This window comes from Sminthopsis crassicaudata, chromosome 6, assembly GCF_048593235.1.
Source record: "Sminthopsis crassicaudata isolate SCR6 chromosome 6, ASM4859323v1, whole genome shotgun sequence".
NCBI classification, from domain to species: domain Eukaryota; kingdom Metazoa; phylum Chordata; class Mammalia; order Dasyuromorphia; family Dasyuridae; genus Sminthopsis; species Sminthopsis crassicaudata.
Window position 1 is genome coordinate 163,909,288 of NC_133622.1, and position 72,089 is coordinate 163,981,376.

The 72,089-nt window shown below is 34.9% G+C and overlaps 1 protein-coding gene across 1 annotated transcript; it reads left to right on the top strand.

Moving 5' to 3' along the window:
- Positions 1-2,535: 2,535 nt before the first annotated feature.
- On the top strand, positions 2,536-59,952 carry RASSF6 (Ras association domain family member 6). Its single transcript, XM_074276170.1, has 11 exons — positions 2,536-2,731; positions 15,174-15,258; positions 32,179-32,257; positions 36,294-36,436; positions 44,698-44,795; positions 48,659-48,843; positions 51,584-51,685; positions 54,215-54,266; positions 58,384-58,502; positions 58,605-58,702; positions 58,799-59,952. Exons 1-11 carry the CDS (start codon positions 2,671-2,673, stop codon positions 58,872-58,874), a joined length of 1,098 nt encoding a protein of 365 aa, XP_074132271.1. The 5' UTR covers positions 2,536-2,670; the 3' UTR covers positions 58,875-59,952.
- The last annotated feature ends 12,137 nt before the right edge of the window (positions 59,953-72,089 follow it).

The window sequence follows — 72,089 nt, forward strand, 5'->3', positions numbered from 1 at the left end:
CTGCTCCCTCCTTTTGGTCATTTCTTGCAAATAGCCAGGACCAATTAGAAATAAACCATATAAGGAAGCCATTAGTATTAAGAGGCATTGAGAAATACTGTCCAGTCCAATATATTCTAGGAGGTTCCCTCTCTTTCCCTATTCAGGAAATCTGTGATTATATGGAAACAAGGCATACTTGTTACCTTTCTAAATGACGAAACTCTCTCATGTTAGAACCCCATCATGGATCTAAGATCAAGATTCATTCTTTTTCTTTTTTTTTTTTTTTTTTTTTTTTTTTTTTTTGCTTATAAATCTAAGGTCAGAGAACAATCTTGCTATCACTGTCACTGACTCCAAGTCAATTATTCCTATTGGGAGGAAATGCCAGGTCATGGAATTTGAATATGGAGCTGCAAATAGCCAAAAATATATTCTGTGCAGGAAGCTAACAAAAGCCACCTGGAAAGTAACTGATCAGAAGACATGTTCCAAGGATATCTGAAGGAGTATATTTCAAAGCAGTATTGCCTAACTCCTGATAATGGAGAAATGATAACAATAGGCTACAGAAGATGAAGGGTCTGGTTTGAACAAAGACATCCTGTTGACTTAGAGTCTGCAAACATTGCATTCAAAAGTCATATATTCAGGCCAAAGGAGACTGAGTAACATATCAACCCTTTTAATTATAGTCACATGTCTGTGAATTATACCACTGTTTGAATATGGCCATACAAAGGTCTTAAAGGCTTCAGTTCAATAAGATATAACTCATTGAGTCCATCAAAATATTTCAGCTTTAAATCATTTCTACTGAGGCTAGTATGTACAGACCTACAATCAGATAAGTAGCGAGGTAAAGCTACTTAGGGTCAGAAAACTAAACCTGGAGTAAAAAAAAGACCTGAGTTCAAATCCAGCCTTAGATAGCTTAGATAGTTCACTAATTTGTGAACTGAGTAAATCACTTCACCTTTCTGGCTCAGCTTCCATATTTGTAAAAGGGGGACATAGCACTTATCTCATAAAGTTGTTAGGATAAAATAAGATATATACAAAGTGCTTTGTAGACTTTAAAATGCTATGCAAATGCTACTTTAAATAAAAAATGGACAGAAGCCAGTTGAAAGTTCCATTCACTAGTAATCATGCTGTGATCACAGTGAAAAAGAATATTGAATTTAGAGTTGATAGACATGAGTTCAAATTCTCATTCTGAAACTTACTAGCTATGTGAATTGTTGCTGTTTCACTACAATGTTCTCAAGTTACTTCATTTTTAAAATATATGTAACAATATTTGTTTCATTCATCTCTGAAGGTTGTTGGGGGTTTTGTTGATGTTAAAATGTATATAAAGGTTGATAAACTATAATAATAATTATTACATAGTCACAAAGCTAAAGTCTCAACCATTCTTGTCCTATGACATGTGAAGCATCCCCTCCTTTTGGTCATTTCTTGCAAATATCCAGGACCAATTAGGCATAAATCACAGAAGAAAGCCATTAGTATTTAGAGGGATTGGGACCAGACCAATACATTCTTGGAGCTACCCTTTCTTTCCCTATTCCGGGAAATCTGGGATCATATGAAAACAAGGCACACTCCAAGCATCACGATTTTGGTTAATTGATAATGAGAAGAAATCAGACTCTTTGCAAGAGTAACAGGTCTACTTTTGTAAGATAGCTTGTTGTAGAAAATATGTTATCTACAATGTTTTATGGAGGAAGTTGCTAAAGTGATAAAATTCACATTTATTTCAAAGAAAGATTAGGGGGAAAGGATGGAGTTTTTGATACCAAGAATTCCCCATCTCTTCAGTCAGTCAATTTATCACACAGCCTACTATGTGCCAATCACTGAGAGGAGCCTGGAAAATGAAATCAAAGATGCAGGGGGAAAAAAATGAATACTGCATTGAGTAGCATTTCCCATTTCTGGATCTCCTTTTCTGATGTTCCTTTTGTGGTTGATGGAACTGTGCCAGTTAAAAGAAGCTGTTTCTCTCAATCCAATACTCAAATCAATTGAATCACATGCTGTGGCCCTATTTTCCTATCTGCTGGGGAGCAAAAAGGGATTCAAATTAAGCTCATTCAAATGAGGGAGGAAATGAAAGGCATGGTGAAGAATGATTTTCAGCTCCAATCATTGTCACTTATTAGTAGATATTAGAGTGGAAAGGGCACCGGGCTTGGACTCAGCAACCCAGCTTTGGAATTCCATGCCCTACAGGCAGAATGACTATAAGGAAATCACTTCACCTTCCAGTCGGTTTCAATCCATGCAAAGTAGAGCCAAAAATGCTTGCATTTCCTCTGCCATAGGATTATGAGAAGAAATCTTAAAACGTTTCCTAATGTGGGCTCTTGTCACTCATAGGGGGCATGGTATGGAGCCCAGAAAATAGCAGTCTAGGTCTGAGAATCGGCTGGCAGGTAGTCGCTAAAGCGTTAACCGGAGTGTCAATTTACCTCTCCTACAGGTGTGTAGTTGGGAGTGTTCCTATCAGCTGCTCCTCTCAAGGAAAATAAACACTCCCAACATGCACTGAGCCATGGGGAGTGTCTCAGGTTTCCAACACGCCTCAGCTAGTTAAGAGTAAAAGTAATAATTAACAGCTTCTAGGACTTTATTAGACTTGTGGAGGGACATCTGTCAGGAAGAGAGCACCCTGCCATGCTCATAGGAAAACCAGGCAAATCCTCTCCTTTCCTCCGTAGTTCTGACCTCCTCCCAGGTAAGTCAACTTTTATACATTTCGTGGGCATCCATTGCCGGTGTCTGCTACAATTCCCTTATGCTCAGAATGACTTTGTTCCATGACTGGGAAAAGGGGAAAGGCCAATGTTAGAATGCACGGAACGAGGGGAGAGGAAGGAAGGCTCCTGACCAGCTTGAATTCAACTCCTTCCGGTCTAGTTATCAGCGATCAAAATTGGGGGCATGGGCTCTGACATCATCGCGACTGCACCTGTCCTAGAAATAAAGAAATCCAGATGCCCACGTGGCTCAGACCAACCTCACACTGAACAGCTTCCATTTTTTACATTTTTCATTCTTTTTTTCCAGGGTCAAAACAATAGTTCTTTGGAAGTCTCCTTGAATTTTAGGAGATCCCCTATTAAGTTCTTTTTTTTTTTTTTTTTTTTTTTTTTTATAATTTTTCGGAGGCTGGGGTTAAGTGACTTGCCCAGGGTCACACAGCTAAGAAGTGTTAAGTGTCTGAGACCAGATTTGAACTCCGGTCTTCCTGAATTCAGGGCTGGTGCTCTATCCACTGCACCACCTAGCTGCCCCCCCCCCCATGAAGTTCTTAAAGATATTTTTGATCTAAATATTGTAAATATCACATTTGCCCAAGATAACATTAATAATTAGCATTTTATATAGCCAGCCTCTAGGAATTTAAAACTATTATCTCATTTGATGTTCATAACAACCATTTGAGGTGGGTCCTATCATTCCCATTTCAGAGCTTGAAGAAGTATCACAGATCTAATAGTTTCTAAGGAAATTTTGAACTTAAAGCTTCAGGTCCATGGATAATCCAGGCTGGACCTTCTTAAATGTTTTCCACCCGGAAACATTTTCATCTGAGAAATTGTTATGAGAGCCTGATATGAAGATATATAAAATTAGTATACAAATCAAACATTTACTGATAATAAATCATAAAGAAGTTCATTTTAAAACAATTCTTTGGTATACATATAATTTTACCATTTATGAAAGACAAAAGCAAATTTGCATACTAATGACATGGATGTTCCTATTTATTTTTATATAAAGAATTAAATCTTGGTGAAATATTTGATACCTTTTACTGCTGTCAAATTTTTCAGGACCCCCACATTCAATTACATGACCCCACTTTAAGTGGCTTTGTTCTATGCAACCTAGTTGCCTAGAATTATGCTTCTGATGTCTCTTTCCCTAAATATTGGAAAGGTTAAATTATACATAATATTTGAAAAAATAATTAAAGAGTAATGGGGAGCGCCCCTGGACTTGGACTGAGTTCCAATCCTAATTCTGACACATTATCTATATGTGACTTCTGGTAAATGTCTGAATACAAGGCCTCAGTTTTATCACTTACAAAATGGAGTGATAACAATGTCACTGCATGCCTCCTCAGAGCTGATATAAGGAAAAAGACTTGGCAAAAAGTGCTTTACATAAGATAATTTTTACTGCATTTTAGAATGGCTTTTTTAAAAAGTTTGCTTTAAATCATCCTTTCTTAAAAAGCGAGACAAGAAGGAAAAACCTTAAAAATAGATAGATGACTTTAAGGAAGATTGAGAAACTGCAATAATTATCAGCCCTAGATTTAAAATTCAATTCTCCCACAATTTATGCCTCATATTTACAGATAATCCAAAGTAGCAGATTCATTTTGTATTGGTTTGTTTAAAGCATAAGTCAAATGCTTGCCATGAACCTTCAAGAAAAATATTCATTAATAGAATACTAAGACAATTGCCTGGAGAGAAAAGTAATTAGTTTAAGTAAATACATGATAATTTGAGAAGAGAGAAAGAAATAACATATAGGGGAATAGGAAAATCCTGGATCTTACCTGAGATTTGAAAAAAATGAAGGGTTTAAGAGATGAGGAGAAATAGTATTTAAGGTCTGGGAGGGAGCAGAGAGCCTTTTGAGTCAAGGCACCAAAATGGGGGGTAAAAAAACAGAGTGCTGGAGACAGGAACAGATTAGTTTGGCTGGGATAGAGCTTATATGAAGGAGAATAATAAAAACAAGTCCAGAAATATTAACTAGACTGTGGTGAACCTTAGATATCAAATGGAAGGGTTTTATTTTACTCCTAGAGGTAATAGAAAGCCAATGGATGTTTTTGAGCAAAAGAATGACATGATCAAAACAAATGCTTTAGGAACATTTTGGAGGAGTTATGTAGAGGATAAACTGGAGATGAGAAAAACTAGAAGTTGATGAGAATCCGGACTAGGGGAGAAAAAAAGATGGAAACAGGAAATGGGAAAGAAAACAAAAAATGCCAGAGAAATGAGTTGTGAGGGAGAATAAAGAATCAAATTGACTAAAGTCATGAATCATTTGACTAGAAGGTTAATGGTACCCTTGTTATAAATGATATAGTTTGAATAAGAGATGATTTTGGAGAGAGTGTAATGAGATTCATTTGGGATAATAACAATTTTAATTAACATTAATAACATTGATATTGTGATTTATCCAGATCTGACATAATCAATATTGAAATTCTAAACATAAAGCTATCCTTTCAGAGAACCAACAAAGAAGTTTTACTTTATCCTCTAAGTAAAGCATAGTCATTGAAGAAGGAGATTGCTATAATCAGCAATGGTAATTATAAATTTGAATATGAATAGGATGAACTCATCTATAAAACAGAAATAGATAGCAGAGCTATCAGGAGCCTTAAAGGCCATAGGATCATAGACTTGGGAACTGAAAGGGAACCAGAGACCCTCTAGTTTAACTTCCCCATTTTACACATGAGGAAACTAAGGATTTGGGAGATTAAGTAACTGGATGGACATCACATGGGTGGTAAGAAGGCAAAGTCATGATATAAACTCAATTCCTCTGACTCCAAATCCAATTTTATTCTTTTTACTATGCCAAATTATTTCCTTCTTTAGAACTATTGGGCATAAATACCTCTACTAGTTCCAGTTCATTTATAGCTGTCAGAAGTTTAGAAGTGGAATAAAATTAATAAATCATCTAACCATTCTTTCATTGTGTAGAGAAGGAAACTGAGACCCAGAGAATAGAGTCATAGAGTTGATTAATTCTCTGAGCTGAAACCATGTTTATCTAGAATTACCAACTTCATTTCTTTTTGTGAGAGGATTACAAGACTAGTAAATTGGGAAAATATCAATACGATAGATCTTGATTTCTGTAATGCATTTGATAATCTTATAACTCTGGACGATGTGAAAAAAAATGTGAGCTAGATGATAGTACGATTAAATAATTCCATAACTAGCTGAAAATCATGTAAGAAACACTGATTAATGGATTCAGTCAACTTCAGAGTGAGATTTCTAATAGAATACTTCTGGACTATGCCTTTGGCCCTGTTAGGCTCAGAATTTTTTAGCAAATAATTGAATGAATTAAGTAATTCAATCCAACAATAATTGCACTGGGCACTGTGGTACGCACTGGAAATGCAAATACAAAAATGGAACAATCTCTTTCCTCACAGAGCTTATACTCTACTAAAAGGGAAATAAGTTCTCAAGAAGGTACAACATGTTTACAAAATTTTAAAAAAAGAAATTTTTGTTAGGATCCCTAATGACAAAGACTTCCTGTTAGGAGAAGATACTTGAACTAAAAAGAACCAACATCCCAAACCTGGAGACAACTTTATCACACACAAGAAACAAATTTAGCAAAATTAAACAAAGGAGATTAATGTGGAATAAATACTTAGGGATAGGTTTAGAGCCAGATTATATAAAAAAAAGTTTTCCTTTATCCTATTGGCAAAGAGAAATTATTGGAGAAGGAGATTGATATGGTCAGTAATACTAACTATGCTTTTGAGTATGAATGAGATGAACTCACTCATAAAACAGATATGGACAGCAGAATGGATTAAAAATTAGAATCCAACAATATGTTGTTTACAAGAAATACAGTTAAGAATGAGAGATACACACTGACCTGTATTTTAGGCATATCACTATGTCAGCTGTTTAGAGGATGGATTGTAAAGAGGCTAAAGACCAGGAGTCCATTTAGGAAACTATTATAACAGGGGGCAAAGTGGATAGAGTACTGGGCCTGGATATAAGAAGACATCTTTGTGAGTTAAAAATCTGACCTCAGACACTTTCTAGCTATGTGACCCTGGACAAGTAACTTAATTCTGTTTGCCTTAATTCCTCCTCTATAAAATAAACTGGAGAAGGAAATGGTAAACTATTCTAAGCATCTTTGCCAAGAAAATCCCAATGAGATTACAAAGAGTTGGGCATTCCTGAAAAAGAATGTAATAGTCCAGATAAGAGGTGATGAGAGCCTATATTAGAATAATGAATAAAGAGGAAGAATGATAGGAATATCTTGGAAGTAGAACAAGAAAGATTTGTTAACCATTACCACATGTGAGATCAAAGAGATAGAAGATGCAAGAATGAGTCTAAAGTTAAAAATCTGATTGTCTGAATGAATTGTGGTCATTCAATAGAAATATGTATAATAGGAGGAGGAATGGATTTGTTGGGGGGGGGGAGAATAGAATGAGTTCTAATACTTTTAAGGAGAGAAGAACTATTAAGTAGATGTGGGTCTGGAATTCAGGAGAAAGATAAGGATTCAGTTTGTACAGCTGAGAATCTGTATGTAGAGCTGAGAGTCATTTGCTTTAAAACTATGACTGAATCCTTTGGATCTGATGACCTAAAGATTAGGTAAAGAAAGAAGATAAAAGGACCCAAGTCAGAGCCCTGGGCTATGCTCAAGCACTTGGGGAGACTAGATAGTGAACCGAGATATAGAAAGAGAACTACAATTGAGCAATATCTTAAAAACTCCGGGAAGAGAAAATAGCCCAAAGATAGGGATAGCCCACAGTGTCAAAAGTTGTGGTGAAGATGGGGAATGAGTAAAGAAACATCTAACAAATAAGAGAGCTTCTTTGCATCCTACATACAAAAGTCACAACACAAAAGGTCATCATATGTCTTCCTTAGGATTCTGATCAACAAATCGTCACAAGAAACTGAGGTAAGGAAGTTGACTCACCTGAATGAATTCTGCATTCTTGCTGTATATCCTTCCCCCTCCATTTTTGTTATTATTTGCTTTTTTTTTTCTAAATTGATCATCAGATGAAATGGAATACTTGTCTCATTTCATTCTAATATTTAATCTAAGTTCTAAGCATTCTACAGCACCTGCTACATCTGTCTTCGTGACAGTTGGAGCAAATTCTTCTTATCTGCCCATTTTACCAAGAGAAGTCTTCACATGTTTGGAAGAAGCACACTCCCCCAACTCATGATAGAGTTTGAGACCCTTGTCTACCCTCAACCTGATTTAGGCCATCCACTGAAGTGGTTTGCTCCATCTGCTCAGTTTATCAAGGTGTGGCCATTTGTGTGCTACAGATTTTTGGAGACATAGGTGAGAATTAGATGAATCAGATGGACACCAAAGGTGGAAAACAGCCTTGCAAAGAGCTCAGCAGCCCTCACCCCAGAGGTACTAGTCTTGCCTGAACACCTCAGCTTTTCTGCAGAGAGTACAACTCTGTTGGGCTGGTCACATTATTCAAATGCCAAATGTTGCTTCCCAGAACTCACGTAGGGCAAACACTCACAAGGTAGTCAGAAAAAAGTAATACAAGGACACTCTCAGGATCTCTCTTTAGAATTTTAGAATTGATTGTATGAATGACATGGGAGACATTGGCACAAGGCTGATGGGGTGCCCTCATCAGAGAAGGTGCTGTGCTCTATGAGCAAATTGAATTAGCTCAGAAGAAATACAGGATGATCAAAATTAGAGAAACCCCTGAATGTTGATAGGGACTAATTGTGTCCAACTTGTAGCAGAGTGTTCCAAGTTCACATTGGTAGAATCAGTCACAGTCAGACACAGTGTATACTTAAGCCTAAGTTACTAAGCCAGCAGATAGACATCAAGGCTGCTCTATTATTCCACAGAAGCCCAAGAAATTAAGAACAAAGCAAAACTAACTTTAGTCTTGTGTGGCTTTTTTAAATCCTGCAATGATAGTGTAAAGTAAAGGGGGTGGGGGGAAAGGCCATAGGTAATTAGAATTATACAATGTTTTTTGTTATTGTTCAGTCATTTCAATTGTATATGACTGTGATCCCATTTAGCATCCCATTTTTTTTGTGATCTTGTTTTCTTGGCACAGATACTAGTGTGCAATGGTTTGCCATTTCCCTGTTCAGCTCATTTTTATAGATGAGGAAGTAAGGCAAATGGGATTATGTGACTTACCCAGGGTCACACAGCTATAAATGTTTAAGGCCAGTTTTGAACTAAGGAAGAGGAGTCTTTCTGACGCAAGGCCAGGCACTTTGGCAGTCTATCATCTGTGACACTTAGCAATGTTTAGATCCTCTCTAAACATTAATTTAGCTTTTGGTACTTCATTAAACACAATCCATGTCAAATGGTCAATTAATAGAGGAACTCAGTTCTATCAGTCCACCATTCTCCCCAGGCTGGGGTTGGTGCTTTACACCTATAATTCCAGATTTCTGAGCTACATGAAATAAGCAGGTATCTGCACTAAGTCCAATATTTTGAGCTCCCAAGAATGGGGAACCACCAGAATGACTAGAGAAGGTGAATTAGCTCAGGTTAGAAATGGAATATGTCAACGTTCCCTTAGCAATCAGTAGTGGAATTATGCCATGAGAGCTGCCAAGTGAGTTAGAGAGACCAAGTCTGAAACAATTAATCAATAAATGTAACATGACTCATAAATTTTCCTTGGAAATTTAAACAAAGAAGTTGGCAGGTTTCATTTTATAATACATATAAAGCAACTGAAATTGTCATTTGTCACCTGGTTAAGATGGTGACATTAGAAGTTACAAAAACAAAAGTCTAGCTCTCTCACATAAATCCTAGGAAAGATCTAAAAGGTCCTGAGATGGAGCAATGACTAAAAACAAAGAGAAACACTAGTACTTTCTTCCATTTAACTCAGGACTCCACAAGATGATGAACAGAAGCCAACAAGCAGTGGGAGAGGACTCACATCAGGGAAGAATGAAGACAAAGTGAGCTCTACTTAATGGTCTAAAGCCCATGGGTTAATCTAGAGCACTAGTGGGACCTGAAACTAGATCAATCCCACAGGTCCTAAAATATATAGGGGCTCTTAATAGGAATAGACCAACAACATAAGGTCTAGTAATCAAATGCCTTTATTCGAATAAATCATAAAGGAAAATAATCCATATCAATTAAAATACAAAGGTAAAGTGAAAATAGAATCTCATTGCTCTTTTTTCTACATTAAAAGCATGTAGAAATATTATAGCTGAAATGTAGAGTTTCTAGGTCTAAGAAAAATACTATAAACAGCTAGAAAGAATTCAGGTACCAAAGAGCTTCAATCAGGATCACACAAGACTAAATTACAACTATGATCAAGGAAAGAAAATCTTAAAAACAATATTCCACAAGGAAAAATACAAAGTCTTACAATCAAAAATAACTTACCCAGAAAAATTGAATATAATCCTACAAGGAATAAAAAAAACAATTTAATAAAAGGGAGAATTTTGAACCATTCCTGAAAATGGAAAATGGTTGTTTAGGATCTTTGGAATGCAAACACTTGAGATAAGAGAAACCTAGAAAGGTAAATTCTTTAGAACAATTGGAAGAGAATAGATAATGTGTTCATTTTCTAAAATAAGAGAAAAGAGAATGTTTCCCCTCAGAATACCATTGACCAATCTCTTCTCTTGGATACTTTCTTTTCTGGATTTTTTAAGACTACTCTCACTTATCTTTCCTCCATGTTCTGACTATTCTTTCTCCATATAACAATAATTATTATGGGTAGCATTTATATAGTATCTACTATATGCCAGACACTAAACTAAGCACTTTGCATATATCTCATTGATTCTTACTCCTCAGAGGTAGGTACCATTATTTCCATTTTACAGTTGAAGAAACTGAAATAAATAGAGGATAAGTGACCTCCTGATTCTAGGCCTGCCATCTCTGTTGCAGGTTATCCATATTGTGTCCTCTTCCAATGGGTATGGGGCAGCTAAGTGGCACAGTGGATAGAGAGCTGGGTTTGGAGTCAGAAAAACTCATTTTCCTGAGTTCAAATTCATCCTCAGGCACTTTCGAGCTGTGTAACCCTGGGCAAGTCACTTTACCCTGTTTGCCTTAGTTTCCTCATCTGAAAAATGAACTAGAGAAGGAAATGGTATATGATTCCAGTATCTTTGCCAAGAAAACCACAAATTGGGTCAGTCACAAAGAGTTGGATAAGACTGGAAAATGATTTATCAGAAGAATGGATATATCCCAGGATCCTTCTGGGTGCTTTCTCATCTCATCTCATCTCTATCTCTATCTCTCTCTATGTATATATCTATCATCTATCAGAAATATTTATGTATATACTTACATCCAGCCCCAGTCTCTCTTCTGAGTCCCTGTTCTTCATTTCTCACTACCTATTGAATATTTTGTGCTAGATATCTCAAAAGCTTCTCCAACAGAACATGTCAAAAACTCGGTTCATCATCTTTCCTCCCAAATTCACTTTTCCAAACCTCCCTGTTTCTTTGGAAGGCACCATTGCCATTTTTCTTGCAACCTGGTTTCACAAACTTGGAATCATCTTCAACCTCCACTCTTCCTCATTTCAATATCCACTCAATTACCAAATGTAGTCAGCATCATCTCTCACATTCTCTCTTCTTGAAAGTCCACATCCCTATTTCATCACTTCATCACCTCTAGTCTAGACTAATATAATAGTCTGTTAATTGATCTACCCTTTCAAGATAACCTCCAAATAGCTGCAAAACCTATTATCCAAAAGCAATAGTCTGACTACCTCACTCAGTGACATCTAGTGATCCCTTCTAAGAATACTAAGATTTAATATAAATCCTCCACTTGGCATTTAAATCTTTACTTCATCTTTATTATATATCATTACCCTATAAACACTCTGGAGTCTAGCCAGTTGCCTGGTTGCTATTTTTCACTCACATCTCTGACACACACTATCCCCACACCCAAAATACTTAGCCTCCTCCCTTGTGGCTCTCCGATTACCCACTTCCTTCAAAACCCAACTCAATTGCTATCTTCAATATGAATATTCCCTGGTGCCCCCAGGTGCATGTGCCTCCCCTCACCATTTGCCTTATATTATTTTGTATATATCATGCAGATAATTATATTTGTATATTTTTTATTCCTCTCTACTTCCACCCCAAAAAAAGTAAGCTTTTTAAGGGTAGTTTGGTTTAGCCAAAAGACTTGTTGACTTTGAATTAAAGGTTGGGACTTTTATTTTTTTATTTTTTTTAAAATTTTATTTATTTATAATTTTTTGACAGTATATATGCATGAGTAATTTTTTAAAATAAAATTATCCCTTGTATTCATTTTTCCAAATTATCCCCTCCCGCCTTCTACTCTCTCCCCTAGATGACAGGCAATCCCATACATTTTACATGTGTTACAGTATAATCTAGATACAATATATGTGTGTAAATACCATTTTCTTGTTGCACATTAAGTATTAGATTCCGAAGGTATAAGTAACCTGGGTAGATAGACAGTAGTGCTAACAATTTACATTCACTTCCCAGTGTTCCTTCTCTGAGTTTAGTTGTTTCTGTCCATCATTGATCAACTGGAAGTAAGCTGGATCTTCTTTATGTTGAAGATATCCACTTCCATCAGAATACATCTTCATACAACATTGAAGTGTACAGCGATCTTCTGGTTCTATTCATTTCACTCAGCATCAGTTGATGTAGGGACTTTTATTTTTGTTTTTTGTATCTCCAGCCCTTAAAAGAATACTCAGCACACAAAAGAAACTTAATAAATGATTAACATTAATTGATTAAATTACCAATTTCATATGACTGAATTTATCAGGACTGAAATTTATGCCTGTAAATACTGATATTCTTTAAATCTATTGTTGTTGATTTGTTCTGAAATAAATCAAAAACAAATATTTGTTAAATATGTCAAAATATAAAATACATGCACTGCTTGCCTTTACTGTTTGATGGCCTTTGAATGCTATATAAATGTAAACTAGCATCAGCATGACTTGTAGCTTTCATGTGTCATCTCTCCATTAGAATTTGAGCTCCTGGAGAGCAGGGATTGACTTTTCTATTTGTATGGAAAAATATAAATTCATGATGCTAAGCACTGGCTTTGTGAATGGTGAACTCTTAATAATAAATACTTTTTTCATTCATCCATTCATGATTATGATTTTGACTCTAAGAATGTGAAGTAGTCTTTTAACTGACCAAGAGCATCCCACATATATTAGTTTTCCTGGCTATATTCTGTAATAATTGAGGACTAAAGACAAAATCTATTTGTAACCATGAGCCCTGAAGGTCAGAATACTTACAAAGGTTTTCTGTGTCCATATGTCCTGCATTAATCTTAATTCAGAGAATGTTGGGTTTTTTCCTCTACAAGGGAAAATAAGCATTAAAGGGGAAATAACATTGTTGGAAACATCTCTTTTGGTACAGATGTTAGACCTGAACAACAACCATAGGTCAACAGGACTATAATCAGGTGAGAAGATTAGAGAATACTTACTTCTCTGGGGTCAGCAATTGTAAGAGAATTCTACATCATCATATGTTTGAACTGTAATATGTAATTTTGAAATTAATTAAGAGATGCTAGGAAAAGGAAGGGATGAAAGAGTTAGTGTTCATCTGAGAAGATTTCCTAGAGGAAGAAGACTATGAAGAGTACATGGGTTTATTACAAAAGAAATATAAAGCAGACTGGAAATGAAAAGATAAAGATAAGTAAAAAGCACTATTTCATGTTTGCTATTACATTTTTAAAAAATTTTAATCTTATTTTTATTAGTAACTTTAAAAATAAAACCTTCATTTAAAAAAATATACATTCCTTCACCTTGCCCTACAGAAAGATTCATCCCTAGTAACAAAGATTTAACAAGAAAAAGGAAGGGGGAAAAAGCAGTTAAAAATGTTCAGCATATCAATCATGTTTGACAGCAAATACAATATTCTGTACCCATAATTCCCCACCTCTGCAAAAAGGGAAGAGCCATATTTTCTCAACTCTTCTCTGGAGCCAAATTTGGTCAGTATAATTACATAGGAGAGCGCTCTATTGTTTAAGTAGGTAAAATGTATCTCCCAAACTTTATAACTCTAACTACAGCATCTTGCTCTGCTCTCTTCAAATCTAATTCTGTTTGTGGGTTTAGAGGTCCAAGCAATAAGGCATTCCATTATTGAAAAAGATGGAGTGAAAGGGACATTTTCCACTTAAGTCCTCTAGTTAAACCCTGGTACCACTGAACTTAAAGCATTAAAAAGAAGATTGCTAGTCAAAGCTTCCTATTAGCAAAAGGAAATTAGGCAAAACTTAGCAGGCTGGTCAAGTCAGAGCATGATTTCAGCCTGCCTGAGTACTTGCATTTCTATTTGCTTTATGGGAACAGGGTTGTCCATTTGGGTCGAATTGCTTTTTTTTGTATATAAAAAAATAGGAATACTCCCATGTATAGACTACACATGAGAATACTGCTCAAAGATAAAATACAAGAACCATTTAATTAAACTGACCAGTTAGCTCCATAACATGGTTGAAAATGCCATAAATTCTCTAATTATCTCAGCTCCAGTCCCTGTTTTCCCAAAGCATATTCCTTTTTAAAGAAACTACTTCTTGGATTAGTTAGATAGAGCAATGGATAGAGTACCAGCTCTGGAGTCAGGAAGATCTGACTTCAAATCCAACCTCAGACACTTAACAATTCCTAACTATGTGAAGGAAGAAAGGGAGGGAGGAAGGAAGAGAGGAAACTCCCTCATCTCAAACCAAATGGGTGAGAAGAAGAGGGAAAGAGAGGGGCTCTATGGAAGCTTTCTCCAATTTGTTGGTATTTTTATCTAAGTTTCTTATTATTCAATCATGTTCAACTCTTTGTGACCCTATGGACCACAGTACATCAATATTGTCCATAGAGTTTTCTCACAAAGATGCCAGAATAGTTTGCAGTTTTCATCTCCAGTAAATTACAGCAAACAGATAAACAGATGCTAAAGGACTTGCTGAGGGTCACATAGCCAGTAAGTATCAAGACCAGATTTAGGGTTGTCCCTAAGTAAACCTAAAAATATACCTATATATGCACCTATATCTCCTATTACTATACAAAATTTCTCTCACAACAATAGCAACAAAATATTTGGAACAAAAGTTTGATGAAACACTTTCATTGAATTGGAAAACCAGCCTCTATTTGAATATAATAATCCCCATTCACTGAAAGTAACCCAATACTATCTTTTCTAATTTTTGCCATTCAATCGACATAGTCAAGAATCATCTGAAATAAACATTCATGTTGATTTCTTTTTTATATGTCATTTCAGCCAGTTTGAATGAGTGGAGAAAAATGACCACCAATCCTCACCAATCTCCTCTGTTTTTCATCAATGAGAAGAAATCCATTACCAGGTAATTGCAATTTCATATAAACTCCACTTAAGTGTGATTTGTATGATCTGCTATTTGTAGGTAGTATAATAGAACATTGGTTTAGAGGCAGCAGTGATGGTGAAGTGCTGCTTTTATCTGTTGTGTTGATGAACAAGATTGTCATTCCCTTTTATAGACATGTTGTACCCCTCCTTATGTTAATGGACATTAGTTATTATATTGATATTATTAGGATATTAGTATACCCCTTAGCCAATTCTCCAGCTCTTGTTCTCTGGAAAAGGATTTTCCTTTCAAGCCAAACTAAGAAAAAAAATCGAAAAATTTGTAAAACCCCTGCCTCCAGTACCAGGTCAACTGGTCACAATCTCCCTACCTCACTCCCACCTCTAAGCAGACTAGTCTGCTGATTCATTGTCTAGAATGGATCTTAGCAAATGTTTTTCTCTCTCTGCCCTAGAAAGTTATAAAAATGAATCAATAATTCTCTTTTATGAGCTCTGAGCTTCAAGACAGAAAAGAGTGCTCTGGAAAGATACTGTGATTTAATATCTGTCTTTCTTCTCCAGAATTGCCTTCTTGCTGACCTTTGCTACATCTGGGTAGTTATCCACATAAATTAAATGAGTCAATTTAAAAAGCTGAAGTGAACAGAAAGTTAATAAATTTTAAAAAGTGGAAAAAAGTCTTTCTAGGAATTAGCATATTTCATGGAAAGTATAAGATTCTTTTCTTCTCCAAAGTGAAAGTCAGTCACTCAACAAGCATTTATTAAGCTCCTACTAAGTGCCAGGTACATTTAAATGGTGCAGTGAATAGAGACTAAACCCTGAGTCAGGAAGACTTGAATTCAAATCCAGCTTTAACCACTTACTAGTTGGGTGACCCTAGATGAGTCAATTTACTGTTTGTCTATTTTCCTCATCTATTAAATGAGTTGGAGAAGGAAATGACAAACTACTCCAGTATCTGCTAAGAAAACCCCCAAATGGAGAGTTGATCATGACTGAAATAATTGAAAAATAAACAAAAAATGCTGGGCACCCTACTGAGGGCTAATGAAACATAAAAGGACAAAAACAAAGTCTCTGCTCTTAAGAAGTTCACAATCTTAGGGGAGAAAGAGTTGGGGCAATAGGAAGATGAGAGGAGGAAGGGTCAACAAATCCATATTAGGAGTAGTAAGAGTGCCTGTCCTATTTCACTCCTACATAATTTTATCATACAGCCTTTGTTGAAGTTTTAGTGCCCATTAACTGCTTTCATCAGTTACTTCTTAGACCTAGCTTTGGCTGTTTTCTCTGGTTTTCCTCACTTACTCTTAATGCTTCCTCTGCTCTTCTACTATGGCTTCAGCTCTCAGGCAATCCCTTAGGATGAGATAGACTAGCTCATCTTTCAAAGTTCAGCATCTATCAGGGACAAGATTGGAAAAGATCCCTCAGAGATTGAATAAGGGGACCCTGAAATCATTTCTGCCAGAACTAGTGAGAGCCCAAGATATGAGTCAAGCTCAGTTCCAGACATAGCTGGAATTAGCTGCTGCCAATTCAGGGATTAGTAATCTTAGATTTAGATCTAACATTAATAGTAACCCTAATTTCTAACCTGACCTTTGTGAGTCTAAGATTTCTCATCTATAAAGAAGAAGTTCCTTTCCTCTTCAAAGACAAAATTAGTCACTCAAAATATCTAAGTTCCTACTCTGTGCTAGTAAGTTCTGAGGATACATAGAAGGGGATGAAAAATCCCTGCTTTTAAAGAGTTCACAATCTAATGAGCGATTTATAAGATTCTATGATTCTGTCATTTCTAGTATTTTTAACTTTTAAAAGCAGCATTAAATAAAATGTAAAGGAAATGAAGACTCTCAGACCACTATAAATACATCTTTCTTTCCCCCAAGTCTGTTTTCCAGATGTTGAATACAGACTTTCATTTCTTGTTTTTGTCTTGAGACTTGTTATCAAATGTGACTGCTTCATTCACATAATATAATGTAACATGCCCTCCTGGCAGTTACAATTACTAGTCTGCCCTAAGCCCAACAGAGTACCTTTGACCACTGACCTTTGCAGTGTCAACTCTACCCGGCTCACCTCCTCTGAGGCCTTCAAAGGTCTCTGGCCACAATCTCTTGAATCTATAGTTTAATAATCAGTAGCACACTCAAAAACAGTCACGTGTAATCTTAAAAGCTTTTATTATACCTACTCACATAATGCCCTGACTTGATGCCCTGACTTGTTAGTTCCCTAATGAACACCTGGTCTGAAGACCCACGTGTTCACTACTAAACTCCTTACCTCTCCACTATCCATCCGCTTGGCTTGGCTTGGCTACCCCAGGCTAGGGAGCCAGGTTAAAGAGCTACTGCTGTCTGCAGTGGGCTTATAAAGGGCCTGTGAGGTCACACACAGCCAATCAGCAAGAGAGCCATCACCCATTACGAAGCTATCTCAATATGGACAGGATCCTACCCACAGGGCAGTGCTATATCCACAGAGAATACTTCTGGGACACTCAAATCTCCCTTTGCACGGTGGTGCCGCCCATTTAAAGGGCCCTTACAATTCCCTTCTCTTGTTTTGCTGGAACCACATCCTTACAATATAATCCATTGATGTTTTCTTGAAAATTGTAGTATTACATGTATAATCTATTTCAAATTGTTTACTGTTATAGCAAGGGGAATGGGGAAGGACAAAAAGTTTCTAACTCAATTTTTTATAAATGTATATTAAAAATTGTCTTTACATGTAATTGAAAAAAAAAAGACTAAGAAAAAAGAACATTATAACATCCCTTCTAAGACTACCATAAGAGCAGATGAAATAATAACTCAGAAGGTATTTTCAATACCTGTCTGTCATCAGACATCCCTGACCTTCAGTCCTATTCAATAAATATTTTTTATGCTAGCTCCTATTTTCTTTTATTATTATTATTATTTAAAAGATAGATGCATAGGTAATTTTTCAGTATTGACAATTGCAAAACCATTTGTTCCAACTTTTCTCCTTCTTCCCCCCACCCATTCCCCCAGATGGCAGGTTGACCAATACATGTTAAATAAGTTAAAGTATAAGTTTAATACATTATATGTATACATGTCCAAACAGTTATTTTGCTGTATAAAAAGAATCAGACTTTGAATTAGCCTGTGAAGAAAATCAAAAATGCAAGTGGACAAAAATAGAATTCTATGTAATGGTCATCTCCCAGAGTTCTTTCACTGGATGTAGCTGGTTCAGTTCATTACTGCTCTATTGGAACTGATTTGGTTCATCTCATTGTTGGAGAGGGCCACGTCCATCAGAATTGATCATCATACAGTATTGTTGTTGAAGTATATAATGATCCTCTCGTCCTGCTCATTTCACTCAGCATCAGTTCATGTAAGTCTCTCCAGACCTTTCTGAAATCATCCTGGCCAGCTCCTATTTTCAAAGAATTATGGTAGGTGTAGGATATACAAAGACAAAAAAAATTGTCTCTTTCCTCAAATAATTTACTTTCCACAGATAAATAAAATAGCTAAATAGCTAAGTAAATTTGATAGCTAAGTAAGTTAATTTGAAAAGGGAGATCTTGGGCATTAGGCTATTCTTTTAGGGAGTAGAGATATTAGGAGGTGACAGCTTTGAAGATTACTAAAAAATCTGAACAATCTTTTTCCTCCTCCTGAGGCATTTGGGGTTAAGTAACTTGCCCAGGATCATACAACTGGGAAATATAAAGTATCTGAGGCCAGAACTCAGGTTCTCCTAACTTCAGGGCTGATGCTCTATTTATTACACCAATTAATTGCTCTGGACCTGAAAGATCTTAAGAGCTAAAGATGAGAAGGGATTATAATCCTAGCATAGGACATTGAGCCTATATCAGAATGAAGGTTTAGGAGATTGAATATTGAGTATGGAGAAGAGCAACTATGCTTCAGGAGTAAGATAAACATGATGGTCATTGTATTGCTAAAAATAGCAAAGTCATTCACAGCTGATCATCTTATAATATTGCTGTTCCTTTGTACATAATACAGTTCACTTTGCATAAGCTCATAGAGGATTTTCCAGATCTTTCTGAGAGCAACTTTGTCATTATCTCTTATTGCACAATATTATTCCATCATAATAATCAGCCATTCTAGAATTGATGGATATCCCCTCAATTTTCCAATTCTTTGCCTTGAGAAAAGAGCTACTATCAGCATTTTTGTACATAAAAAATAAAATCATTTTTATTAAAGTTTTTTTATTTTCAAAACATATGCATGGATAATTTTTCAACATTAATTCTTGCAAAACCTTGTCTTCCAATTTTCCCTCTCTCTCCTCTCTCCCCTATTCTAGATGGCAAGTAATCCAATATATGTTAAACATGGTAAAAATATATGTTAAATCTATATACAATTATCTTGCTGTACAAGAAAAATCAAATCAAAAAGGGAAAAAATTAGAAAGAAAATGTAATGCAAGCAAACAACAGCAAAAATACTGAAAATGCTATGTTGTGATCCACACTTAGTTCCCACAGGCCTCTCTCTGGGTGTAGATAACTCTGTTCATCACAAGATCATCGGAACTGGCCTAAGTAATCTCCTTGTTGAAAAGAGCCACATCTATCAGTATTGATCATCATACAATCCTGTTGTTGCCTTGTATAATGATCTCCTGGTTCTGCTCATTTCACTTAGCATCAGTTCATGTAAGTCTCTTCAGGCCTCTCTGAAATCGTCCTGCTGGTCATTTCTTACCAAACAATAATATTCCATAATATTCATATACCACAATTTATTCAGCCATTCTCCAACTAATAGGCTCAGTCAAAAAGAATTGCCACAAACATTTTTGCACATGTGGGTCCCTTTCCCTCCTTTAAGATCTCTTTGGGATATAAGGGTATGCACAGTTTGATAACTTTTTGAGCATAGTTCCAAATCGTTCTCCAGCATGGTTAGATCAATTCACAATTCCATCAACAATGAAATTTTTTTGTTTTATTGTGTGTGTTTTCCCACATCCCCTCCAACACTGGTCATTATCTTTTCCTGTCATGTGATAGCCAATCTTAAGAGGTGTGTAGTGGTACCTCAGAGTTGTCTTAATTTGCAATTACCTGATCAATAGTGATTTAGAGCATCTAATAATTTTTTAAAATAAGCTCTATGTATGGATTTCCCTTGATCAACCAGTTTACTGACTGTCTAAAAGGGAAATAGTTATTTGGAATTAGTTGGTTAACAATGTAAAATTGCAGCGAGATCAAAAAGGATTAAGAATGAGAAAACACTGAGATATAGCAGTTCAGACCTGGCTGCTAACCTTGTTTGGACAGTGCACTTTCAGTGGAATCATCCAAATTAAGACTAGATGGCTAAAAATTACAAAGTAAATGGGAAATGAAGAATTAGATAAATTTAGACAGTATTCTTTCTAAGGGTTTGACTCTGAAGGGGAGTAGAGATGTAGAAATATACTAGGTCTAATGACTTTCAGCAAGGATGGTCCCATTGAGACTAAACAATAAAAACTAGCATATCAAAGAAGACATTGAGTTTACTGACTTTGGAATATAGTTACTGATTGCTTTCCAGAATGATAGGAACAATTCTATTTCATTACTCAAATACAGCAAAGAAAATGGATCCTACTTGGTCTTCTTGTACCTTTTTAGTCTTATAATTTTTAACTTGTCAAGTACTATAAGGTCAAGCAACACTGGTCTTCTTACTGTTCCTCTCATATGATTCTCCCTCCCTCTTCTAACTCTATTTTTACAAACCAGATCAGAAATGGTCTTCCTCAATTTTTCCTGGATTCCTTGACTTCTTTAGAAGCTTTTTCCTATCCATCTACCCCAGGGCCTTTAGAGAATATCCAGTCTCCTCTGACTAGATTGTATGTTACATAGTTATCTGTCTCTTTAGAATGGACTGGAGTTGTTTTTTGTCTCCCCAGCCACTAGAGTAGCTAGGGTTGCTAGACTGCAGGGCTTGAAGAAGACTCATCTTCCTGATTTCAAATCTGTCCAGAGACAATTACTAGCTATGTGATGCAGAGCAAGTCACTTAACCCTCTTTGCCTCAGTTATCTCACCTGTAAAAATGAACTGGGGAAGGAAATGGCAAACCACTGCAGTATCTCCACCAAGAAAACCTCAATTGGGGCCATGAGAACATGGATATGACTGAAAAATAACTAAACAATTGCTACCATCCCCCCAGTTCAGCACAAGAAGAGTTCAATAAATGCTTGTTGATGATAAGAAAGGCAATGGGGGAAAAGTCTAGGACTGAAAGAGAATATAAGGTCAAGAACTATTTCATTTTTGTCTTTCAATTTCTAAGTCCTAGAACAGTGCCTGACACAGAAGTGATAAATGTTTATCAAATTGATGGATTAACTAATAGTACTATGGTATATATTTGTATTTGCTTATTATCAGTATGTAGACCAATGGTTCTCAAAAGGCATGTGGAAAAAAAAAGTTCAATAGTTTCTCTAAGTATGCTATGAATTGTAGAGAATTTACACTGGCAATTAATCATATGGGTATAGATGAATCTTCTAAGGCACAGTGGGCTTTTTCACAGCAAAGAATGATACTGTGCTGTGAGCTAATTTTTGAAGTTTTGAAAACCACTGACTTAGATGTTTCCCTTTTGTAATATGCAAAGGAGGTTTAGAAAATAGCACATAGCACAGCTCCTGGTACATAACAGGCACTTAATAAACATTTATTGATTTTAATTGAAAATACCCTAAAGCTAACAGAACTGAAACCAAAGTAGAATGACCCCATAAAATATGAACTAGCTAAATGAAATGTGGTAAATGAATGCAAAGGAATGCTATTCTGCCCTAGAAAATGATCCATATGAAAAATTTGGAGGCGTACAAGGAGCCTTATGTGAACTGAAGCAAAGTAACATAAACAGAATATGGAAAACAGTCCACACACAATAAAACAATAAAAAATTAATGTTGTATAAAGTATAATGATCAAGCAAAAATAAAATTAAAATTGATATCTCTTGTTTACAGAGATGAGAGACTATGGGTATAAAATAAGTCAAATAAGCATTTGTTAGACACCTACTATGTTCCAGCTCGTGCCTTCAGGGAGCTCACAAATTATTTGGGATAGAAAATGAAATAAGTATGTACCTATAAAATGTCAAAGGGCTAAACTGAAAATAATCTCAAAGGGAAAGAATCAAAATTAAGGGATATCAATAAAGGCTACTTGCAGAAGGTAGAATTTTAGCTGGGACTTGAAGAAAGCCAAAAAAGCCAGAAGGCAGGAATGAGAAGGGAGAGAATTCCAGGAATGATGGATAGCCAGTAAAAATATACCAATTTCAGGAAGCATAAAAGACTAAAGGAGTAGGAAGGGCTTTAAAGGTTAAATGGAAGATTAATATTAAATCCTGTAAGCAATAGGGAGCCACTGGAATTTATTGAATGGAATTGAGGGGGTGCAGCTAGGTGACACAGTGGATAGAGCACCAGCCTTGAATTCAGGAGGACCTGAGTTCAAATCTGGTCTCAGATACTTAACACTTCCTAGCTGTGTGACTCTGGGCAAGTCACTTAACCCCAGCCTCAGGGAAAACAGAGTGAATGGGAGTGAGGGATAACATGATCACATGAATGGATGAAGCATGAATGGAAGTTGGGAGAGACTTCAGGGACACAGATCAACCAGCAGGATATCACAATAGTCCAAGTGTAAGATGATGGTTATGTCAAAAGAGAGAAGGGGCTCATGGGAGAGATGTTGCAATTGACAGAGCTTGGCAACAATTTAGATGGAGCAGCAGAGCATGCATTAATTAGTCCTAAAAAGGCAATATGAGTATTTATACCTCAGAAATCATCTACCCTTATAAATCAGGACTTGACTTATTATTGTGATTGGCTAGACAAGAAAGTTATGAAGAAAATGTTAATAATGAAAATAAAAGTGTGTGGAGTTGTATTTTTTAAATATTGCATATATATTTATATAATGTATATATATGCATATATACAATTGATATATTGTATATATATATATATATATATTGACATATTACATATATAACTGGATCTACTTGCATAAATATGTAGATCCAATTGTTATACAATATATTATAAATATATGTAGATCCAATTGTATCTACATATGTTTCACATTTATGTAGATACAATTGTATCTATGATATATTGTGTATATATGCAGATACATATATTTGTTTCTTAGGGCTTGTTATGAAACATTTACCAGCATAGCCCTGGATATGTGGAGAGAGAGGAGGGAAGAAGAAAGAGAGTGAAGACTTGAGGATGTGACCTGGATTGTAAACCAGGATAACTGGGAGGAGGATAATATACCCTCAACAGTCATAGGGAAATTATTGTCATTCTTCATTCATAAAATCATAGAAGGCCTAGAAGGAGCCTAACCACCTCATTTTATAGGCAAGTAAATTGAGACTTAGCCAGGGTCAGCCAGCTTGTGTCTGAGATTGATGAGTTTAATTTGGTGGGATTGGTGGGGTTTTTTTTTTCTCTTTTCTCTTTTTCATTGTTATCAAAAAGTTTTCTCTATGTTCAAAGAGGAGGAAGGAATATATGCAGAAATGGATGGTAATGTAAAAATAAAAGATATCAATAAAGGCTGAAAAAAAATTTAATTATCCCAAGGCAAAGGTATCATCCATTCAATTGCTTCTATTTTCCACTTGCCAATTGTATAGCTACTGTTGTTTATAGTCCTGCCTTCGGTCCCAGGGGTTACTCCTCCCAGGGCCAGAAACTAGGGCAGAAAGATGTCTTTCCTACACCTGAAAGTTGAGCAAATAAAACACTTTGACTGTGGCACACAGCTAATCTCTTCCCAGGCTCCCCAAAATAAAGAGAATGTAACCAGGTCAGTTTTTCCTCTGAGAGTCTGTTGTGTCTTTCTTTATACTTTGGAACCCAATGCCAACCCCACCAAAGCTGCTGAATAAAGAGAGCAGTCCCTTTCTGCCACCCTTGGGCATTTCTGCCTTCACTGCCTAAATTTAATTAAAGGAATATAATGAAATTCAGGTAAAAGGTCATGATTTTCAGAAGTTTCAGCTCTCTTTTACTGAAACTAGGCAACCAGGCCACCTGTTGCAGGGAGCCCCAATTTCACACAAAGGCCCACTGTTCCAGAGAATGCTTCCATCTTCGCTTTAGACTGGTGAGAAATTGTGTTTCCCCTAGATATTCAGTAGTTCCTGTGATGTTACTTGGCCAAAGGTTAGAGGTGTGAACACTGCCCCCCACACTGAGTTCAGTTAATTAAAGATAAGAGGACCTCATTCAAAACAGTCTGGGGTAGGGACTTGGGAGTTAAATTAAACCAAGGTCAAAGAGCTCAAAAAAGTTTTACTTCTTTTAGAGAACAGAAAAAATGTGGTTTTGTTGTTGCTTGTCTTACGCAAAACTTGAAATAAAGACTGCTTAGAATAGAGTCCTGATGATAGGAAAAAAACATTTTTAACTGTGATGTATAGAAAATACAAAACAGACCTTTTTGGAACTCCAAAAAGAACTAAGATATGGAGCAGGACCATATAGAATAGAACTGACCATTGAAATCTCTAAGTTCTTAAGAGCTTCAGACTTTACCTGAGGACAAACTACCCAGAATATTTTTATTTGATTCTGACCTGAAGTGGATGAATGGTAACAGATAGCAAGCTAATACTCTTAAAGTATAATCATTCTGCTAAATCAGAGCCTCCCCAGAGACAGGAGGAAAGCATTAAGAAGCAAGGGACAAAAATCCCAGAACCAGCCAAAGATCATCAGAGATGAAGGATGAGTACCTTGGTAAGCCTTCATTGTATTAGCTTCCCCTTTTATGCTTTGGAAATAGTAACTGGGAATAGGAGACAGAGAATCTTTCTCATCTTCTAATAGCCCAGCTAAGTGGATAGAGCATCAGGCCTGAAATCAAGAAGACCTGAGTTGAAATCCAGTCTCAGACAGTTACTAGTTATGTCACTGTGGCAAGTTATTTAATCCAATTTGCCTCAGTTTCCTCATCAGTAAAATGAGCTGAAGAAAGAAATGATAAACACTTCAGTATCTTTGGCAAGAAAATCCTAATTGGGGTCAGGAAGAGTTAGATACCATTGAAAAATCTAAATAAAAGCAAATAGAAACTATATGGAATTCTCTTTTTTTTTTTTTCTCTCCAGTCTGGAACAGCCCACAAATTAAATATGTGAGCCTAGCAACCTAAGGCTTTCTATAAATAGGATTTACTAATACTTAAGATATTAACTAACCACCGTTGAGATATTCAGGTTTCAGATTGGAATAAAGTGTGACATTTGTGGGTCATAAATTAAGAGTTCACTCCACCATAAAAAGGATCAATCAGAATCAATTAATTCAGGTTGACTAAGTTCTCCTTTTCCTCTACATTCACCATGTAGGCAATTCCTGATCAGAAAGTTTTACCATTCATCTAGTGATAATTATACCAATAATGAGTATATGAAATAATGCTTCATAATTTATTGTTTATATGATTATTCATGAGGTGCATTTTATTCCTCAGGCAACTAGGAAAGCACAAATGATTCCACCTTAAACCAATCCAAGTACTAGGACAGTCTCCTTGTCCCTTTACAGAGAAATCAGGCGACCCAATTTATGTAAAACAGATACTGCTTCTACCAGAAAAGCTGCAAAATATTTTAGTCTTTTTTACCTTTAAGGTTTGTGTTCATGATAAACAGTCATGCTGGTAAATGTTTAACTCCCCCTGGGAGGTGGTGGGGGAAGGGAGAGAGACATTATACACAAAACACCCTTTTAAATTTGATTAAAAATTATTAGCATTTTCCTTCACTTTCTTAAGTCTGGATCATCAACAAAACAATAAATCAAGCCGTGGTTTGTACTGTTAATTAATTTTCAAGGTGTAAATGCTCACACTGAAAATGAACACTCTGTAATACACCAATGAATTGACAAATTATGTGAAGGAAAATGCAGTTGTCACCTAAACCTAAAGAAAATTGTACGCCCATTTGTTGAGGATACTGGAGAGGAAATTCCTATATGAATTGAACTCTAATGACATCCTTTCTATCTTAGGGATCACAATTATCTTTTCCACAGCACAGGGGTTAAGGGCACTGTATTACAACAATCTAGAAAATCGTTGTAAAATATTTTGGCCCCACCTTTGTACTAGAGAAGTCTGAATTATTATGGTATTAAAAGAGAAAAATATATTTATGTTATAAAATACTGTACATATGTTTTATGCATTTCTGAGTTTCTAAACTGTTTTGGGGTCATCTGCTGGTCCTAACATGGTGTCTGCAGCTTCCACAAAACTCCTCCCAAATTCCTATTTAATTTCTTATTGATCTTATCGAAACCGGCAATGGAGGAATAACTGAATGTGGGGGTTGTAAAATTATGATTTGTTTTCAGTAAATATTTGATTTACATGACTATTATAAAAATCTGAGATCACATTAAAACTTCTCAGGTGAAAAGAGGTCTTCAGTGGGAAAAGTTTAAGAAGCCCTGAATTTTAGCTGTCAGGTATAGAAGTGCATTAAAGGTGCTCTAATCCCTACTATTGAATCCCAGCTATTGAAAAGACTGGAAGGTCACTGGAACTACAACAGAGTATTCAGTTGGGTATTGGCACTAATTCCTCACTAATGTGGTAAGCTCCTGGAATCAGGTGGACCATCAGGTTGCCTAAAAAGGATCTCACTGGTCTTGGTTGTAAACAGAACAGGTCAAAGCTCCCATACATATCCAGATTGAACAAGACAGAGAAAACTGATCTTCGAAAAATAACTAAAATAAAATGCTTCTCAGATTGGAGTTAACCTAATATAGAAAAAGTTTGTGCCCAAGTTATAATGGTGACCATTGGATAGTTTCTTATGCAAACACGAGTTTGTACAACAATAGCTTCTCTCTTAGAAACAAACTGATTTGTAATTGTTCCAGAAAGAGAGGTCTATTATGGTTCACTTATTTTTCCCCCCACAATGATCTATTACCTAAGCTTTAACTAACCACTAGTTCTTTAATGGGACTTTCGGGAAGCTTTCCTGGGGAATCCTAGTACTTTGTATTAGCAGGTTTGAAATGCTCTTTATTTTAATTCTACATGATTATGAGATTATATAACATCTAGGTCTGGGGCCCTTCCCCCTTTTTGTAGGAGGAAAGATACAGGACTTCTTTGTTTCTCATAATAGCTTTGGGAGGGAAGTTGTCAAATTCTTCTGATTTATATCTTGTATTGTAGCAGTATTTCCCCTAGTATAAGTCTCTGATTATAACATTTTCTATGTATCATGACAACGTTCGGTTTTGTTTTGTTTTCTTTTTTTTTATCGTTATCTTTTTATTTTCTATTAAATTAAAAAAAAAGAACCTTTGAATATGGGAAAAATATTTTCTGCATATTAAATGTGCCTTAGATGTTGCTATTCTGTAAGAATGCTCTTATTCCTCCAGAACTAGTTAATCTCTTTGAAAACTCAGCACTTTACTACTTACTTTGTATGCTCCTTCTCTCATAGGTACTATTAAATTAAAATGAATAACAAAGGAACATTAAGAGAAAAAAGAAGTCCTCTAAAAGAGCTGGTGGAACCATGTAGGATTTTGTGCAGAAGAGGGCACTTCCTCCTGCCCTTTTGCCTTTGATGTTTTTCCTCCCTCCTTTTAGAAAAGAATTAATGACATCATGGGTGATGTCTTGACTTACACAGGAACTGGACTGAAGTGAGAAGACCTGCACAGAATCATCAGCCTCACCCTCTCTTCCTGTGTCATCAAAGTCCAAAAGCAGGACAAAAGTCAGGATGATCTAAGATGCAGTGGATGACTTGACGTCTTCATTGCCTGACTAAATCTAAGGTCTATCTTGCACCTGGTTCAGCCATCTACATGGCCATTGAAACAAATTGTTCTCATCCCCCTATTCTAGTGTAGGGAGAGTCTTCACATGCTTGGGGAAGACATCCCCTAACTCACTGACAGGTCTGAGGCCTGTCTGTAACTTTCAGTCTGGGTTAGCCTGTCTACAGAGATTTGTGGCCAGGGGAGCACCATGGATATTATGTGCTTGGAAACCAATCAGTCAATAAACATTTATGAAGTGCTCACTACATTCCAGGAAAAAAAAAAAAAAGACAGAAGAGATTCCCTGACCTCAAGGAGCTTACACTCTAAGGAGGGAGAAAACATGCAAAAAATTGTGTAAAAACAAGCTGTTGTTTGTTCTTTCTGTGACCATGACATTAGGGAGGCAATATGATCATAACATGCTAGTGAATTGAATTTAAGTGAGGGAGGGCTGTGCAAGCTCATTTTCCCCTCCAGAACCATCTGTGTACTGTGACAAGATATGGATCAAGACAACTGGAGACAGCCGTGGATGAAATGGGAAACCTTATCCTTTTTAAGCTAAGGTCTTCAACAGATCTCAGTTTGACTGATGTAACACCCAGTCAGTGATTAAGTAATTAAGTGATTAGGTAGCAATTGAGGCAAAGAATCTCCTTTTTTACTTAGTCCAAAAAAAATCTAAATGAATGAATGAATATGAGAAGGGAAGACCCTAAGGTTTCTGACTGCTACATTGAGAACAAATTGAAAATAATGACCTGAAGAACAAACTATCATTAAAGGGGATCAGGAAAAACTTTCTGAGGAAGATAGAACTTTAGGTGGGACTTGAGGAAAACCAGGTAATAGAGAGGAGGAGAGGAGCAGTCCAGGAATGGGGGACAGACAGAGAAAATGGCCTTGAGTTGGGAGATGGAGCATTTTATTCCAGGAGGCTATTGTTAGTGTATCAAACAATATGTGGGGGAGGGAAGAAAAGGGGTAAGGTGTAAAAAGCTGGCACAGCCACAATAGCTGCCTTCCTAAGTTATTGCCCACCCAGTAGCATCATGAGTAGGTAACTTTGGGTAATTTTTTTCCATGGTCTAGTTACTCTGCCACTGACAGTATAGATTGTTGGGGTTTGCCTGGAATCTGAAAGGGGAGCCCTGCTTCCTTCTCTCCCTAACACCACCTGTGGATTCACTGATAAGAGCTCCGATGGATGGATAATGATAACCTTGCCTTGTCCCCAGATGAGGAACAGGTGCAGAATTGGAATTGCCAGTTGGATTGATAGTCTTAAGATTCAAAGATAATATTAAGCATTCAAAGCTTTAGAAAGGAAGCCAAAAGATTGGATTTGATCCATTTGCTCATGTTGGGAGGCAGCCTGGTATGGTAAAGAGAGATCTGCCTTTTAGTCAAAAAACCCAGGTACAAGTCCCATCTTTGACAAATACTGGCTGGGTGATAGTGAGCAAATTTTCACACATTTCTCATTTTAAATCTTACTTAAACAATGTGCCACTTATTCAAGCTTCAGAAAGCTATAAAAATATAGCTTGCATTGGTAAAGGGAGTTTCCATTGTGATTTTGAACCACACTGACTTGGTCTCCCTTTTAAGCCTCCCCCTCCCTCAAAAAAGAAAAAAAAAAAGCAAGTTTGAAGAGGCAAAGTTTTATAATAAATAGAAGGAAAACCCTAAAATTAGGAAAATTTGGGTTCAAGGCATACTTCAGATAAAATTAGCTGTATGACAGTTTTCTTTTTTTAATGGAATATTACTTTTCTCATTACAGACAAAGATGGTTTTCAATATTCATTTTTTAAAGATTTTGAGTTCCTTTTTTCTCCCTCCCTTTGTTACGTCCTCCCTCTCCAAGACAGCAAACAATCTGATATAAATTTATATAATAATATTTTTAGCAAAATAAATAGCAAAGTCAACTCACATAACATCTTTTTAAAAACCATTAGCAGTAAAAAAAAAAAAAAAAAAAGCAATTAACCCTTTTTTTCTCCCTAACCCTTGTTCTATAGACATCTAGAGACCTTTATAATTTGTAAAGTTTCTCTTTACTAAAAGAGTCACAGACTGAAATGGCTAAATGATTGAGATTTTAAAGAGTCATCAGATCTGAATGTCACTTGGCATCTTTGTACTATAAGTAACACACCCCTAAAGTGGTGAAACTAGGGGAATTGTAGGATTTCCACCTCACCTTGTTATCTATATTCATATTTTCATATAGATAAGATAGTTTAAATTATTCAAGGAAACTATACAGAGACAACATGTAACCAGAATGCAATGATCATAGCATCTACTTTGTCTCAATGAATGCATGGGTATTTAAAGACTGGCTTAAAAAAAAAAAAAAAAAAAAAAAAAAGACTGGCTTTTTTTTTTTTTTTTTCCCAGTCATTTTCAGTTACTACCCCATTTAGGTAGTGGCAAAGATACTGGAATGATTTGCCCTTTCCTTTGCCAGCTTATTTTACAGATGAGAAAACTGAGATAAACAGATTTATCATTATCTTCTTAAGCTCATTTTGTTGTCTAGCTATTTCACTTGTGTTAAGCTTTCCATGGCCCCTTTTGGGGTTTTCTTGGTAAAGATACTGGAGTGGTTTGTCCTTTTCTTCTCCAGCTTATTTTACAGATGAGGAAAATAAGGTAAATAGGGATAAGTGACTTGTTCAGGGTCTGAGGTCAGATTTGAACTCAGATCTTCTGACTCCAAGCCTGGCATTGTGTTCAGCTGTGACATCTTTTATATTCACCTTATTATTATTATTCATAAAACCTTACCACTCTAATTTTGTTCTTATCTCTCTCACATGAACTCTTGCTATAATCTTTTAATTTATCTTTCTGCTCCCCATTTGTCCCCTCTCCAATATATGCTTGTTCCTGACAAATAAAATAATCTTCCCAAGACATGGGTATGGCTGTGCCAATCTTCTACTCAAAAATATTCAATGAGTTCCTATTGTCTTTAGGTTAAAATACAATATATATATCTTGACATTTAAAGTCTCATAAAAGGTACTTTTCTGGTATTTATTAAATTTAAATTTAAATATAAACGAATGCTGGACCAGATTATTTTCATTGCAGCTGAAGTCAAAGAATCTGCCTTTCCTCCCAAACAATAACTTGCCTTTTATGTAGTCCCATACAAGATTGTTATATTCTGATTCTTCAAGAGCCAGAAAGGCCAACCATTGCTTCTTCTCCCACAAACCCCAACACCTACAAATTTTTCCCTAGATTTGTAATTATGGTAAAATAAATAGTCAAGCTACCTCGGAGTCAGTCAACTATCAAGAAGCATTTATTACTATGTGCCTTTGTGCCACTCACTGTGCCAAGCACTGGAAATATATTGAGAAGTAAAAATAATCCTTATTCTCAAAGGACACAGGTTCTACTGGAGGAAACAATATTCAAAAAACTATGTGCAAATATACTGGATAAATTGGAGATAATCATAGAAGGAAGATACTAACATTAAGGGGTAGCAAGATAAGCTTCTTCAATGAGGTAGGATTTTAGCTCAGGTTTGAAGGAAGCCTTGACACAGAGAGGTAAGGAGGGAGAGAATTGAAGAACAGCTGAAATAGATAAAAATGCCTGCAGGCTGGAGTATATCCAGACAGTATATAAGGGCAGACTCTTACCAAGCTCCATTTACTACAAAGATATAATTGTGGGAAATAATTTTTGAGTTCTTCAGTTAGCTGTCTCATAATAATTTTTTTTAGTCCATTCCTTGGAGATAGATTTTAATCACCCTTCCTATCCAAAATTTGCCATGGGTACAGAAATTTAAAAAAAACATCCCTTATTTTTAAAACTAAGCTTCAGTTGTCAACACTCTACTTTGGTCCTAGAGAGGTATTTTGGGGAAAGAAATCATTAAATTATTCTTTTCTATTCCATCTGCTTTGGGAAATGAAAATTCAGTGACTTTCTCTTATTTTTAATATTATTAAGAATGATGGTATTTTATTCTTGTAATTTATTACAGAGATCAGCTTAATTTTTTATTGAAGACCTACAACATTTTTTACGGAGACCAGAAGAACCGGCATATTGTATATGGGGAGGTAAGAACATCATTATTCTTAAAAAATAAGGGTTGTCTGAACAAGTTGTAATATATGATTGTGATAAAATGCTATTATCCTATAAGAAATAATGGGTTCATTGAATTGAGAAAACCATGAAAAGTTATTCATGAAATAATGAAATATCAGCAGAACTAAGAGAACAACACCAATATTGCTTTAAGAACAAATTTGAGAAAATAAGTTATTTTGACTATTAGAAACATCTAAAATAAAGGACATGGAGAAAGATGCTATCTAAATTCAGAGAAAGAATTAGAAATTAGAAGTATATATTGAATAATTTTACATATTTAGATATAGGTAGGTGTATTATATCTATTTGTGTATAATGGCAACCATCTTGGGGGGGGGATAGGGAAGAAAAGAAGAGGAAAAAAGAAATTTACATGATAATTTTGTCGTATATTTGAAAGGAATAGCAAGTTGTGCTCGGTAGATTTGAAATTTCATATGCGATCATTTTTTGTATTGTGTTGTTTTATTCCACAAATGAAAAACAAAATAAAAACAAAGAGATAACAGATGGATAGGTAGATATATATTTAAATATAGATACAATTAATTCTATCCTCAGAATAACGCTGAAGTAGGAAGTATGGTCTTTAAAAAAAAAACTTTTAAGAAAAAGAGAATCCTTGAATTTGCAATTTCATCCATTTGATGATTCCATTGACATCCCTTGATAAGTTTCCCTTTTGATTTAACATAAACACTTCAAAGAGTAAGAAAAGATGTCATGCCAAAGTCATCACCTAATTTACTAAGAAGCAACATATATATCAGGTTATATTATACAAAGAGCCCTGAGTTCCACTTCTGAATCATCCTTCAAGACAATAAATCTGAGAGTGGAGTTCTAGAGTCAAATAATAGTAACAGCCAATCTGTTTCAGAAATGACTGAAGTAAATGAGTCAATCTAAGTGTTTAAAATAAGATTTGACCCAAGTAGATAAGGAATGATTGTTTTGGATTATTCAGAGACGTGACTTTCTTGTTTTTATGGGGGGGAGGGGTAAAGCAGAGGGAGGATTTAGTCTTCCACCTCCATCCTCAGCTGCTTATGTCATCAAAGAAAGTAGGGGTAAGCAAAGGACAAAGGACTGAGTTAATCAGAAATCAGTATGTTAAATTGCAATGATTTGTTTCTGGTCCAGTCACCTGATGAAAGAAGTTATCTGATTATATTGGAAAGACAACTCACCTTTATCTGGGTAAGGAATGGCCATGCTCTAAAATATCTTTAAACAATTTTTAAACAGTTAAGCCTGTCCTGGAGCCCTAGAGACAATGGAATAGTTTAAGGAATTCAAGGGAACAACAGTGTGGGCCCCTGAACCTCTTCCAGAAAAGGAAAGAAGGAATGATTTTTCTCTCCAACCCTCCACCTTATTTGCCATAGAATATAATACAGTAGAATTACATGTCTCATAGAAACAAACACCAATCAAGCAAAAACAAAAAACAAAAACCACCTATTTCAGAAAATTATACAGTTTGAGTCAGGGAACATAGTTACATTTCCCAAAGAGACAAGGAGATAATATTTAAGACAGAAAACAATTTCAAGGAATATGTGTGTATGTGTACACATATACAACTACATACATATAGGTGTATATTATCTAGCAATCCTATTAATGTTTTTAATCTTCTCTTTTAAAAAATCCTTTATTAATTTTATTTTTCAAATAAACATTTTTATTATTTTGTTCTAACATAAGCCCCCTCATTTAGAAAATTGTAACCTTACCCATTTTTGTATCTTAAAAGTATTTTAATGAACACAATTAACATAAATTAATTTTTATTATAAATCTTTTTTAATCTTCCTCCCACTACAAACTCTATTGATATAAAAAGAGAAAATAAAAACAAATTCCTCCTAACAAATGTGTACAGGAAAGCAAAACAAAATCCTTCACTGGCTTTGTATAGCAATATTCTGAATCCTAAATCTATTACCTTCCTGTCAGGAGGCAGATAACATATTTCAACATGAATCCTCTGAAATAACTGATTGCCATTGAATTCTTTTTTAAAATTATTTATTTATTTAAAGTTTTGCCCAGTTACATTCAAAACTTTTTTTTTTTACATTTGTTTTTAAGATTTTGGAGTCCTAGGTTCTCACCCTTATCCCTACCCACAATTAAGAAACCATATGTGAAGTTATGCAAAACATTTCCATAAAAGTCAAGTTGTGAAAGAAAACATAGATCTCCCAACATAATGAAAATAAAAACCCTCAAGAAAAATTAAATGAAAAAGAAAGAAAGATGAAAAGAGAATGCTTTAATCTTTATTCAGACATGATCTGTTTCTTCTCTGGTTATGGGTAGGATTTTTCATCATAATTCCTTCAGACTATTCATGGATGATTATATTACTGAGAATAGAAATCATTTACAGCTGGTCATTACTATTACTTTGTATATACCCACAGTATACATTATATATTTCACTTCGTTCATGGAAGACTTCCTGGGTTTTTTTTCCTCCTGAGAACATCCTGATGATTATTTCCTACAAAATGATTGTATTCCATCACAAACACATATCACAGTTTACTGAGCCTTTTACCCATTAGATTGACATCCCCTCAATTTGCAAATTATATAAAGTTATTTTGATCTTTCTCTGAGTCTGTCAGCTCTACTCAAATAGTAAGATAAAGATTATAATTACAAAACATTCCTTTAGTTTCTCTAGTGTGTTGTGATTCACAGCTGTGGGGGCTTTGGAGAACTGACCCATCCCTTGAAGATGCAGTCCCTTTTAACCTTTTACAAGCTTTCTGGGTTCCACACTTAAGTGTGGTACTCAACACATCCTGTCCCTCCTCAAAAATGTTTTGCTACTGATCACTCCCTCCTCCCCTAATATGGCCTCTTTTATCACTCTTCCCTCTTCCCAAATCCCATCCCCCTCCTATTTTCCTGCAGGGTGAGATAGATTTCTATGCCTTTATTGAGTATGTCTGTTATTTACTTTTTGAGCCAATTCTGATGAGAGTTATTGAATACTTCTTACAGCCTTTAAAATTGTTTCTTTCCAGGATTGTTATAATAATAATAACAAAAACAACAACAATAAAAATAAAGTTTTTAAAAATTTAAAAGATGCTTTAAAATATCTATTTGATCATCACAACAACCCTGGAAAATAGGTCCTATAATTATTCCTATTTTACAGTTGAGAAAACTGAGGCAGATCTAGGTAAAGTGATTTGTGCAGGGTAGCACTGTTAGTAAGCATCTGAGTAAGCATCAAATTCAGATATTCTTAGCTTCAAGACCAGCTCTCTATCCAAAGCTCTACCTATTGGCCTGATAGGAATTGTTCTGATTCTGCTTATTTCATTCATCAGTTTGAAAGTCTTCAAAATTCCTCATTTTTATTATTTTTATGTTTTAATGAAAATTATTCTTTCATGATCTGCTCTTCACTCTGCAACAGTCATACAAGTTTTTTTCATTCCTTTTCAAAATAATGTTTCTTCATTTCATACAATATAATAGTATTCTATCATATTTGTATACCACAATTTATTGTTATTTCTCATCTATACCATCACAAAAAAGCCTACAAGAAATATTTTTATACATATAGGGCTTCTTCCTGTTTCTATTGGATATAATTTGTATTTTGAGTTTAAAGTTTTCTAGTTCTTTTATGAATCTTGGGAAGTTATAAGATGGTTCTTTGGAATTCGGGAGAGGAGGGATACTAGAAGAAATTTTTAAAATAAAGGATACCACTACAAATTTTTTTTAAAAATCAATGAATGAATTACTATACCTCTTATCAAACATGAAAGGATGCCCTAAACAGTGAAATTGTTTATAAATAGAGGAACCAAACAAATGTAGTTTTTTTGTGAATTCCTCCTGCTTTTATTTCTGATGGACTTTTGTATTTTTAATATTGAATTTTTTTTTTATTTCTCAGAGAAAATATTGAATTTATTGATATATTACAAAGAGTATTGATGGGATAATTTTTTCCCCCAGATTGAAGATGACAACTTAGTTATTGAGGGAATTTTGGATATATTCTGGGGAGTACAAAGGCCTATCCAGCTGAAAATGCAAGATGAAAAACAAGTTCCTTCTTTTGCTACCATGAAGTCATCAACTTTATTCTCCCAGAAGGGGTGAGCTATAACTCAGATATTTCAAATACAATGCAATGCAAATGAGTTTTTTTAAGCCTGAATAAAAATATATATCATCTATAGTTTAAATATTGATATGTAACATTAACATATGTAACAATATTAATTTTAGCATTAATATTTGTTTAATAAATATTAAATATTTGTGTATATATATAATCTTTAGAAATAAAGATCTTTATCTACTAGAAGTAAGTTTTCTGTTCCAAACAAAGCCTTTTATTTGCATACTATGTTAATATAATCTCCAAGCCTTAGTAATGTTCAGCCTTTGTAATAGTGCAGTAGATAGAGTACTGGGTCTGGAATCAGGAAGACTTGAATTCAGATCCAACCTTAGAAAATTACTAGCTGTGTGACATGAGCAAATCCCTTCACCTCTGTTTTCTGGAATATAAAATGGGAATCATTACAACACCTATCTTCCAGGATTGTTGTGAGAATCAAATGACATAATATTTGTAACCAAAAAAATTGCTTAAGCAAAGTATGTCATATAGTAGGTGCTATTTAAATGCTTATCACCTTCCCCTTTTTTTATTACTCTTTTTCTTCTTTTTTAAATAGTTTTTATTTAACAGATATATGCATAGGTAATTTTACAACATTGACAATTACCAAACCCTTTTTTCCAATTTTTCCCCTCCCTCCCCCGCCCCAGATGGAAGGTTGACCAATGCATGTTAAATATGTTAGAATATAAATTAAATACCATATATGTATACCTGTCCAGTCAGTTGTTTTGCTGTACAAAAAGAATCGGACTTTGAAATAGTGTACAATTAACCTGTGAAGGAAATAAAAAAATGAAGGCGGATAAAATTAGAAGGATTGGGAATTCTATGTAGTGGTTCATAATCATCTCCTAGAGTTCTTTTGATGGGCATAATTGGTTCAGTTCATTACTGCTCTATTGGAACTGATTTGGTTCATCTCGTTGTTAAAGAGGGCCACATCCATCAGACCCTTTTGATCTTTTAAAGTACTATGATAGATCCATTCAAACTCATTATGGGAAGAAAAAAAATTGAATCAATTCCCAGTAGATAGCCTACATTTCACCATCAGTGAATTGGAATTAATTCATTATACAAAATTAATTATGTAATTCAAAAGGAGAATTAATTCATTAATATTATCCCTCTTTTCTTTGTTTCTGGTTGATTTTATAGCTATTTGGAAAACAAAATATGATTTGGGGAAGGAATAATAGAAGGGGGATTGGAGAGACTTGTTCTTGTTGATTTTTCATCCCTATTTTTTCTTTTATAGAGTTTCTGAGGGCACAATAGAGCCCTAGACCAGGAAAGCCTGTCCTAATGTTCTCTTTTCTACATAGGATTCTATGGAGAGGGATGGAATGAGGCCCTGGTGATGGGCAAAGAAACAGAGGAAGGAAGAGTTACACAGAACAATCAGATCTGGACAAGGCAATTTAAAAAAGATATTTATATAGTTCCATATTAAGTCATCAGCCAGATCTTGTATGGCCTTCCCAAGTCTCTTTCTTGGTCTTTGAGATGCTCCATAAAGTTTCAGATCTCTAAGATCAGTTTTCATGAACTGGGATTGACAAATGACTGTGTCCCATTTCTGTTTAATTCAACAGGTAATTATTAAGTAATTATAGTGTTTCATGCACTCTACTAGGTATTGGGGTCACAAAGACAAAAATATAAACAATTCTTGCCCTCAAGGAATTTACATCATTTGTTTGGGAAAATAACAAATACACAGAAATGAGCCAAATGTATACCAGCCAACAAGGTGCAATGGATAGGGAGTTGGCTTTAGAGACAGGACTATAATGGCTGTGTGACTCTATGCAAATAATTTACCTTTTACTACCCTACTACTCTAAGAGTATAAGTTGAATAGAAGATGTCAACCTGCATTAGTGAATGGGATTTTTCTTATCTGGGAGTTATACAATGAAATTACATGTCCAGTCCTATGTGGAAACACAATGTAATAAGAAAGGTTTAATCTAAGTACTCTAATTGAGCTTCAAAAGGAAAATTTTAAAGGTTTAAAAACTTGAAATCCCTCTATGCAATGACTCATTCTGTGTTTACTTTCAAAATAATGTTATAGGAGGGACTAAGTGAAATTCTTTCCATTTTTGAACTGAAGAAAGATAGGGCATCTAGTTGGTACAATGAATAAAGCACTAGGCCTAGAGTTAGGAAGACCAGGGTTCAACTTTTTAGCTTTGTGATCCTAGCTTTGTGATCCTGGGCATGATATTTAATCTTGTTTGCCCCAGTTTCCTCATCTGTCCAATGACCTAGAGAAGAAAATGGTTAGCCACTCTATTATCTTTGCCAAAAAAATCCCAAATGAGGTAACAAAGAGTCAGACATAATTGAAACAATTTCACTGTAACCATAAAAATAGGGATAATAATAATATCACTAGGCTATTGTGAGGATCAAATGATAAAAAAAAAGCACTAAGCACAGTGCTACATAACATAGAAGGACTGTATAAAATTCATTGAACCCTTCTGCTTCAAAGTGTTATTGACTGTTTCATTAATTATTTCTTTCACTGAGTTCATAGATGATGCACAGATATGTTTGGATATTATTTAATAAATTACTAAAATGGCAAATCTCTCAATAATCAGCTAATTAATTATTACTAAGATGTCTCAGGGTTTTCTTTCACCCTCATGCACAAATTTATAGCCTTATTTATATATCACCATCACTAACCATGTAATTAATTAATAGTAATCAATAACAAAATAAAAAGGCATCCATTGCCAAAGTCACTTCTATGATTTGAGAAAGCATAGAAAAAATAAGTTGTATACTAGAATTTCTCTCATGCATTGCCCGCTGCCATTTTCTCCAAAAAATTGAAATTATAGTCCTAAATATCAATTCTTATTTAAATATAAGGATTCAGTTCCTCTTCAAGTAACTGCTTTTCTCCACAAATCAAGACTGAATTCAGTTCAGTTTTCAGTAGCAATGCAAATCTCTTTATCTCATTCAGCTCCCCTGAAGAATTCACCCCAAAATTTCTTTACAGAGTATCTTTTCCACTGTCAGTTAACTGAATAAGTCCTTCACAAACTCACCAAAGACAGTTAACTGTCAGTCTCATAAGAAATGAGATTCCATTAATAATTTCTCAGTCTCACATAAGACTCCATCAGTCACAGCAATCAACATTCTATGTTTCTATTCTATTTTCTCTTAAAGAAAAAATAACAATATACAAAGTTTATGTAGGAAAGTCTATATCGTCAAGGGTTAACAAATGTCAATCAAACAATGACCTGTATCTCAGCTCCATCAGGAAATCCCTTTATGGGAGGCCAGGACTGATTTTGGTAGAATGAATGCTTCTTTTCATATCTTAGGAAGTTGCAGTCAAATTTTGTAGCATTTATATATAATACTGATTGTATTCACCAACAAAACATACAATCCACACTTTTAAAAAAAGATGCCCTCTATTGTACATGATGGGGGAGATATATAGTATGATACATGATACATTTAGCATTGAATTATAATATTTCAACCCAATCACAGATCCAGTGTACTATGAAAATTCTACTGGTTTAAAAGATTTCCACACTGAGGTAGAGTGAGCATCATCTATCAGGAGATTACCCCATATTTTAGAAAGCATTAATCACCATGGAGTGACTCCAAGTAATTAAATACTCAGATGCCTGGCAAATTGCCTAATTTTTGCAACTTAGATCTTATGAAATTATCAATAAGAAGTTAAAAAATTTAAACAGAATTGTTTTAAGACACCTAAAATTCTAAATTTGTTTGATTAAATTTTACGTGGAAATTTTTCTAAAACATAATACCTTTTTAAATAACAGACATTGAATATACTTGATTTTTTTCTCAGTATTGCCTGGCACATAGTTGGTACCTAATAAATACTTGTTGATCATTTTCATGATTCACAATCAACTTTAGGAATCCTAATTATTGAATTGTTATATAGTAAGTAGTATTGCTCTCAAGGCTCACTGATTGATATATATATATATATGTATAGGGCTGTTATTTCCCACTGTTAATGATCCAAGATTATTTTGATTTTTTTTTTTTGGTTCTTGTGTCTGAAGTTTGTTGTTTTTGTCAGGCTTTCAGTATTTTTCCTCACTGTTGTAATTGTACCTCAATTTAACACCCTAACTCTACTTTCTAATTTGTGACTTTTAATTTCACAGTAACCCTGTGAAATAGAATTTATTTGTGGAGTCCAAAATTGTCCAATCTACAGTAAAAGAAACTGAGGCAGAGTTCTGAGTCAATTGCATTTTATTAAAGAATCCATGGATTCCTCTAATGAAATGTCCCCCATGATCTGAGATACCCCCTTCCTCCAGGGCCTTAGTTTTATAGTATTTGATGCCCAGATGATAGAGAAGAAACATTGTAAAATACAGAGTCTTGTTGGCTGCTAGTTTTTTATTTTAATCCTCCAGGAGGATCTATGCAAAATAAAGAATCCATAGGTTAGCAAATGAGCCTATGAATAGATTTTGACAGACCTACCTTGACTTTTCAGGAAGTCTTAAAAAGCCAGTGAGCAGACCCATGAGCCAGTGTGATAAACAGATATTAAAATATCTATTTGGACCAATGAGCCAGCACAGAGACAGTTCACAGGCTTTTAAACAGGGTCACTTACTGGCCAAATGCTCAGTCATCTTCCTACATTGGGCAATAAAGAGATGACATGGGGCAGAAGGGCAATAAAAATATATTAATTAACTTTCCATGTTAATTGAGTCATCTCCATCACATTGGGCATGATTACAAGACAAAAACAAGGGTGGAGATCTTCTAGTTTCCTGTGATTGAGTAAGCAAACCTAACAATCTGCAGTTCACAACTCTGAGGTTTAATATTCAGAAATTAAAATCACTACCCCCTATTAAATCATATCAAAATGATTCATACTGATTGGAATAAAATAGGGGTCTAATAAATCATCTATCACCTATTATCTCTATTCTATAGATGAGGCAACTAAGACTGAAAAAAAAAAGTCATAAACTTCTGAGGTTATATTAAAAAGTCAGAATTCTCTCTACTATGTTATAATACCCCTTTATGTGAATAAAAGTCCCTAAAATTTAATTTCCAATACACTCACTGGAAGAAATTCCCTTTACCCTATTTGCATATTTGGTTACAAAGCACTGGTAACCACCAGGAGAGGACTTCAGTTGGTAAAAGGCCTTTTAGGAAAGGAGGTCTTCTAAAAAGCAGAAGTGTTGAAAGCATTCATAAGTTGGGGAAGAAAGATGAGTCACAGATCTCTAAAAGATCTCTATTCTAAAAGAAGAGCCTGGGAAGTGGACCTGCTCTCTGGGTCTTGGGAGAATATCAGTGGTCCCAATCTAGAGGAAGGAGTCTTTAACAGCTGACTTACTTCCCTAAGGCTTCTATAGATGCCCTTGAAGCAGACAGTAGCAAAATGAGCTTTTCACCACTGAACCAGGAGTCTAGAGACACCTATATTCCACTCCCAATTTGTTGTGAGAATATATAAAAAAATATTTTTGTTGTTTATTTTTGTTTTTGTAGTACCTTTGTTCAGGAATGTGCTGGTAAATATTTAACCTGCTTTTCTATATACCCTTCTAGATAGATGATAGATAGATAAATAGATAGACAGACAGACAAACACACATATATGGAAGTGTGTATACATGTTTTGTTGTTGAGTAGTTTCAGTTGTGTCCAACTCTGTGACCCCATTTATGGTTTTCTTGGCAGAAACACTGCCAAGAGTTCCCCATCCTTCTCCAGCTCATTTTACAGATGAGGAAACTGAGGCAAACCAGGTGAGGTGACTTGTCACTTATGACTTATGATGGGTCACACAGCTAGTAAGTGTCTGTGGTTAAATTTGAACTCAGGTATACTTGACTCCTGGGCCAGTGCTGTATCCACTGAACCACTTAGCTATCTCTGTGTGTGTATGTGTAGGTATATATGTATGTATGTATATATATATATATATATATATATATATATATATATACACATATACATATGTATGGCATACTTTTAAGCTTAATCTTCATTATATTCTCTATCACTTTCTTAAATCTAGAGTCCTACATATGTGTGTGTATATGTTTATCTCTCTCTCTATATATATATATGTATATATACACATATGTGTGTATGAAATCAAGACTCCATTTCCAGCATTTGCTCATTCCTAAGACATAAATGTTCACACTAAAAATTGAACTTTAAACCTGCCTGCTGTCAAAATTAGCTGCCTCCAATATGAACCTGATTTAATTTGGAAATAATTAACTTCCCCCAACCCTTTCCCAGAAAGTGATCCCTTATAACAAAGATTTAAAAAAGAAAAGAGAGAAAGCAGCTCTTGTGTTGGGAAAATTAGTGGGAATTTAAAAGGTATTCAATTAAAGGGATTATGGAGGCCTAGTTCATTAAATTTCTAATATATACAAGGAATTATATCCATTTGTATATAGGTTGGCTAAGAATGCTAAGAATTTTCTTTCCTTGTTCATTATTTGCCTATTATGTTTTAACTAATTGTTTTACTATTTCATTTATTATTTCCATGGTCTACAAGTAATTAGAGAATATTCCTTTGGCTATAGCTCATCTTGCAATTTGAATAATTTCTTTTTCCAAGCACCCAACCATGATCCTGGATAAATAAGCAAAGGTTCCCAGAGACAAGGGTTCTCAGGAGTCTTTAGGCAACACTTGTTATATACATAGTTCATTCTTTTCTTGGGGCTGGAGCTCTAACCAGATCCTACTTCAATCCCTCATCAGGAAGAGTAGGTGACTACGGGTTTTCAAAGGCTTTTAAAGAAGTTCTTAAGTTTTTGACAAAACCCATGTCTATTTTTCAAGGACAAATCTAAGTTGGTTCAGGAAGATTCATCATTACATTGGCTACCAGATAATGAACTTTTTCATCCGTCACAGCTAATGAAAATCATCTTTTAAGTTGTAGAGATGTTTTGATCTGTATTTTGAAAGGAATGTTCCCACCAACAAAAGTACAAATCTTGGAATGATTAAAGACACTGCTGAAATCCTTTTGCTAAGCAAAATCTCCTTTTGGAGTTCTACAACTTGAAAAATTGTTATTTTGGTCACAAGAGAATCAACTTTGTTCTTGTCATCAATTTGTAACTTCAACCCAGAATTCACCTATGTCACAGGCTCAGAAGAGGAAATCACCATAATCTCTCATCAATTCTTCCATGTTTACTATGGCAAGTAGGATAACAGTATGAATTAAGGGAGAAGGCACCTCTGTTGTGTGAGCTTTCCAAGCTTCCCGAATACTTAGAAGAATGGGGACAAAGCAGATAACATAATGAAGGGGGAAAAAAATAAAGTAATGAAGGGCCTGAATGACAACAGAGATGGTTGACTCATGGTCATGTAGCACTCATGGTGATCTGCAAAAACTTCAGGGAGAATAGCTGAGTAGTCAGCTCAGTCCTGACCAGCATCATCCACCCAGCATCACTCTCCTCAAATCCCTCTTTCTTCTACCTTCAGATTCTCCAAATTCCCTATCCCAGGACTGGCCAGAATATTAGATATTTAGGGTCTTCTTCTGCTTTAATAAAGACATATTTTTTCTAGGGGATCATTTTATGTCATCAATGAATCTAAAAATTTAGGTGGCATGGTTGCTGCCCTCAACAACTTATATTCCATTAGGGGAAACATCACATACCCATGAAAGCATAATTCTTGAGCTTCTGCTACATGCTTATAGATGTGATTCAAGATCACAACAGTATCTAATTCATTTAGTCACCTGTTATACACACACATACACACATATATGTATATGAGAATGGCAAGAACAAGCATGTAATAAGCACTTACTATGTGTGTGTGGGTCACCAGCCAGGTACCAAACAACATTGTTAGAGGGAATTTGCTCATCTGGATTTACAATGTATGGCAGGATATCATATGCCAGTGAAATTTCAAGACCAGTCCAAAACAAACAAAAAATAAATACACATTCAGTTTATCAATAGCTATTGGTCATTGGTCATAATAAGTATCTTTACATAGTTGTTGAGACCTCATTTCATCTGAATCTAACCTTAACATTTTTTTTTACTTATCCAATTGTCATGATCTCCCTCCCTACAGGGCTTCTATGAATATTAAGGTTTTCTAGGTGTATACACACTCACTGACATAATGGTTGCCTTATTTCAGGGGTATGACTCGCTGGGGAGAATTTGATGACCTCTATCACATCAGTGAACTGGAGAAGAAAGAGAGTTCTGTGTATGAAGCCAAAAATCCCCAGGAAGGTCAGTGTCATAATTTTCCATGATATGTGTGGGTATTATTTAGGACCTCTGAAACAGCCTTTTTTAATATTACCAGCCAAAAAGTACACTTGGAAGCCACCTTCCTAATTTGATCTTAGAATGCATGCCTATGTGTAAAATAACTTTAAAATGCTAATGTAAACTGCTGTTTATAGTTTTTGTTATAATGGTGGTGGTTCGATGTTTTGCAGATCATCACTGTCATTATTACCAATTTTTTCACCTATTGCCTGATTTTTCTATATTTCAGCAGGATTGGTGCATATACCTGTTATTGTCCAATGATAATTTTTTTTCAAAATTGAGTGGTTTATGCATAAAATTATAGTAATTTTTACCAATATCACATTTGATGTCCATTTATCATTGTCTACTGCTGATAACTTATTTACCTAGTCTAGCTTGGAGTTTTTCTAATTGTTTGTCCAAATTTTTTCATTCTTTTTCTTCTTGTTTTTTTCTAAACTTATTTTTGTCTTGATAAATCAGTGGTCAAAGTATACCTACATAGCTGATTTCAAGACTAACTCCCATTTCAGCAACAAGTCCAGCGTCTATCAATTCTTTTTTTTTTTTTTAAGTATTCATAATATAAAGTCATGAGATTTCCATGTAATCTGTCAGTGGTTTTCTTATTGGTTCTTGAACTTCCCCAAGTATGTGCCTTCCCTACTAATAAGAGCTCTTATTATTTTTAAGAGTCTTCCTTCTCAGAGAGTGACTTGCTATTTAATTTCCACATATTGTATTTTAATATAGGGCAGCTAGGTGGTGCAGTGGATAAAGTGCCAGGATTAGAGTTAGGAATATTCTTTATTTCAAAGGAATTTGCCTTAGTTTTCTCCTCTATAAAATTACCTGGAGAAGGAAATGGCAAACCACTTTAGTGTCTTTACTAAGAAAACTCCAGCTGGGATCATGACAAGCTGTATACAACTGAAGAAATGATAGAACAAAAACAATCCTATTTTCTCCTACTAACCATATTTCCAGATTTTTTTCAATGATTATTAAATAGATCTAGAAATTCACAGTTTTACTTAGAAGACCTGCTCTAATTTGATCTTCTTATAAATTACTTGGCTTTCATCCAAGTCTTAGCTTAATTTAACATTCTGCACCCACTCCTAATTTCCCCAAAGAATTCCTTGCCCATAGCACAACAACATACTTCAATCAATTCTGCCCAATTTTTTTCAAGATTATAATCAGCAAATTAGGCCTAACTACCATAAGCCCTAAGTATATAATACTATGCAACAATGATACAATATGACAGTGTTGTATCAATTAATATGTAGCACTAAACATATACCAATTGGTAGCAATGAAACAGAAATGATAAGCCCAAGACCATGAGAAATGGTTTAAATAAATGAATTTACATACCAACAACCAGTATTTGAGTAAACAACATCCGTTAGGTCAGTCCAACATAAGCTACAACATCAACAATAAAATGCATTTACAATTGTTTTATTACTGCAATATCCTGTCTGCTTGCCTGCCTTCTTCATTTTCTCTCTTCCTGGTTCCTTCCCTCTCTCTCTCTCCATTCACATAGGGAATCATACCCTTATCCCTTGGTGCTCTGCCCAAAGAAATGTAAATTTTAGTCACTGAAACCTTACAAGATAACTTGGGGGGCTTATAAGATAAACTTATTTTATCTCAATGTATTTATTTAAAAATATCTGGGACAATTAACTCTTGCTTCATGTAGTTTCATTTATGATTTCTTGAAATTCAAAACTGGAAAGCCAGGCTCTGGCTCTTATTGATTGGCCAACAATTGATCCCATCCCAAATCTCACTCTATGTGTGTGTGTGTGTAAAGGAAAGGAAGGAAAGGAAAAAAGGAAAACAATGTACGTCATAATTTTGTTATATATTTAAAAGGAAGAACAAGATGTGCATAACAGATTTGCAGTTTTGTGCAGAATCACCTTTTAAAATTATACAATGTTATGGAAATGCTTGTTTTTATTCCATAAATTAAAAAGAAAATAAATATGAAAAAAGAAAAAATCCAGAAAATTATTTCAAAAGAAAACCACAATAAACTAAATTACCTCTCAGCTCAAAGTAGAGAGAAAAATATGGGAAAATAAATAAATATTGTGACCGGGTGGGGGGGTCTCCAAGGTTGTTTTTGTAGGATATAAAAAATATGAAAGGCAAGCGAGAAAGAAAATAACATTCAAAAAAACAATTAAAACTGAACTTTACAAAATTATAAAGAACAAGCCTAGTCCCAAAAAAGAACTATTAGAAGCATCTTTGCCTCATCATTTGCAGAGGTGGCAAGTCCACTTGGGTGGAACATCACATATATTTTTCGATATGCTCATTACTTTAATCAATTTTGCTGATTTTCTTTTCTTTTTTCACCTTTTTATTTTTTAAGATATTATTTATAATATGGGATGAATGTAAAGAAGAAAGAGAAAAATATAGGGGGGAAATGAAACAATGAAATAAAAGTTTATTTTTAAAATAATGGGGAGGACAAGCTGGCATATGTAAAGAACATTAGACATTCCAAAGAACTGCTCTACATGTGATAGTTCTCATGGATAATAGTTCATGTGCATAATAAAATCCAGAGGTAGCAAGGGACTTTTTATGTAATTTATCTCTTTTTCAGAGAATGATGAATTTTGTATTTGGTGCTAATACCAAGTTAACAGCCTAACTGCAGTATTGCCAGGGCCAACTAGGCTGAGATCCTTAAGTGCTTCAGTGCTCAGTTCAGTTTCCCATATGAAATTTTATATCTATTGATAAGGACTAATTGCCCAAACAATAACAATAACAAAAACAAAACTTGGATGTATATGTTCTGTCTTTCTGGCTCCAGAGCCTTCCCTCCATCCTTCTCAGAAGGAAAACAAATCTCCTATAAAAATCATCAGGCAACAGTGTTGGGGGCCTGAAATTTATTCTCTTTTTCTATCTCTCTGTCTCTTTCTTTCTGTCTCTCTGTCTCTGTCTCTCTCTCTCTCTCTCTCTCTCTCTCTCTCTCTCTCTCTCTCTCTCTCTCTCTACATATATATATATATATATTCACATATATATATATAAACATATATGTAATATATTTATATGTTAGTATGTATGTAAATACATATACAGACATATGCATGTCAAGTGGGAATGAGTTTTAAACAAGGAAATCATAGAAATGAATAGGGGAACCATTCAACTAAATACTTTCACTATCTGAAAGAGAATAAGCTCCTCTCCCCTCTCTTAGGAATAAGGAAATAAGAGGTAACTACACCACTTGTCTACTAGTGATGGAGAAGAGCAAATGGAGATATCAGGTACATGGTATGGTGTCTCACGAGCCCACTCCACAATCTGCTGCTTGAACTGGCAAATGATTATCTGACCAAAATGGCTAGAGCTCCACACCAGCATCCCTTTGGCTCCATTATCTTTTCTCAGGATCATCACCAAGTGTTCACCTCCAGTCTTTAACCACTGGTGAAACTGTCTGGGTTACAATCCTAGCCTTCATCTTTTGAGAGTGGCAAAACCAAATGGCTCCTCAGCTTCATGGCCTCATACTTTCCTTCCCCTTTTTGAAATCCACTTAAACTCAAGGATATAGGAACTGGGGATACTGACTTTGGATACAGATGTCTGCTTGGCTCCTATTATCATTTCCTGCAAAAAACAAAGAGGCAAGAAGGGTTACTCTGGATTTCAGACGTTAATAATCTAAATCATTCCCAGGAACATTTCCATTTTTTAAAAACAATTCCTGAAAGGGATTTCAGGAACAACCCAAGAAGCAGGGAAACTGACACAGCCTAACAATATTGCATTCTCCTTAGATGATGTGTCTTATAACAGTAGCACCCTGAGGCCTCAGATGGAGGAGGAACTTGATTCTCCCTTGCTATACAGAACAATGAGTGAAGCAGCCTTGGTGAGAAAGAAGATAAATTTTGGCAAGATAGAAAGAAGAAATCAACAGAATCACAGAGTATCTATTAATGGCCACTTCTATAACCATGAGGTGAGTTAAAAATAAATGGGCAGAGAAGGGGTTGTGAAATTTAGCTTATTGAGTAGGATTTTTTTGGTTGACTTTTGTATTTTTGTTTGTTTTTTTACTATGAACAAAAATATATTTTTCTCTCCTACCCATGTTCCTTCTCTCAATTGGAAAAAAAAAAAAAGAAGGGAGGAAGAAAAGGGGAAAATAAGGGAAGGGAGAAAGAAAAACCTAAAAAACTCATATTCATATTCAAGGAAAGCAAATTTCCATTTTGGCCATTTCCAAACCATATATCTCATTCTGTACCCTGTGTCCCTCACTTCTCATCAGGATATAATATGTTCTCACATTGGTTTTCTAGAATCATGATTGATAATTGTGTTGATCAGAGTCCTTAGGTCTTTTTAAATTATTTTGTTTTTACAATGTTGTTACTATTGTATAAATATTATCCTAGAGGATTTTTTTTTAACAAATACTGTGGGGAAAAGACTTCATGTTACTGAAGACATGGAAAATAAAACCTCACTTTCAAGGACATAGATATTTGTTAGTATTTCCCAGCAGCTATTCTGACCTGATTCTTTCTCATTCTACCCTGGGAATCTTTCTAGCAGTATTTACTGTGAAGTCTGGAGGAATGGAAATTTCCTTTCCATATTCCTTGATTTTTTGCTCAACTTAGATTTACTCTCAGCTCAGGAATATTTCTTTCAATTTTTCCCCATTTGACCTTCCAAGAATTTACAATGGCCACATGTTATAGCCCCAAGCTTTTTACTCTTTGTATAATATTTGGTATTTTTGGTCAAATAGCATCTACTATGTGCCAGGCACTGTTTTAAGCAGTAGAGATTTAAAAAAAAAAAAAAAAAAAAAAAAGGAAAAAGGAAAAATAATCCCTGGTCTCAAAAACCTTTCATTACAGAATACTTTTCTCGCAGTCCTGGAAAAGACTTGAGAAATTATGGTAAAAAAAAAAAAAAAAATGATGGATAATCCATACAGAGAAAATAGTAGCACTGTCTCTTGAAGGCACAGCCCATTTACAGGAATACATAGATCATTGCTTATAGATTATAGATTTAGAGTTAAAAGGACCTTAAAAGTCACTGAGTCCAATCTGCTCATTTTATAGTTGAGGAAATTAAGACCTTAGGGTCACACAGCTAATAAGTATGGCTAGATGGGGTTTAAACTTAAGTCTTCCTGACTCCAAGTCCAATATTCTATCTACTCCAATGAGCAAACTCTGTGAGGCAAAAACAATGGAGGCAAAATATTCTGTTCTGGCCAACAGAACTCAATGGATCAATAAGCATTTATTAAGCAACTACTATGTGTTAAGACCAGGGGATACAAAGAAAAGTAAAAGTCAGTTTTTGTTCTCAGAGAGACCACAATCTAATAACATATAAACATCCATATAAACAATGCACAGAATAAATAGGAAAAATGCACATTATTTCCTAGTAATATAGTAATAAACCATAAAAATGTCATACTAAGCACTCAAGGTACCTATAACTAACTTAATATATGATCCTTTACAGAGTGATCATATAGAAATCCTAAATCAAGATTTCACTCACTGCTCTGATGACCATCCTCTAGTCTCTGTCTCTGTTTCTGACTTTGTCTCCATCTATCTCTGTTTCTCTGTCTTCTCTTTTATCTCCCTTTCTCCGTTTCCTCTCTCTTCATTTTTCTCCTTTTCATCTTCTTTTTCCCTCCCTCCCTCTCTCTCTGCTGGTGTCCTCTCCTCCCATTTGTCAATACACACACACACACACACACACACACACACACACACACACACACACGTACACCCAAAATCAATGGTACTGAAGATACAAATTCAGCAAATGAAGTAATTCCCACTTGCAAATAACTTTATCTGTTTGTCTGTCAGTGTCTATCTATTGCTGCCTGTCTATCTTTTCATATATTTTCATCTCTAAATATCATTTCTCTGTGTAGCTCAAGCTGTACATCATTTATGTATTCTTAATAAATCTTCAGCTCACTTCCCTCTCTGCCCATACATGCCCTTGACAGTGAATTTTATGTCACTTATGACACATAAATCATTATTGGTAATACACTCTAATATGAAATTGTAATTAACTTTAACAAAGACCTATCCTCGATATTTAACCTATAATGTCATTTTCTTCCTCTCTCATTTAAAACCAAAGTAAAAAAAAAAAATTAAACCTAGGAACTCTGTGCATATGAAGACAATATGGAAAGCTTCTGAGGTGAAATTAATCACGTCATGAATGGTATGCCCTGTTTTCCTATAGAGACACATAGATGTTCTGGCTAAGGCACAAAAACTAACCTAGATTAGGAAGAAGAAATAGAAAATGCACCTTCCTCCCTTCTTTGTGGAGATCGGTCCCATGGATGTAAAGCATTGCATATCCCATCACACTCAACTGATGGACTGCCTAGTTTGGAATAATTGCTTTCCCCTCCTTTTTTTGTTTTATTCTCTATTACAAATTATGGATATGCATGGGAGAAAGAAGATATATATTCAGGAACTGATTATTAAAAATCAATAATCAATTAATATAGCAAGATCTTTAAAAAATCAGAATCAAAAATTCATGAATTCAGACCCTGGTCTACTCTATTACCTTATATCAAGAACTTTCTAGTTGTTGATGCTTTGGAGCCAGCGTATAGATCTTATGCAAACAGAAGAATAAGGTCTTAGGATGTGACTATAATGTTTATTTTCCCCTTCCAGACATCAATTTTTACTCCAGCCTTTGGATCTGAAACCAAAGTGAGAATAAACAGTAACATGAAAACAGAAGAAGTAATAAAGCAGCTTCTACAAAAATTCAAGGTAAACTTTCCTTTTAAACTCAAGGGAAAATAATAGTGTGTCTTTTTGTGACTTTTCAGATGCAAAATCCAGGGCAATCTCTGCCACTGGTATTTCTACACCAACAAGCTCAGGGCTTGGTCTGTTGGCATTCCCTTCCTTGCTTCTCTAGCTCTGGCTTTCCAATCATCTCAGTTTTTATGGGCAGGTGAGGATGTAGGCTTTTCTCCTTCCATCCATCCTTGTCCTGCTTCTTGAAAATGGTCTAAACAGTCTCCTTTTATAATTTTCAAAAATCATGGGGAAATGATAAAGGATTCTCCTGGTATCTAATCTAGGTCAGCCCTCTCTAATATTTGAAGCTCCTAGAGTAGTTACTCCAGGTTAAAGGAACTACACTTCATCCTTTAGTAGTAGGTCTACTACTTTTCAATGTTCTGGGAACCATCCTTTAGTCTCTTATATCGCTTCCTCTCTATCATCTCCATAGCACGGGTCTACTCTCAATATCCTGTTAATGTAGTTATTTTTTCTCTCATCAAACAGAGGATATAATTGACTCAAAGCAAAGTCAGATAATGAAATAACAAAGCAAGAAAAGTCATAATAGACTATTAACAAGGGCATATTATCTTAAAACACACTATCAATGGGAAGGACAGCATTTATATACAGATGGCTGATGAGGAGTACATTCATAAGAAAGATAAGTGACCAGGATACATGCATACAAGGGCAAGTTATGCCATCCTCCCAGAACACAGATATCTTTTTAATGATTGTACTCCCTTGCTCTCAATGGCCCTGATCCTCTTTGGGCATGGTAGATAATCACCAGTCCGCTCAACTTTTGTCTTGCTGCTGGACTGATGACTCTGGAGAAGAAAATGATTAATAATTTGGTACAGCTCTGCCCCACTTAAATCCAATTCATAGCAACTCAGCCATCATCCTCATGATGGTCATTGATCCTCAAAATAAACAACAACAAACAACAGTTTCCACTATTCCCCACTGGTGAATGCTAAACATATAGGCTCAACTCAGCCTTTATCTTACCATCTTATGTGACTTATATTTCCTGGATACAAAGTCTCTATAAGGCAATGACATTTTCTAACAGCTTTTGGACTTTTCTTTTATCTCTAGTCGGCTAGGATATGTAGTTAAGACCTCTCCCTGATAAGGTGCTAATTGCTATTTAGTTGTTGCTACCAGTCATTTAGTAAACATTTATTAAATGTCTGCTTTGTGCCAAGCACTGTGTTAAGAGTATAAAAGACACCACTTGTAGGGAAGTGAATTGAGCTTTAATATTAGAGTCAGGAAGACCTGAGTTCAAATGTGGTCTCAGACACTTAACTAACTGTGTGACTCTAGACAAGTCATTTAACTTCTGCCTGCCTCAGTTTCTTTGGCTTATTAAATGGGTATAATAATACCTCTCTTGTGGGGTGATGAGGATCAAGTGAATTGATATTTGTATTCTTAGCACAGTTTCTGGTACATAGTAGGTGTTATTATAAATATGTATTCCCTTCCTTTCTCTTTCCCCCAAAAAGATAGTCCTTGTTCTTAAGGACCTCATAGTCTAAATGGAGTCAACATGTAAGCAATTTTATGCAAACAAGATTTATCCAGGATAAATTGGAAATAATTAATCAATGGAAGGAAAGCCAGGAGAGCTAAGAGGTAGGTATAATAAGGGTTATCTTATCTAGGTAAATAAGAAGGACTCTCCCAGACTAAGAGGAAGCTTTTTAGACTTCCATTTCCAGGTGTTCCAAAGACCATGGTTCCTAGGAACTATCTAGCTTCTGGCTTTATATATTCCCAAAATTCTCCAGGCTTAGCTCCCAAATGATTTAGAGTCAGAGCAAAAGATAAGCTTAGAAACATTAGTCTTTCTCTGTCTAGTCTTTCTTTTTCCTTCCAAGGCCCTTGTCTTTACTATTCATATCTGTTGAAAACAAAACCCTATTTGGTTTCTTATTTTGACTAATGAAGGAAAAAAATAAAACCTTTCTCCTGAAAATGCTAAAAGTTGGTGGTAGTTCATCCAGGCTCAGTGAGTAGAGTAGCAGATCTCAAGTGAGAAAAATCTGAGTTCAAGTCTGGTCTCAAGCACTAACCATTTGTGAAACCTTAGGCTTGATCTTACTATTCTGACTCAGTTTCCTCATCTGTAAAATGGGGAAATAATAGCACCAAATCTGAAGAGTTGTTTAAGGATCAAATGATACAATATTTGAAAAGTCCTTTGCAAAAATCTTTATGAAGATATTAAAAAAATTAGACTTTGGCTTTTCTTAGGATTTTGAATCTTTTTGGATTTTCTCCTTATTGGTCTCAATGAATCTCTAATGGGCCTTTCCAACAGTGTGCACACCAGATCCTTCTCTGCCAGAGCTAACCCTGTGAACTCCCCTATATCCATAGCCTTGGAATTACCCCCAAATTTAGGACAAAGAGTTCCACACTGACACATGAAACTTAACTAAAATATTTTCACACAACAGAAAATCATGGTTGTTTACTTTTGTTTAACAGATTGAAAATAACCCCCAGGATTTTGCTCTTTACATCATCTATGCAACTGGAGGTAAGAAAAAGAAATAATTCAAATTATCTGGTTCTTTCATAAGTCCTTCTTTTAGAGGGTATTAGTTATTTTTGGTTTTGTAGTTACTAATAAGAAAGGCGGATGGAAGAGTTGTTTTTTTTTCTATTAAAAATGGAAGGTGTTGGCATTTTGTGCCATGGTCTTATATTTAGGGCAACCTAGGATTCCATAAACTCTTAGATATTTGAAAACATACAAGAAACAAGACAATATTTGGAGCCCATCAACTAGACGTCACATTTTTTGAAAGGATAAAACACAGTATTTTTCAAATGGAGATCAGAACCCTTAGGAAATCTCCAGTGCCAGGCTTCAGGTTTTATTAAGACTTGAGTTGAGTAATGCCGTCTTATTGTATCAGCCCTTAACTCTATATGCCCCATGTCTCTTACTCCCCCTAGGATAGCAGCCAAATAGTACACTGGATGGAACCTTAGACTTGGTGTCAGAAAGAACTGAATTCAAATCCTGCCTCAGACACTTTATAATAATGTTAACCTGGCCAATTCACTTTACCCCTCTCTATCTCAGTTTATTAATCTGTAAAATGGGGACAATAATAATAATAATAATAATAATAATAAGGCCTATCTCCAAGAGTTGTGAAAATAAAGTGACATATTTGTAAAATGCCTTATGAACCTTACAGCAGAGTTCTTAACCTTTTTCCACTCAAAACCCCTTTTCAAAAACCCGGGAAATTTTTATGTGACCCCAGGAACATAGGTATATAAAATAGGTATACAAATCAAACATTTACTGATAATTTCATGATCCCCACAATCAGCTATGAGACCCCATATGGGAGTTTTAGGAATTTAATTTAATGTTCACATTCATGTTAACAATATTTTTCATTTTATATTTGGTATATATAAAGAAAGTGGCAGCTAGGTGGCAAAGTACCATGTTTAGAGTACCATGATTAGAATGCAGAAGACTCATCTTTATGTTAAGTGGAAAAGTCCCAGGTCAGCTTCCTTATATGTAAGATGAAAGATTTGGACTAGAACACTTCAAAATTCCCCTTTACTTCTAAATACTTGATCTCATGATCCCAATGCCAGAATCCATAGCTGGGCCTTTCTCAATTTGTAGATAAATCCACTATGAAACGCAATAGTTTGTTCTTGCAGCTGAATGGACTTCTCCCACTGTTGGTTACAAATCTGAATTATGTTTTCATAGAGATGAGTGAGACATTCAAGTTTTAAGAGTAAAGGAACTCATATGCAAAAATAAATTAGAGACTACTAAAAATAAGTCAGAGTGTATCATTTTTTACTTTTGAAAGTTGGGGAGGAAGAAAAAAAGAAAAATATCATAAAATAGGTCCCATAAATGCTCACTTCCATTTTTCCCCCATTACCTCCCCATAGTACCTTCTACCAAGTAGGCACAATAAGCTTTTGTTGAATTTAATTCATTTGATTTGAAAAGTCATGCATTGCTTGATCCCAAAATGTCTGTATATTATATGACAACCCAGTGGCATAGTGGATAGAGTGCCATCCTTAGAATTCAGAAGACCTGAGTTCAAATATGACTCTGGCATTTACTGGCTGTGTGACCCTGAATAAGTCACTTATCCCTGTTTGCCTCAGCTTCCTTAGCTGTAAAATGAGTTGGAGAAGGAAATAGCCACTCACTCCAGTGTCTTTGCCAAGAAAACTCCAAATAGTGTCACAGATAATTGGATTCACCTGAAAACATTTAAACCATCACATGTCAGAAATGTTTTGGGGAAAAGAAGAATGTACTGTGTGATGAAATGCCAAAGTGCAACCCAAAATTTGTGTTTAGATTAAATGTAAGGTTATTCACTCTGACATCAAATCAAGCTAATGAAACTAAGAATGAATGAAATGAAGCATTTATTAAGCATTTACAAAGTTCTCTATTAAGCAGTGGAGGTACACATTTTAAAAAAAGACAATCCTGTTCCTGAGTAACTCACATTCTAATGGGGGAGACAACACATTGGACAAGTTTCACCTGTAATCAAATGGAAAAGTCTCGTGGTTCTTAGGGCAAAACAGCAAAGCAGATGTTAGTTCTTTTTAGATGTCATTTACATTGATAAAATCCATTTCTAATGATGAACTGTTTGGCAGTTCCAAGGACTTCAGTGGCAAGAACTTTTTTTTTCTAGGTTTTCATTAATTGGACTGTATATAGCCCCTGCAGGGGCACTGGCCAGGCTGCATCTTGATGGATGCTGATTCCCAGGATGATGGCTTTGGGCACCAGGCTGAAAGCATGACTATTTCCAAAGCTCTTGAGGTCAAGGTCCTTGGCTATCTTCATCAAGATCAGAGGGGAGATGATGGTTAAGTTGGTATGACTTAGCTGGCACATGCTGCCCCCAACTTCCCGTCAGGATACCCAGCTGCTTCAGCTAGGCTAGTTTGTCTGTCCTTTGGGTAACCATTGATTAATGGGTGGTAAGAACAGCTGCATCTGCCACAGGAGTTGTTTCCCCAAATTAGGGTGTAAAGGATGGGTTGGAAGCAAGACTAATGAATGATTTGGGAAGTCTGGAGGAACAAACACTTCTCTTTCTTAAATGGAAAGATATTTAATTTCACTACTTTGATGAGGAAACATATAAAATATTCTTTATTTTCTTTTTTGTTAAGCTTTTTATTTCCCCCTTTAAAAATAATAATAGCTTTTTATTTTTTAAAGTACATGCAAAGATTTCAACATCTACCTTTGCAAAACCTTGTGTTCCAAATTTTTCTCCTTCCCTTCCCACCTCCCTTAGACAGCAAGTTAATTCAATATAGATTAAACATGTACAATTCTTCTGAGCATATTTCAACTTTATCATGATGCACAAAAAGATCAAATCAAAAAGGAAAAACTGAGAGAGAAAACAAACAATAAAAGGTGAAACTATTGTGCTGTGATTCAGTCTTCATAGTCTCTCTAGATGCAGATAGCTCTCTCCATCATAAGTCTATTGGAATTGTCTTGAATCATCTCATTGTTGAAAAGATTGATTATCCATCACAGTTGATCATCACATAATCTTGTTGTTGCTGTGTACAATGTTCTTTTGGTTCTAGGTTACCTCACTCAGCATCAGTTCATGTAAATCTTTCCAGGATTTTCTGAACTCAGCCTGCTCATCATTTTGTGTAAAACAATAATATTTTATTACATTCATATACCACAATTTTTTCAGCCATTCCCCAACTGATGGGCATCCATTCAATTTCCAGTACCTTGCCACTACAAAAAGGGCTGCTATAAACAGTTTTGCACATGTGGGTTCTTTTTCCCTTTTTTATGATCTCTTTGAGAATGTTCTCTATTTTATTAACCCTTGAGTTCTCTTTGAGATCGATGAGTTTGAAGAACAAAAACAAAAACAAAACAAAAAAGAACTTCATTCCTTTCTCTCACTTCAACCACAAAAGACTACCCGTATATTTTGTTTTAATTTTGATGCTTTCCCCCCATATCATCCTCATATCTCTTCCTTTCTTCCCTACTCAGCAAGTCTTCCCCTGTAACAAAGATTTTTATAAAGAGAAGAAAATGAAATAAGACTAGTGAAATCTTCCCAAATCAGCTAAGGCTAGCACAATGCAAAATATTTCCCAATCATAATCCCCAACCTCTAAAAGTAAGGAGGAAAGATGTATTTCTAAGTTCTTCTTCAAAGGCAAGTTTCTTGGTCATTGTAATTACCTAATGTTCAGTTTGGATTGTTTCATTCCTAATGTTATATCAATCAATCAGTGAACATTTTTATTAAGTACCTAATATATGCCAGACACTGTATTAAGCACTAGGAATACAAAAAAGAGGTAAAATATAGTTTCTGCCCTCAAGAAATTTAAAATCCTAGCATATATTTTAATATATTGGATTACCTGCCATCTAGAAGAAAGGGAAAGGAGGGGATATATTATTTTCCTAGTTTTATTTACTTCTCTCTATTCATATAAGTTCTTTCAGTTTATATAAGTCTTCCTATACTTCTCTGAATTCTTCACATTCATCAGTTTTAAAGCATGGTTAACAATAACATTCTTCTACCACATTTTGCTTAACTTACTTGCCTATTCCTCAACCTTGTTTTCAGAAAAGAGACGGCTAAAGAAGACAGACATTCCCTTATTAGAGAGGCTTTTGCAGGGTCCCTCACAAAGGAATGCCAGGATTTTCCTCATGGACCAAGATGCAGAAGAAATCAGCAGTGATGTATGAGATAGTATTATCTAGAATTTTTTTTTTTTTTGCTTGCTTGCTTGGGGCTCAATGCTTCTCATAAATAACATTTTATTTTGTCTTTCTCTTTCTTAGGTAGCTGAATACATTCACTGTCACCTTTCTTTTTTGGAATCAATCCTTCAAAGATTAAATGAAGAAGAAGCACGAGAGATTAAAAAAATAACTACAAAGTGAGTAGAAATCTTTATATTAATTTCATTTGGTTTTGCTACCACACCAAAGTACAGTTAAATATTTTTTTCTTTTTTTTTCTTTTTACTTTTCAGATTCAAAACAGAGAAGGCTTTTATACTAAAACATCTTCAGAATAAAATGATAGTAAAAACAGAGACAACTGTATAGTGTAATAAACACGCATGAATCAAAAACTTCAACCAAGTAAAAAGTATTTGCATACTTAATGAGTACATGTATATTGTAGGTACATGCGTTACTATAGAAACTTCAAGCTTGTAGAAAATCAATTGACCAGGAAATTTTATTTCCATATGAAGAGGTGAAGTTGCCTTTATATTATATTTGGTCCACTATTTATTCTGAAAAATAGATTTCCAGAATAGTACTCATTTTTTTTTCAGTTAGAGAGGCATTTTTACATAGTGTCAATTTAAAATGTCTCCCTTAGTCTGAATTTTGTCAACTTTTGCAAAAAATGACAAATGAAACGGAAATTAAAGACTGAAAACACTTAAAAAAAAAAGAGAGATGGAGTCTTTATGTTGTGAAGAAATTTACTTTCAATATGAATGAAATTTATAGATCACTGATGACTCTTAGGCTTTCACAAAAATGAGGATGATGTTGCAAACTGGCAAGTAAACTATTATGTTATTAAACTATTGTGTTATCCTGCTAAAACTCCAGAGGACCAAAGACCACAAGCACTTAGTAAACTGCAATATCTACAAGTGCTCCTTTCCCGGAATTACTGGGTTTCTGATTCCTTTGGCCTGAAGGAACTTCATATGAGCAGCATTACATCTGGTAAAAGATCTTATCAGAAATTCACAAAGCTGTCTCTATCATTGTTTTTAAAAGCTGATTTTCAAAACACAAAAGAAATTCTGAAAACATAACAGGAGTTTGGGATGTGCTGTTGTTGTTATTCATAGTTGTTAGTGTCATCCACAACAATTTTTTAAAGCAATTCTTTGGAAGGGTCAATAGGTCTTTTTTCTTAATCTACCTCTACTTTTATTTCTCATGGATATTGTCTAAAAAAAATTTCTAAAACACTTTATTTGTGATATAGACTAGAGCTCTGTATGATAAGTACACAGCTGGAAAATTACTTTTTTAAATATTAAACTATATATCACAGTTGTTTCAAAAACATTTAATTCTAAATTATCACCAAAATATGGACTAGAGAAGAGTGTGTTTGTATACATTAAATTATATTAAAGACTTCTTTATATAGTATAATGTGTGTGACTGGACTTTGATTACTCTATTTACTTTTTGGTAAGTGTCAAGAAAAAAGATATCTACTTGTTAAATGTGAGGCTGAAAATATAAACTATAAGTCATAGTGGTCTAATTTATATATTCATAGAGAATATACACTATATATACCCTCAAGGAGCTCACATTTTCATGGAAAATACAACATACAAATGACAATTTCTGTATCAAATATACACAGTATAAATATAGGGACACCTCAAAAAGAAAGCATTAGCAGGGGGAAGTAGGGCTAGATAAGGAAAGGCCTCTGATAAGGCTCTGAGATTTGAGCTGAATCTCAAATGAGAACTAGCTCAAGGAGGTAGAGGTGAGAAGTATTCCAGCAGGAGGATCACCAATACAAAAGCCTAGACTTGAAAAATAGTGTGTCACATGTGAGGAACAGCAAGAAACTATGTAGCTAGACAATAGAAGTGTGAAGAGGAGAAAATGTAAGAAAAAAAGAAGGGAAGGGAGCTAAATTCCAAATGGACAATGATTTCATTGATCCTGAAAATGACCAAAACCTACTAAAGTTTATTAAGTTAGAGATGAGACATGCTCCAACCTGAATTTTCAGAAAATCTCTTTGGTACCTGAGTCAAGGATGAATTAATATGGGAAGAGATTTTTTTTATTAAAGCTTTTTATTTTTCAAAACATATACATGGATAATTCTTCAACCTTAACCTTTGCAAATCCTTGTGTTCCAATTTTTCCCCGCCTTTCCCCACCCCTATGGTAGAAATATATTTTAAATACAATATACACATATATATATTTATATAATTATCTTGTTGCCCAAGAAAATAAAATTAAACTGGAAAAAATGAAAAAGAAAATAAAATACAAGCAAACAACAACAAAAAAAGTGAAAATGCTATGTTGTGAACCACACTCAGTTATGGGAAGAGATTTCAGGCAAGGAGACTGAGTTATTGCAAAAGTCCAGGCTGCAGGTGATGAGGATCTGTATTAGGGTGACGTCTGTATGAATGGTGAGAAGGGGATATATACAAGAGATATTGTGAAGAAATGAATGAGTAAAATTTGGTCATGGATTAGATGGATCTGTGACATGACTGAAAGGGAGAATTCCTATATGACACTGAAATTGTAAGCCTGGATAACCAGACTTACCCAGGCTCACAACAGTAGCTGATGCCAGATTTGAACTCTGAAAGATGAGTCTTCCCAACTCATGGCTCAACATTCTATCCTTTGCACCATCTAGCTGTTCTGGAAAGGCCATACTTTGGAACAGTTTTCAGTTGAATGATGTGTTTGATACTCAGATCTCAAAAGATTTTGAAGGAAATGAAGATACTCACTGCAAAAAACTTTCTCAAGGCATGTGGGAAAAGGAGCACAGATGTAGAGTGATATCTACCAAGACTAACAATTGAGTTTTGTGGGTTTTTTAGTTTGTTTGGGTTTTTTTGGAAGAAAAGGTTCTTCAACAAAGAACCCTTTATGTGGTAAAAAAAAAAAAAATAACAGATTTGGTGAGAGAAAAGGGATAACAGAGGAGGCAATATACTGGAAAACAGGAGAAGATGGGATCAAGGATGCACAGAAAGAGGTTTTCCTTAGCAAGTAGAATTTCATCTCTACTGTTTCCTTCAAAAATGGAATTAATAAAAATGGAATTAATAATACTAATTTCAGGTAGTTAATAAGTTAATGGTATTAACCATTTAAATTTTGCCATTCAGATTTAAATTTTGCTGTTCAGATTCATGCCATCCTCATAAAAGTCTGTATCATAGGTATCACTTTCAAGGCTTTGCAAATGGGAAATTAGCCTTACAGAGCCTTGTCCAAAGTCATCAGTCAGGATCTGAAGTCAGATCTTTCTGACTCTTTTTTTTCCTTTTCTTTTCTTTTTTCTTTCTTTTTTTTTTCTGGAGGCAATTGGGGTTAAGTGACTTGCCCAGGGTCACACAGCTAGGAAGTGTTAAATTCAAATCTGGAACTCAGGTCCTCCTGACTTTCAGGACTGAAGCTCTATCCACTGCATCACCTAGCTGCCCTGTCCCAGACTCTTAAGTGTAGTACTTCTCCCCTAAAAAGCAGTATGATGCCATTAAAAAGACAACAGAAAAGTCAAAGATGTGAGATTAAATCCTTGCTGTCCACTCAACACTCCTATAATCTATAACTTCACTTCTTAAAATAGTAGATGAAGTAAGCCTTCAAGAGTTATCAAGGGAGAAAGATGCTGGCCTAAATAAGAGGCTTTAAACATTCATTCTATGACTTTTTAATTATTATTTTTATAACTAGATTTTAAAACAATTTGTCTTCTTTATAATTCTGTTTTATGTATCAAAAATGGCTTTGAAAAAGAGTTCCATAGGCTTCGTCAAATTGTCAAAGGGGGTCGTGACACAATAAAGGTTAAGAATTCTTGGCCTAAGATCCCTCCATCTCTAAATGAAATGTATGATCCTAAGGAAGTCCTTAATACAGAGGGGTGGAAGGAGGTGGTGATGGGACATCATGCATGGGTACTATGTCATGGAACATGTATGGAGCTGAAATGTGGTCCTCTGGCCTTTTCTAGTCAGACCTATTACTTTACCCTGAAAGGAAGAGAAATAACTTTCACTGTCACTCCTCTTCCCATCTGCTCAGTGGTTTGGAACTTTCACACAAGGTGATTCTGCTCTCTCATCTTTAAATGCTATGGAGGCTACTTTCATATGATAGAAAGAAAGAACATATATCCATCTAGAGGAACCTGAAACTAGATCTCAGATCTCTGGCTGCCTCTGCTGCTTTGTATCACTTTACCTGAGAAGCTGGAATCAACAGAGTTCATGAAAGATGAACTTTTCAGGAGTAACTTCCTCAAGAGTATGGGAATTCTTGGTTCCTTAATCTGAGCAGACCAACAGCAGGGGGAGTTTTCTGTGATTGCATTCTGCTCAGAAATTACCTCTAACAGAAGACAAGCCTAAGCTGTGTTTGGGCTTTCTGGGAGATGAGAACTTTGGAGAAGTTGCTTGGATAGTTCAGAGCAGAAGTGAAAGAGAAATAGCTTCCTACCTATCCCAGAAAATGTTTCTTATTTTGATTTTTTAGTATCAATCCTGTAATGGGAATTATAATTTTATTTTTTCTGTAATCTAAATATATTATTTTTTATTAAAGCTTTTTATTGACAAAGCATATGAATGGGTAATTTTTCCAACATTTACCCTTGCAAAACTTTTTGTTCCAAATTTTTCCCCTCCTTCCACCCACCCCCTAGTTGGCAGGTAGTCTAATACATGTATAATTTGTTTTAATAATTGTTTGTCAATGTGTAGCAATGAGTCTTACATGCTTTAAGTATTTATTTTGTAGAGAAATAAATGATTATCATATACCTAATCTCCTTTGTACATAGATTTTCTTTGTAGAAACAAACTTGACAGATCTTCTTTAGGGAAGCCCTACATATGAACCATCTGAACTTTGTTTAAATTATTATCCCTGGAATTCTACTCTGTTGGAGTGTTGGAGGCAGAGTAAGTATATCTCAACCCAGAAAGTAAAGGAAAACCTGATCCCTCTCTTCTGGGCTAAATTACTCCCATGGCTAACTCCCAGTCAATGTGAACCAAAAACTGGGACTTCTTGGTGGGAGAACATCTCTCAACTTCCAAATCTGTTCATCTCTCTACACATCTCCTTTTTTATGGAGATGTTGGGCTTTTAGCAATTTCAGTATCTTCAGAATTTAGCTCTCAAACTAAAAGTAGGAAGAAAAGACCTCAAAGTCTAAGCTAGCTATCCTATAGCCTAAGTAGTTTAACCCAGGACTTCTTAAACTATTTCCACTCATGACCCTTTTTCAACCGAAATTTTTATGTGACCCCAAGTAATAAATCATAATTTTATGACTCCCACATTCAGTTACACAACACCATAGAAGGGTATGATTCACAATTTAAGAAGCTTTGCTTTTAGCCTATCACTGCGACTATTATTGACTTGTTTAATGACTGGAAGAAGTAAAAAAGAAGCAGCTGCCAAACTATATGATTATATTCTCAACTTGATTTTTTAAAAATAATCCTTTTATATACAGACAGAAGGTAAATTTAATGAAAACATGAGAATAGATAAGTTTTTATAAACAAGTATTTTCCTACATCTTCACAGTTTGCTAATTGAATAAACTATAGCATAAAGAAAATCTCTGTGTCTCTTTTTGGTTAATTTCATAAAATCATCTGACTAGATAGAGCAAAAAGTAGTTTTAAATGCTTTTCTTAAATGAGATAACAAATATGTTAAACTCATAGATTTTAGGATGTGACAACAAATAACTGTTCAAGCATTCTCTAAACATTATTAAGCAAATCATAAAATAGGGAATTCTACCCTCACTAAAATCACTTTTCAGGGTCATCGAAGCTCAAGTGGCACAGTAACTAGAATAAGAAACTTGAAGTCAGAAAGATTAGTTCAAATCATGCCTCAGACACTTACTAACTGTGTGATCATAGGCAAGTCACTTAACCCCTTTCAGCCTCAGTTCCTCATCTGTAAAAGGTTTTATGAACTATATTAAGATTCAGCTACACAAATGTTATCTACTATGTTCTGTACAAAGTCCCTTTGAAAGGGGAATCCTCATGTGTAACATGCCCACCTGGCAGTTACAATTACTAGTCTGTCCTAGGCCCAACAGAGTACCTTTGACCACTGACCTTTGCAGTGTCAACTCTACCCGGCTCGCCTCCTCTGAGGCCTTCAAAGGTCTCTGGCCATGATCTCTTGAATCTATAGTTTAATAATCAGTAGCATGCTCAAGAACAGCAATGTGTAATCTTAAAAGTCTTTATTATACCTACTCACATAATGCCCTGACTTGATGCCCTGACTTGTTAGTTCCCTAGTGAACACCTGGTCAGAAGACCCACGTGTTCACTACAAAACTCCTTACCTCTCTCGGCTATCCATCAGCTTGGCTTGGCTTGGTTACCCCAGGCTAGGGAGCCAGGTTAAAGAGTGCCAGGTTAAAGAGAGCGACTGCTGTCTGCAGTGGGCTTATAAAGGGCCTGTGAGGTCACACACACAGCCAACCATCAAGAGAGCTGTCACCCATTACGAAGCTATGTCAATATGGACAGGATTCCTTCCACAGGGCAGTCCTATATCCATAGAGAATACTTCTGGGCCACTCAAATCTCCCATTGCACTGTGGCCACCCACTTAAAGGGCCCTTACAATTCCTTCTCTTATTTTGCTGGAATCGCATCCTTATATCCATGGATATCAAATTTCTCTAAAACTTCCCTTTTGTAGATAATATTGTTATGATCACATCAAGCTCCAGAACTCCATAGGACCCTTACATCAAATCCAAGATTTTGGAACAGTGGTATAGTGGAATGGCAACTGAGGAAATGGATTCAAATCACATTTCTGATGCTTGTTCCCTATGTGAAAGCTTTAATATTCTCCCAGTAGTGCAATGTGATTGACAAATACCTAATATCTTCCTACAATGATGTTCAGAAAATAGAATAAAAATTAAAGGAAAATTCCCCAGTACATTAGGAACATCTTTTCTGGAGGATTTGTGCAAGGACAGACAAGAATTAGATAGAATAAGAAAACAGTGAAGGATTTTGACCTGTACCCAATAAAGTCCTGGGTCCATTAAGGAAACAGACAATTCTTACTAAACTTGTTTAGCTAGTTTCCCAGCCCACAGCTGATTACAAGTAGAACACAGAGCAAAAGAGACTGTTAAAGGTGAACAAGGACCCTGAGAGATTACTAAGAAACTAAGAGTCAGAAAAAAGAAATACAGGCTAGAGAGGAAAGAAAGAAAAAGGAAAAAAGGAAAAGGAAGGAAAGAAAACTACTCAGTTTCTTCAGCTGTAAAATAAGTTGGAGAAGGAAATGACAAACTATTTCAGTGCCTTTGCCAAGAAAATCCCAAATGGGGTCATGAGTCAGACAGGACTGAACAAAAGCAAGAACTGAATTACTATTCTGTAGCCTAAATCTTATAAGTTCTGATAAATAATTACATTTCATGAGAGGGATAACACAATAAGATTTTTAAAGAAGGAAAAGGGAAAGTCATATACAGAGGAGAGCTAAAAATATGTGACAACTTTGGTTCTTAGGTAAATAAAGAGAAATCATATTTTATGTAAAGTCTACAAGAGCACAGCCTATGAAAGAATCAGACAAGAGAATGGAAAGGAGCACCCTGGAAAAAATTGGAAAGGATGACACTACCTCATGAGAGAGTATATATTTGCAGTAAAATAGAGACTCTCCCTACTCCTTCCCCTGGGGGGAAGGGCAAAGGGGCAATGATTTTCACATTAGGCTACTACCTTGTCTGAAAATGTGTTATAAATAGCAGAACTACATTTCATCCAGGAGAAGGAATATGAATACCTGAAGGCAACCAATATTCAAGCTGATAATGATAAGAGAGACATAGAACCAGAGATAGGCAATTGATCTTAGGATTTCTGAGTAATTACAATTAATGACAAGATGAAAGAAGAGAGAGCATTTAAATAACACCTACTATGTGCCAAGCACTTTACAAATATTATTTCATTTAAGAGGGTAAGACCAGAACTCATGACTTCTGGAACATAAACTCTCACCATGCAACCTGTTTCTATTTGGAACTGCTTACAACAAAAAGGATAGGATGGCAGAGTAGTATAAAATAAAGTGTACAAATGAAGTAATCATATAAAACATACAAAGGAGGAAATAAAATTTGATATTGTACAAACATCATTCTCATAAGTGATCCAGAGTATTGTTGTTTTAATAAGGGTATTGCCTATAAGTTAAAGAGTAGAATTTAGAAAGACCACTGAGAAAGAGAAATAACAAAGCAAAAATTTCTTGGAAATGACACTGTAAAAAATATTACTCAAATTAAAAGGTTGAGGGAGAGGGAGGAAAGGAAAAATCTTGAATCACATCCTTATTTCCATGTGAAAAGAGAAGAATCAAAAGGGTATCTAAAGTGAAAGATCAAAAGGATCTGATCACTCCACTATTTGGGATAAGGCAAATAAATGGAAGTTGGAATAAAGGGAGCCTTTCACAATAAAGTAATAATAAAATGGCTTAAAGAAAATTAACAACATTAGAGTGCTGACTTGAAAGGGGGATAAAAATCAACACAACAGAAATAATAGACAATACAAACCTAACTACTATCATAACCTTAAATGCAAACGGATTAAATAATCCAATAAAAGGAAAGAGAGTGATATAATAAACAAAAAAGAATTTAATAAGCATTTATTACTTGTAAAACTCTTCATTAAGAACAAGAGCTACAAGTAGAAAAGTGAGTACAAGTCCCAGCTCTCAAGAAGCTCTCCAGGTTCTGAGAGAGCAAGTGCAAAACAGATAATAATGCATCTTTAATTCTATTACCACTGATATTAGCATAACCATCTCTTATGTTGAGTAATTTGATAATACCAAGAACTTTAACATCAAGAACTTTATTTTCTGGGCTTTCAGAAAGTGTAGATGCTGAGAAGGCAAGGGTTATGTGTAGTTCCTCACTATTGCTAGCCACTGGTTTTCAGTTGATGTTGGATTATGGATGGTTTCTCTCTTTTTTGATATGGCTACAGAAGCAGTGTTGGAAGTAATCAATTATCTGGAAAACTGCTATTTGCAGGACTCTTAGGCTCACAGTCCTGGATTATATTTATAGGGGTATGAAGAAGTAAATCCTCAAAGAAAATGAGATCACTAATAGTTTCAGTAAAATAGTAGGATACAAAAATTCCCAGCATTCCTAAATAGCATTAATCAAATGAAGATGAAATATAAAAAGGAATCCCATTAACAATAAATATAAAATACAGAATTCATGTGGGCATCATTCTAACAACACATACTTGAGACTTATACAAATATTATTACAAAACTTTTCAAAAAACTAAAGAATGACAAATAATTGTAAGAGTAATCATTGCTCAATGATTGGGTCAAGCCAATATTAAACAAATTATAAATGTTTATTAACTGACTGACTGAAATATAATACTACCTAAATTCATTTACGGTTATAATATTACACCAATCAGACTCTCCAATGGACACATTACAGACCTAGATATAATAATAACAATAATAGAACAATATGGAAGATTGCTCCAAATCATTTCTGCTAATCAATCACTTTTGCTTCCAGGTCATAATATTTTATCTAAATATTATGACAGAGAATATTTTATCTAAACTTCTGACTTCTTAAAACTTCCCTAAATAAAAAATTACACAGAAGTGTAAAGAAATTGCAAATGTCTTCAAAGCTTAAGACTATGAAAGCTAATGAGATATTAGTACCAAAATTGAATAGTCCCTAATCCCTAACAGTTTCATTCCATCCTCATTTTATACCAACTCTATACTAGATCAGGGAGGCACAACCTGCCTTTAAACTTGTCATCTAAGGTCCTCTCAAACAATTTTCTTACTATTGCATCTCATCCTGGACTTCACCTCACTATTTTGTAGCAAAAGCAACAGAACTCATCTATGTTCATTCCTCCCTAATCCCCAATAAAACTGGAAAACAATCACATTGAAATATAGTTATCAAAAAAATTTAAATAAAGATAAACACAGAATAAAAATGAAGACCTTGGGGGAAGTGGGATGTACCAGACAAATCAAAAAATGCAGGAGTTGTAATTAAACTATCAGACAAACAAAAACAAGAACTTACAACATAGAGATAAACAATTATTCTGAAAGGTGAAATAGATAATTTACCAACATCAAAACTGAACTTATATGCCCCAAATGCACTAGCATTCAAATTCATAAATTGCAAGATGACATAGACACTAACACAATAATAGTAGGAGACTTTAATGTCTCTCCATTTTGAACAAATCTAAAAGATAAACAAAAGAGAGAAAGCCAAATGAACAAATTGCTACAGAAACTAGAGCTAAAAGATTTTTGGCCTCTTCTAAACAAGATTTCTAAATAATAAATATAAACATAGATATATGAATATATGGATATAGTTATAAATATATTTCTCGGCATGACATGGAACTCATAAAAAAGAGACTATGTATCAAGGCATATTGATATTGCAAATAAATGTGAATGAGTAGAAATAATAAACACATCCTTTATAGACTATCACAAAAATAGGAATCAATTCAGGGGGCACAAATAAATGACATAGAACCAAATGAAAATTTAACAATGAAATATTAAATAGTGAATTGGCCTTTTTCAAACTTTCCAACTTTTCAAAACTACCCCATATAAAAAATTATAAGAAGATGTAAAATAATTACAAATGTCTGAAAAGCTTAAGTTAATGAAAGTTAATGAGATTGTATTGGTCAACCTGCCATCTGGGGGAAGGGGTGGGGGGAAGGAGGGGAAAAGTTGGAACAAAAGGTTTTGCAATTGTCAATGCTGAAAAATTATCCATGCATATATCTTGTAAATAAAAAGCTATAATAAAATATATATTATATATATATATAAAAGAAAAATTATCTATGCATATGTTTTGTAAATAAAAAGCTTTAATTAAAAAAAAACTGGAACAGTTAAAAAAAAAAAAAAGAAAGAAAGTTAATGAGGTACAACTTGGGTGAATTAACACCAAAGCCTAATAGGCATTAATCTTTAACAATTTCATTCCATCCCTATCCTACACCACCTCCACACCATAAAGAAGAATAAACAATAGAAGCAATGAAAAATTATGTGAAAGAAGATTATAATGATGAAATGATTTTTTTTAAATTCTGGAATATAATTAATGTAATAATAGGGAGGAAAATATATCACTAAAATATATGTATTATACTAAGAAAATATGGGCAGCTAGGTAGCACTGTGGATAGAGAACAAAGCTCAGAATCAGGAAGACCTGAGTTTAAAAATGGCCTCAGATGCTAATTAGCTGTGTGACCCTAGGCAAATCATTTAACCCTGTTTGCCTCAATTTCCTCATCTTTAAAATGAGCTAGAGAAGGAAATGGAAAACTGCTCCAGTATCTCTACCAAGAAAACTCCAAATGGGGTCACAAAGAATTAGATCCTATTGAACAACAACTAACAAAATAAGGAAGAGAGAAATAAGGGGAAAACATTTAAATAGATAAACCCAAAAAAATTTTTAAAGTCTTTTAAAAATTAGAGAAGAAAAGACCCCAGCTTTTGGGATAAGAACTCATTATTTGACAAATACTACTGGGAAAATTAAAAACTAGCATGGCAGAAACTAGACATTGACCCACACCTAACACCGTATACCAAGTTAAGGTCGAAATGGGTTCATGATTTAGACATAAATAGTGATAGTATAAGCAATTTAGAAGAACATAGGATAGCTTACCTCTCAGATCTGTGGAGAAGGAAGAAATATGTGACCAAGGAAGAATTGGAACTCTTGATTGAACACCAAATAGATCATTTTGATTTTATTAAGTTAAAAAGTTTTGTACTAACAAAACTAATGCAGACAAAATTAGAAGGGAAGCAATAAATTGGAAAAACATTTTTATATCCAAGGGTTCTGATAAAGAACTCATTTCTAAAATATGTAGAGAATTGATTCAAGTTTATAAGAATTCAAGCCACTCTCCAATTGATAAATGATCACAGGATACAAACAGACAATTTTCAGATGAAGGAATTAAAATCATTTCTAATCATATGAAAAGGTATTCTAAATCACTATTGATCAGAGAAATGTAAATTAGGCAACTCTGAGATACCACTACATACCTCTCAGATTGGCTAAGATGACAGGAAAAAGATAATGACGAATGTTGGAGGGGATATGGAAAACTGGAATACTAACACATTTTTGGTGGAATTATGAATGGATCCAGCCATTCTGGAGAGCAATTTGGGTCTATGCTCAAAAAGTTATCAGACTGTGTATACCCTTTGATCCAGCAGTGTTCCTACTGGGCCTATATCCCAAAGAAATCTTAAAGGAGGGAAAGAGACCCAGATGTGCAAAAAAGTTTGTAGCAGCTCTTTTTGTAGTGGCTAGAAACTGGAAACTGAGTGAATGCCCATCAATTGGAGAATGGCTGAATAAATTATGATATATGAATGTTATGGAATATTATTGTTCTGTAAAAGATGATCAGGAAGAAGATTTCAGAGAGGCCTGGAAAGATTTACATGAATTGATGCTAAATGAAATGAGCAGAACCAAAAGATCACTGTACACAGCATCAGCAAGATTATATGATGATCAATTCTGATGGTCATATCTCTTTCTGACAATGAGATGATTGAGGCCAGTTTCAATGATGTTGTGTTGAAGAGAGCCATGTACACCCAGAGGGAGGATTGTAGGAACTGAATGTGGATCACAACATAATATTTCCGCTCTTTTTGTTGTTCTTCACTTGCATTTTGTTTTGTTACTCATTTTCTTTCCTTTTTGATCTGATTTTTCTTGTGCAGCAAGATAATTGTATAAATATGTCTACATAGATATTTGAATTTAACATATATTTTAATATGAATAACATATATTGGATTGCTTGCCATCTAGAAGAAGGGTGGGAGGAAGGAGGGGAAAATTTAGAACACAAGGCTATGCAAGGATCAATTAACCTTACAAGGTTCAAAATTATCCATGCATATGTTTTGAAAATAAAAAGCTTTTAAAAAATTAAAAGAGAACTAGATAAACTAGAAACTGAAAAAAGTATAAAAGTAATAAACAAAGCAACTAATAGGGGTTTTTTTTAGAAATATACACAAAATTGATAAACTTTTAGCCAACCTTATTACAAAAGGGGGGGTAGGAAAATTAAATAAAATTGAAATTGAAAAAAGTGGAATTCCCCACAATATCAGAAGGGGAAAAAACATCAGAACCTAATATGCACAAGTTGTTTCCCATTCTTCATTTTTGAAGTGGGCTAATGGATATCACAGGTAATGACTTACAAATATACTGCATTTGAATGAGGCAGAGTTGCATAAGTCATTAGCTTGACTCTCTTTTCCTGAGTCATTGAAGTCTAGTAGCAGAACAAAAGTCAAGATGATTGTTAATGGGGGCGGAGCCAAGATGGCGGAGAAGAAACAAACGACTCTGTG

Bases quoted from the DNA above. Each gene is read 5' to 3' on its own strand.
- RASSF6 (XM_074276170.1), top strand. From the start codon at position 2,671: ATGCTCATAGGAAAACCAGGCAAATCCTCTCCTTTCCTCCGTAGTTCT. The intron at 36,437-44,697 runs GTGAGCTATAAC...GCCTTATTTCAG, and splicing joins ACTTTATTCTCCCAGAAGGG to GGGTATGACTCGCTGGGGAG. The intron at 54,267-58,383 runs GTAAGAAAAAGA...CCTTGTTTTCAG, and splicing joins CATCATCTATGCAACTGGAG to AAAAGAGACGGCTAAAGAAG.